This window comes from Triticum dicoccoides, chromosome 4A, assembly GCF_002162155.2.
Source record: "Triticum dicoccoides isolate Atlit2015 ecotype Zavitan chromosome 4A, WEW_v2.0, whole genome shotgun sequence".
Taxonomy (NCBI): domain Eukaryota; kingdom Viridiplantae; phylum Streptophyta; class Magnoliopsida; order Poales; family Poaceae; genus Triticum; species Triticum dicoccoides.
The window spans coordinates 550,150,868-550,222,956 of NC_041386.1; the positions used below are offsets into that span (position 1 = coordinate 550,150,868).

General features: G+C 43.8%; 2 protein-coding genes and 1 long non-coding RNA gene across 3 annotated transcripts; all 3 read right to left on the minus strand.

The window, feature by feature from the left end:
- Window positions 1-20,328: 20,328 nt before the first annotated feature.
- Window positions 20,329-28,648, minus strand: LOC119283640 (putative B3 domain-containing protein Os08g0325100). Its single transcript, XM_037563104.1, has 6 exons — window positions 28,526-28,648; window positions 22,137-22,896; window positions 21,856-22,043; window positions 21,162-21,618; window positions 20,837-21,027; window positions 20,329-20,580 (listed from the first exon to the last, which is right to left on the minus strand). Exons 1-6 carry the CDS (start codon window positions 28,646-28,648, stop codon window positions 20,329-20,331), a joined length of 1,971 nt encoding a protein of 656 aa, XP_037419001.1.
- An 8,453-nt stretch (window positions 28,649-37,101) lies between these two features.
- On the minus strand, window positions 37,102-38,718 carry LOC119289112. Its single transcript, XR_005141427.1, has 3 exons — window positions 38,667-38,718; window positions 38,471-38,572; window positions 37,102-37,190 (listed from the first exon to the last, which is right to left on the minus strand). It is a non-coding gene; the product is annotated as an uncharacterized LOC119289112 (long non-coding RNA).
- Window positions 38,719-46,080: 7,362 nt separating this feature from the next.
- Window positions 46,081-52,021, minus strand: LOC119289113 (deoxyuridine 5'-triphosphate nucleotidohydrolase-like). The gene is made up of 8 exons (XM_037568528.1): window positions 51,917-52,021; window positions 51,597-51,683; window positions 51,419-51,482; window positions 50,946-51,028; window positions 46,917-47,088; window positions 46,749-46,799; window positions 46,344-46,453; window positions 46,081-46,137 (listed from the first exon to the last, which is right to left on the minus strand). Exons 1-8 carry the CDS (start codon window positions 52,019-52,021, stop codon window positions 46,081-46,083), a joined length of 729 nt encoding a protein of 242 aa, XP_037424425.1.
- Window positions 52,022-72,089: the final 20,068 nt, after the last annotated feature.

A 72,089-nucleotide genomic window follows, 5' to 3' on the forward strand; every position in this document is an offset into this window, starting at 1 on the left:
GAGCCCCGAACGGACTCCAGATCAGCCCTCCCGAGAGGTTTTAGGGCTTGGCGGCGGCTTCGTATCGTAAAACGCGATGATTTATTATCTCTTATTTTTTTCTCTCCGAAAGCAAATATATAGAGTTGGAGTTGGCGTCGGAGGGTTTCCAGGGGGCCCACGAGGTAGGGGGGCGCGCCCCCCACCCTCGTGAGAAGGGTGTGGGCCCCCTGGTCTTCATTTTGGCGAGGATGTTTTATTATTTTTTCTAAGATGTTCCGTGGAGTTTCAGGTCATTCCGAGAATATGTGTTTTCTGCACATAAAACAACACCATGGCAATTCTGCTGAAAACAGCGTCAGTCCGGGTTGGTTCCATTCAAATCATACAAGTTAGAGTCCAAAACAAGGGCAAAAGTGTTTGGAAAAGTAGATACAACGGAGATGTATCAACTCCCCCAAGCTTAAACCCTTGCTTGTCCTCAAGCAATTCAGTTGACAAACTGAAAGAAAGAAACAAAAACTTTTACAAACTCTCTTTGCTCTTGTTGTTGTAACTATGTCAAGCCAGCATTCAAGTTTTCAGCATAGATCATAACTAACCACATTTGCAATAATTCTTAGGTCTCACAATTACTCATATCAATAGCATAATCAACTAGCAAGCCATAATAATAAATCTCAGATGACAACACTTTCTCAAAACAATCATAATATGATATAACAAGATGGTATCTCGCTAGCCCTTTCTGAGACCGCAAAACTTAAATGCAGAGCACCTTTAAAGATCAAGGACTGACTAGACATTGTAATTCATGGTAAAAGAGATCCAATCATAGTCGTACCCAATATAAATTAATAGTGATGAATGCAAATGACGGATGTGCTCTCCAGCTAGTGCTTTTTAATAAGAGGGTGATGACTCAACATAAAAGTAAATGGATAGGCCCTTCGCAGAGGGAAGCAGGGATTTGTAGAGGTGCCAGATCTCGGTTTTGCAATAGAGATAAATTGTATTTTGAGCGGTATACTTTCATTGTCAACGTAACAACTAAGAGATGGCGATATCTTCCATGCTAAACACATTATAGGCGGTTCCCAAACAGAATGGTAAAGTTTATACTCCCCCTCCACCAACAAGCATCAATCCATGGCTTGCTCGAAACAACGAGTGCCTCCAACATACATCAGGTCCCAGGGGGGGTTTTGTTTGCAATTAATTTTGATTTAGTTTGCATAAAGCATGGGACTGGGCATCTCGGTGACCATCCATTTTATCGCGAGTGAGGAGCGGAGTCCACTCCTTTTGAGAATAACCCGCCTAACACGGAAGATAAGGACAGCCTTTGTTGATACATGAGCTATTCGAGCATACAAAACAGAATGTTTATTTGAAGGTTTAGAGTTTGGCACATACAAATTTACTTGGTACGGCAGGTAGATACCGCATATAGGAAGGTATAGTGGACTCATCTGGAATAACTTTGGGGTTTAAGGGATTGGATGCACAAGCAGTATTCCCGCTTAGTACAAGTGAAGGCTAGCAAAAGACTGGGAAGCGGCCAACTAGAGAGTGACAACAGCCATGTACATGCATTAAAATTAATAAACATTGGATGCAAGCATGAGTAGGATATAATCCACCATGAACATAAATATCGTGAAGGCTATGTTGATTTTGTTTCAACTACATGCGTGAACATGTGCCAAGTCAAGTCACTTAAATCATTCAAAAGATGATACCACCCTATCATACCACATCATAATCATCTCAATAGCATGTTGGCACACAAGGTAAATATTATAACTCATAGCTAATCAAGCATGGCACAAGCAACTATGATCTCTAATTGTCATTGCAAACATGTTTATTCGTAATAAGCTGAATCAAGAACGAGGGACTCATCATATTTACAAAAGCAAAAGAGGTCGAGTTCATACCAGCTTTCCTCATCTCAGACAGTCCATCATATATCATCATAATTTCCTTTCACTTGCACGACCGAACGGTGTGAATAATAATAAGAGTGCACGTGCATTGGACTAAGCTGGAATCTGCGAGCATTCAATAAACAGGAGAAGACAAGGCAATATGGGCTCTTGGTTAAATCAACAATAATGCATATAAGAGCCACTTCAACAATTTAATTATGGTCTTCTCCTACTAACCCCCAAAGAAAAGAAAAGAAATAAAACTATTTACACGGGAAAGCTCCCAACAAGCAAAAGAAGAACGAGAAATATTTTTGGGTTTTCTTTTTAATTATTACTACTACAGCAGAAAAATAAGCTACTACTAATTTTTTTGGTTTTTCTTAAGGTTTAACAAACACACAAGAAGAAAGCAGGAAAAAGAAAATAAACTAGCATGGATATTACAGTGAAAAAGTATGAGCACCGACATCTAGCATTGAGTGTGTGTGAACATAAATGTAATGTCGGTGAGAAATACGTACTCCCCCAAGCTTAGGCTTTTGGCCTAAGTTGGTCTATGGCCACGGCTGGCCTGGCGGATATCCATAATAATAGTTGTTGGGGTCGTACTGTGATGAGGAGGAATAGTTGGGATCATACTGTGATGAAGAAGAAGACTCTGACTGCCACTGGCTGACAGTCATCTCTGGATCCCAAGAATAAACAGATTGTTGTGGAGGCTCATCTTGTGGTTCCTGTTCCGGGGTGGTGCAGGATTCTTGTAAGCTTGGACGGCAGCCCATGTAACGAGGTAGGGTCCTACAAAATTAAACAAAGAAGGAGCAGGCATGATAATAGTCTCGGGATGATGTTTGTTAAAGAACAATTGATACTTAAGCTCTCCTGCCCAATTCTTAACAATAAAATCATGTGCCACCATACTTTTATGATCTAGATAAACACGGGGCAGCACCTTTTCTTCCTTCTCAGCATGCCTAATAGGTATGTTAAAATGTCCAGCAAGGCGAGAAGCATAAATGCCTCCAAAGATGGGGCCTTTAGTACGGTTCAGACTCAACCGGCTAGCAATAATTCCGCCCATACTAAAAGTGTTGTCACTGTATAAACCGTGGTGCAGAATAATTATATCAGGGATACTAAGGTTTCCACTGTTTCCGCGTCCAATTAAACAACGACTAGAAAATAATGCAAAGTAACGTAAAATAGGAAAATGTATGCTAGTGATTCGTGCATCGGAAACCTTTCTAGTTTCTCCTACAGTGATAGTATCAATAAACCCAGCCACATCATCATGATGTGGTTCTTCTGTCTTGCCCTCAAAAGGGATTAAACAAATTCGACAGAAATCATAAAGTGAAATCTCCTTATGCTCATCATATAAATGAAACTCCACCGTAGGTGATGAGTTCCTAGAATGAAAATGAAAGTTTTGCACAAAAGTATTTGTGAGTAAGAGATACTGATCGCATTGGTCATGGAGGAAAGCGGTGAGGCCTGCATTGTGAGCCAATTCATGAAAATCTTCATAGATACCGGCTGCTCTCAAGAAATCTTCATAAGGCCATTCACACGCCCGAATCTCCGCGGTGCGCGGCAAATTATACTTAGGCTTCGATGCCTTTTCCTTCGAGCTTTGGCTCGACGAGCCCCTCAAAAATCTCCTCATTATTTTTCTGAAACAATCTGAAATTTTTTGTAACTTCAAACAAAAATGAACCAACTTTAATAATATTGATAGCAACTACTCCTACAAGTGCCTAGATCCTAAATCAAGCATTAGAACTACTTGGAACCATATAAATTTGACATGCAAGCTCAAGAACATGGTCACCTATGCAGCACAGATTTGCAAAGAATAAAGCACTAGAACAAAAACTAATTGGACCAATGGAGGAGTCACATACTAAGGAACAATCTCCCCAAGCAGTTTTGTGAGAGGTGCTTTGAGCAAGGAGATCGAAAATCACAGCAAAAGTGGCTGGAACTCGTGCTTGAGTTGGTTTTTCGGGTTTGTGTGAGATAGAGGAAGAAGATGGGTGCTGGGATAAGTGGAGGAGGGCCACTGTGGGCCCACGAGGCAGGGGGCGCGCCCTAGAGGGGGCGCCCACCACCCTTGTGGCCAGGTGGCAGCTCCTCCCACGGTAATTTTTGCATAGTAAATCCTCAAATATTCCCGAAAAAATCATATAAATTGGCATGGCATTCTGAGGACTTTTATTTTTGGGATATTTTTACATTGCATGGATAAGTCAAGAAACAGATAGAAAAATACTATTTTTACTTTATTTCTACTAATTAACAGAAAATATAGAGAGGGTACAGAAGGTTGTGCTTCTAGTTTCATCCATCTCATGCTCATCAAAAAGAATCCACTAACAAGGTTGATCAAGTCTTGTTAACAAACTCGTTCCGATAATCATGAAACCAGAGAAATTTCGAATAACACTAGGTTACCTCAATGGGGATATGCACATCCCCAATAATAAGAATATCATATTTCTTCTTGACAGTAGGAAGAGGAAATTCAAAACCTCCAAATATAATCGATGGAATTTTTCCAATGGAGTTGATACTATGAACTTGAGGTTGTTTCCTCGGAAAGTGTACCGTATGCTCATTACCATTAACATGAAAAGTGACATTGCCTTTGTTGCAATCAATAACAGCCCCTGCAGTATTAAGAAAAGGTCTTCCAAGAATAATAGACATACTATCATCCTCGGGAATATCAAGAATAACAAAGTCCGTTAAAATAGTAACATTTGCAACCACAACAGGCACATCCTCACAAATACCGACAGGTATAGCAGTTGATTTATCAGCCATTTGCAAAGATATTTCAGTAGGTGTCAACTTATTCAAGTCAAGTCTACGATATAAAGAGAGAGGCATAACACTAACACCGGCTCCAAGATCACATAAAGCAGTTTTAATATAATTTGTTTTAATGGAGCAAGGTATAGTAGGTACTCCGGGGTCTCCAAGTTTCTTTGGTATTCCACCCTTAAAAGTATAATTAGCAAGCATGGTGGAAATTCTAGCTTCCGGTATCTTTGTTTTATTAGTAATGATATCCTTCATATATTTAGCATAAGGATTTGTTTTGAGCACATCAGTTAATCGCATACGCAAAAAGATAGGCCTAATCATTTCAGCAAAGCGCTCAAAATCCTATCATCCTTTTTCTTGGATGGTTTCGGAGGAAAAGGCATGGGTTTCTGAACCCAAGGTTCCCTTTCTTTACCATGTTTCCTAGCAACAAAGTCTCTTTTATCATAATGTTGATTCTTTGATTGTGGGTTATCAAGATCAACAGCAGGTTCAATTTCTACATCATTATCATTACTAGGTTGAGCATCATCATGAACATCATCATTAATATTTTTACTTGGTTCATGTTCATTACCAGATTGTGTTTTAGCATCAGACATAGATATATCATTTGGATTATCAGGTGGTTCAGCAATAGGTTCACTAGAAGTTCGCACAGTTCTATCATTTTTCTTTTTCTTCATTTTAGAAGAACTAGGAACATCAATATTATTTCTTTGAGAATCTTGCTCGATTCTCTTAGGGTGGCCTTCAGGATACAAAGGTTCCTGAGTCATCCTACCAGTTCTAGTAGCCACTCTAACAGCATAATCATTTTTCTTACTATTCATTTCATCAAGCACTTCTTTTTGAGCCTTAAGTACTTGTTCTACTTGAGTGGTAACCATAGAAGCATGTTTGCTAACAAGTTTAAGTTCACCTTTAATATTAGCCATATAATCACCCAAGCGTCTAATCATATAAGCATTTTCTTTTAACTGTCTACCAAAATAAGCATTGAAGTCGTCTTGCTTAAACATAAAGTTATCAAACTCATCCAAGCACTGACTAGCAATTTTAGTAGGAGGAACTTCAGCTTTATCATATCTATAGAGAGAATTTACCTTTATTACCTGTGTCGGGATATCGGGATCGGGAGGTTCTTCAGTAAATAAAGAATTAAGATCATATGTTTCTTCAACAGGCGGTGAATTAAGACCATGTATTTCTTCAATAGGAGGTAAATTCTTAACATCTTCAGCTTTAATACCTTTTTCTTTCATAGATTTCTTTGCCTCTTGCATATCTTCGGGACTGAGAAATTGAACACCTCTCTTCTTCGAAGTTGGTTTAGGAATAGACTCAGTAATTGGAGCAAGAGCTTGCTCAGGAGGTGCCCAATTATTTTCACTTGTCAACATATTATTCAATAGAATTTCAGCTTCATCCGGTGTTCTTTCCCTCAAAAGAGAACCAACACAACTATCCAGGTAATCTCTGGAAGCATCGGTTAGTCCATTATAAAAGATATCAAGTATTTCGGGTTTCTTAAGAGGATGATCAGGCAAAGCATTAAGTAACTTGAGAAGCCTCCCCCAAGCTTGTGGGAGACTCTCTTCTTTAATTTGCACGAAGTTGTATATTTCCCTCAAAGCAGCTTGTTTCTTATGAGTAGGGAAATATTTAGCAGAGAAGTAATAAATCATATCCCGGGGACTACGCACACAACCAGGATCAAGAGAATTAAACCATATGTTAGCATCACCCTTTAATGAGAACGGAAATATTTTGAGTATATAAAAGTAACGCGTCTCTCATCATTAGTGAATAGGGCAGCTATATCATTTAACTTAGTAAGATGTGCCACAACAGTTTCAGATTCATAGCCATAAAACGGATCAGATTCAACCAAAGCAATTATATCAGGATCAACAGAGAATTCATAATCCTTATCAGAGACACATATAGGTGAAGTAGCAAAAGCAGGGCCGGGTTTCATCTTATCTCTAAGTGATTCTTTGTTCCATTTAATTAATAACCTCTTAAGCTCATATCTATCTTTGCAAGCTAAAATAGCGGCAGGAGATTCCATATCAAAAAGATAAACCTCAGGAATAACATGCATATTTTCATCATCACTATCATCATCGTATTCAGATTCAATAATTTCTTTTTCTCTAGCCCTAGCAATTTGTTCATCAAGAAATTCACCAAGGGGCACAGTAGTATCAGGCATAGAAGCAGTTTCATCATAAGTATCATGCATAGCAGAAGTGGCATCATCAATAACATGCGACATATCAGAACGAATAGCAGAAGCAGGTGTAGGTGTCGCAAACTTACTCATAACAGAAGGTGAATCAAGTGCAGAGCTAGATAGCAGTTCCTTACCTCCCCTCGTAGTTGAGGGATAGATCTTGGTTTTTGGATCTCTCAAGTTCTTCATAGTGTCCAACAAATATAAATCCTAAGTGACTCAAAGAATAGAGCTATGTTCCCCCGCAACGGCGCCAGAAATTAGTCTTGATAACCCACAAGTATAGGGGATCGCAACAGCTTTCGAGGGTAGAGTATTTAACCCAAATTTATTGATTCGACACAAGGGGAGCCAAAGAATATTCTCAAGTATTAGCAGCTGAGTTGTCAATTCAACCACACCTAGAAACTTAGTATCTGCAGCAAAGTGTTTAGTAGCAAAGTAATATGATAGTGGTGGTAGCAGCAACAAAAGTAAAGACAGCAAAAGTAATGTTTTTTGGTATTTTGTAGTGATTGTAACAGTAGCAGAGGGAAATGAAGGAAATATGCCCTAGAGGCAATAATAAAGTTATTATTTATTTCCTTATATCATGATAAATGTTTATTATTCATGCTAGAATTGTATTAACCGGAAACATAATACATGTGTGAATACATAGACAAATAGTGTCACTATTATGCCTCTACTTAACTAGCTCGTTGATCAAAGATGGTTATGTTTCCTAACCATAGACATGAGTTGTCATTTGATTAACGGGATCACATCATTAGGAGAATGATGTGATTGACTTGACCCATTCCATTTTTTTGACTATATACTGCAAGGCAACAGCCTCATAGCTCTTTATTTAAAACAAAACAAGAGGTTCTCTGTACAAAAGGTGCAAAGGAAAAAAACAAAGGAGAGCTATCATACTTACAAAGAGAGTTAGGGGAGGGAGGCTATCCAAGGTATTAAACGGTCTCTATATTTACATTTGATTCTATGAGCTAGTAATGAAATATCATGTACAAAATTCCTCCTCCAAGCTCTAAAACTTGGATTCTCATTTCTGAAGATCTTGCCATTTCTCTGCGTCCAAATGTTCCAAGTGGCAGTAAAGACCACCGAAGAGAAGAAAGGTTTGTTGAAATCTCTCCTAGAATCCATAGCCATTGTGTAAGTAGATTGAGTGGATGCCGCTGACCTTGACCCATTCCGTTAGCATAGCACTTGATCGTTTAGTTTGTTGCTATTGCTTTCTTCATGACTTATACATGTTCCTATGACTATGAGATTATGCAACTCCCGTTTACGGGAGGAACACTTTGTGTGCCACCAAACGTCACAATGTAACTGGGTGATTATAAAGGTGCTCTACAGGTGTCTCCGAAGGTACTTGTTGGGTTGGCGTATTTCGAGATTAGGATTTGTCACTCCGATTGTCGGAGAGGTATCTCTGGGCCCTCTCGGTAATGCACATCACTTAAGCCTTGCAAGCATTGCAACTAATGAGTTAGTTCCAGGATGATGTATTTCGGAACGAGTAAAGAGACTTGCCGGTAACGAGATTGAACTAGGTATTGACATACCGACGATCGAATCTCGGGCAAGTAACATACCGATGACAAAGGGAACAACGTATGTTGTTATGCGGTCTGACCGATAAAGATCTTCGTAGAATATGTGGGAGCCAATATGAGCATCCAGGTTCCTCTATTGGTTATTGACCGGAGACGTGTCTCGGTCATGTCTACATTGTTCTCGAACCCGTAGGGTCCGCACGCTTAAGGTTTCGATGACAGTTATATTATGAGTTTATGAGTTTTGATGTACCAAAGGAGTTCGGAGTCCCGGATGAGATCGGGGACATGACGAGGAGTCTCGAAATGGTCGAGACGTAAAGATCAATATATTGGACGACTATATTTGGACATCGGAAAGGTTCCGAGTGATTCGGGTATTTTTCGAAGTACCGGAGAGTTACGGGAATACGTATTGGGCCTTATTGGGCCATACCGGGAAGAAGGAAAAGGGCCTCAAGGGTGGCCGCACCCCTCCCCTTGGTCTGGTCTGAATTGGACTAGGGAAAGGGGGCGCCCCCTTCCTTCTTTCTCCTTTTCCCTTCCTCTTTTCCTATTCCATATGGGAGGTGGAATCCTACTAGGACTAGGGAGTCCTAGTAGGACTCCACACTTGGCGCGCCCCCTCCTAGGGCCGGCCTCCTCCTCCCTTGCTCCTTTATATACGGGTGCAGGGGGCACCCCAAAGACACAACAATTGATCATTGATCTCTTAGCCGTGTGCGGTGCCCCCTTCCACCATAATCCTCGATAATATTGTAGCGGTGATTAGGCGAAGCCCTGCGACGGTAGAACATCAAGATTGTCACCGCGCCATCGTGCTGACAGAACTCTTCCCCAACATTCTGCTGGATCAGAGTCCGGGGATCGTCATCAAGATGAACGTGTGCTAGAACTCGGAGGTGCCGTAGTTTCGGTGCTTGATCGGTCGGTCCGTGAAGACGTACGACTACATCAACCGCGTTGTGCTAACGCTTCCACTTTCGGTCTACAAGGGTACGTAGACAAAACTCTCCTCTCTCGTTGCTATGCATCACCTTGATCTTGCGTGTGTGTAGGAAATTTTTTGAAATTACTATGTTCCCCAACAGTGGCATCCGAGCTTAGGTTTTATGCGTTGATGTTGTGCACGAGTAGAACACAAGTGAGTTGTGGGCGATATAAGTCATACTTCTTACCAGCATGTCATACTTTCGTTCGGCGGTATTGTTGGTTGAAGCGGCCCGGACCAACATTACGCGTACGCTTACGCAAGACTGGTTCTACCGACGTGCTTTGCACACAGGTGGCTGGCGGGTGTTAGTTTCTCCAACTTTAGTTGAACCGAGTGTGGCTACGCCCGGTCCTTGTGAAGGTTAAAACAGCACCAACTTGACAAACTATCGTTGTGGTTTTGATGCGTAGGTAAGAACGGTTCTTGCTAAGCCCGTAGCAGCCACGTAAAACTTGCAACAACAAAGTAGAGGACGTCTAACTTGTTTTTGCAGGGCATGTTGTGATGTGATATGGTCAAGACATGATGCTAAATTTTATTGTATGAGATGATCATGTTTTGTAACCGAGTTATTGGCAACTGGCAGGAGCCATATGGTTGTCGCTTTATTGTATGCAATGCAATCGCGCTGTAATGCTTTACTTTATCACTAAGCGGTAGCAATAGTCATCGAAGCATAAGATTGGCGAGACGACAACGATGCTACGATGGAGATCAAGGTGTCGTGCCGGTGACGATGGTGATCATGACGGTACTTCGGAGATGAAGATCACAAGTACAAGATGATGATGGCCATATCATATCACTTATATTGATTGCATGTGATGTTTATCTTTTATGCATCTTATCTTGCTTTGATTGATGGTAGCATCATAAGATGATCTCTCACTAAATTATCAAAGTATAAGTGTTCTCCCTGAGTATGCACCGTTGCGAAAGTTCTTCGTGTTGAGACACCACATGATGATTGGGTGTGATAGGCTCTACGTTCAAATACAACGGGTGCAAAACAGTTGCACACGCGGAATACTCAGGTTAAACTTGACGAGCCTAGCATATAACAGATATGGCCTCGGAACACAGAGACCAAAAGGTCGAGCATGAATCATATAGTAGATATGATCAACATAGTGATGTTCACCATTGAAACTACTCCATCTCACGTGATGATCGGACATGGTTTAGTTGATTTGGATCACGTGATCACTTATAGGATTAGAGGGATGTCTATCTAAGTGGGAGTTCTTAAGTAATATGATTAATTGAACTTTAATTTATCATGAACTTAGTCCTGGTAGTATTAGCATATCTATGTTGTAGATCAATAGCTCGCGTTTAGCTCCCCTGTTTTATTTTTGATATGTTCCTAGAGAAAACTAAGTTGAAAGATGTTAGTAGCAATAATGCGGATTGGATCCGTGATCTGAGGTTTATCCTCATTGTTGCACAGAAGAATTATGTCTTTGATGCACCGCTAGGTGACAAACCTATTGCGGGAGCAGATGCAGATGTTATGAACATTTGGCTAGCTCAATATGATGAATACTTGATAGTTTAGTGCACCATGCTTAAACGGCTTAGAATCGGGACTTCAAAGACGTTTTGAACGTCATGGACCATATGAGATGTTCCAGGAGTTGAAGTTAATATTTCAAGCAAATACCCGAGTTAAGAGATATGAAGTCTCCAACAAGTTCTATAGCTAAAAGATGGAGCAGAATAGCTCAAGCAGTGAGCATGTGCTCAGATTGTCTGGGTACTACAATTGCTTGAATCAAGTGGGAGTTAATCTTCCAGATAAAATAGTGATTGACAGAATTCTCTAGTCACCATCACCAAGTTAGTAGAACTTCGTGATGAACTATGATATGCAAGGGATAACGGAAACGATCCCCAAGCTCTTCGTAATGCTGAAATCGACGAAGGTAGAAATCAAGAAAAATATCAAGTGTTGATGGTAGACAAGACCACTAGTTTCAAGAAAAGGGCAAAAGGGAAGAAGCGGAACTTCAATAAAAACGGCAAGCAAGTTGCTGCTCAAGTGAAGAAGCCCAAGTCTGGTCCTAAGCCTGAGACTAAGTGCTTCTACTGCAAAGGGACTGGTCACTGGAAGCGGAACTGCCCCAAGTATTTAGTGGATAAGAAGGATGGCAAAGTGAACAAAGGTATATTTGATATATAGATTATTGATGTGTATTTTACTAGTGTTCGTAGCAACCCCTCGGTATTTGATACTGGTTCAGTTGCTAAGAGTAGTAACTCAAAACAGGAGTTGCAGAATGAAAATAGACTAGTTAAGGGTGAAGTGACGATGTGTGTTGGAAGTGGTTCCAAGATTGATATGATCATCATCGCACACTCCCTATACTTTTGGGATTAGTGTTGAACCTAAATAAGTGTTATTTGGTGTTTGTGTTGAGCATGAATATGATTTGATCATGTTTATTGCAATACGGTTTCATTTAAGTAAGAGAATAAATTGTTGTTCTGTTTACATGAATAAAACCTTATATGGTTACACACCCAATGAAAATGGTTCGTTGGATCTCGATCGTAGTGATACACATATTCATAATATTGAAACCAAAAGATGCAAAGTTAATAATGATGGTGCAATTTATTTGTGGCACTGCCGTTTAGGTCATATTGGTGTAAAGCGCATGAAGAAAATCCATGCTGATGGGCTTTTGGAATCACTTGATTATGAATCAGTTGATGCTTGCGAACCATGCCTCATGGGCAAGATGACTAAGACTCCGTTCTCCGGAACAATGAAGTGAGTAACAGATTTGTTGGAAATCATACATACTGATGTATGTGGTCTGATGAATATTGAGGCTCGTGGTAGGTATCATTATTTTCTGATCTTCACAGATGATTTGAGCAGATATGAGTATATCTACTTGATGAAACACAAGTCTGAAACATTTGAAAAGTTCAAAGAATTTCAGAGTGAAGTGGAGAATCATCGTAACAAAAATAAAAGTTTCTACGATATGATCGCAGAAGTAAAATATTTGAGTTACGAGTTTGGCCTTCAGTTAAAAACAATGTGAAATAGTTTTACTACTCACGCCACCTGGAACACCACAACATAATAGTGTGTCCGAACGTCATAACCGTACTTTATTAGATATGGTGTGATCTATGATGTCTCTTACCGATCTACCACTATCATTTTGGGGTTATGCATTAGAGACAGCTGCATTCACGTTAAATAGGGCACCATCTAAATCCGTTGAGACGACACCGTATGAACTATGGTTTGGCAAGAAACCTAAGCTGTCGTTTCTTAAAGTTTGAGGTTGCAATGCTTATGTGAAAAAGTTTCAACCTGATAAGCTCTAACCCAAATCGGAGAAGTGCGTCTTCATAGGATACCCAAAAGAAAATGTTGGGTACACCTTCTATCACAGATCCGAAGGCAATATATTCGTTGCTTTGAATGGATCCTTTCTAGAAAAGGAGTTTCTCTCGAAAGAGTGAGTGGGAGGAAAGTAGAACTTGATGAGGTAACTGTACCTGCTCCCTTATTGGAAAGTAGTTCATCACAGAAATCTATTCCTGTGACTACTACACCGATTAGTGAGGAAGCTAATGATGATGATCATGTAACCTCAGATCAAGTTACTACCGAACCTCGTAGGTAAACCAGAGTGAGATCTGCACCAGAGTAGTACGGTAATCCTGTTCTGGAGGTCATGTTACTTGACCATGACGAGCCTACGAACTATGAGGAAGCGATGATGAGCCCAGATTCCGCGAAATGGCTTGAGGCCATGAAATCTGAGATGAGATCCATGTATGAGAACAAAGTATGGACTTTGATTGACTTGCCCAACGATCGGCGAGCCATTGAGATTAAATGGATCTTCAAGAGGAAGACGGACACTGATAGTAGTGTTACTATCTACAAAGCTAGAATTGTCGCAAAAAGGTTTTCGACAAGTTCAAGGTGTTGACTACGATGAGAGTTTCTCACTCGTATCTATGCTTAAGTCTGTCCGAATCATGTTAGCAATTGCCGCATTTTATGAAATCTGGCAAATGGATAAACAAAACTGCATTCCTTAATGGATTTATTAAAGAAGAGTTGTATATGATGCAACCAAAAGGTTTTGTCAATCCTAAAGGTACTAACAAAATATGCAAGCTCCAGCGATCCATCTATGGACTGGTGCAAGCATCTCGGAGTTGGAATATACGCTTTGATAAGTTAATCAAAGCATAAGTTTTATACAGACTTGTGGTGAAGCCTGTATTTACAAGAAAGTGAGTGGGAGCATTACAACATTTCTGATAAGTATATGTGAATGACATATTGTTGATCGGAGATAATGTAGAATTATTCTACAAAGCATAAAGGAATGTTTGAAAGGAGTTTTTCAAAGAAAGACCTCAGTGAAGCTGCTTACATATTGAGCATCAAGATCTATAGAAATAGATCAAGACGCTTGATAAGTTTTTCAATGAGTAAATACCTTGACAAGATTTTGAAGTAGTTCAAAATGGAATAGTCAAAAAGGAGTTCTTGCCTGTGTTACAAGGTGTGAAATTGAGTAAGACTCAAAACCCGACCATGGCAGAAGATAGAGAGAGAATGAAAGTCATTCCCTATGCCTCAGCCATAGGTTCTATAAAGTATGCCATGCTGTGTACCAGACCTATTGTATACCCTGCCCTGAGTTTGGCAAGAGAGTACAATAGTGATCTAGGAGTAGATCACTGGACATTGGTCAAAATTATCCTTAGTGGAATAAGGATATGTTTCTCAATTATGGAGGTGACAAAAGGTTCGTCGTAAAGGGTTACGTCGATGCAAGTTTTGACACTGATCTAGATGACTCTAAGTCTCAATCTGGATACATATTAGAAGTGGGAGCAATTAGCTAGAGTAGCTCCGTGCAAAGCATTTTTGACATAGAAATTTGCAAAATACGTATGGATCTGAATGTGGCAGACCCATTGACTAAACTTCTCTCACAAGCAAAACATGATCACACCTTAGTACTCTTTGGGTGTTAATCACATAGCGATATGAACTAGATTATTGACTCTAGTAAACCCTTTGGGTGTTGGTCACATGTCGATGTGAACTATGGGTGTTAATCACATGGTGATGTGAACTATTGATGTTAAATCACATGGCGATGTGAACTAGATTATTGACTCTAGTGCAAGTGGGAGACTGAAGGAAATATGCCCTAGAGGCAATAATAAAGTTATTATTTATTTCCTTATATCAGGATAAATGTTTATTATTCATGCTAGAATTGTATTAACCGGAAACATAATACATGTGTGAATACATAGACAAACAGAGTGTCACTAGTATGCCTCTACTTGACTAGCTCGTTGATCAAAGATGGTTATGTTTCCTAACCATAGACATGAGTTGTCATTTGATTAATGGGATCACATCATTAGAAGAATGATGTGATTGACTTGACCCATTCCGTTAGCATAGCACTTGATCGTTTAGTTTGTTACTATTGCTTTCTTCATGACTTATACATGTTCCTATGACTATGAGATTATGCAACTCCCGTTTACCGGAGGAACACTTTGTGTGCCACCAAACGTCACAACGTAACTGGGTGATTATAAAGGTGCTCTACAGGTGTCTCCGAAGGTACTTGTTGGGTTGGCGTATTTCGAGATTAGGATTTGTCACTCCGATTGTCGGAGAGGTATCTCTGGGCCCTCTCGGTAATGCACATCACTTAAGCCTTGCAAGCATTGCAACTAATGAGTTAGTTGCAGGATGATGTATTACAGAACGAGTAAAGAGACTTGCCGGTAATGAGATTGAACTAGGTATTGAGATACCGACGATCGAATCTCGGGCAAGTAACATACCGATGACAAAGGGAACAACGTATGTTGTTATGCGGTCTGACCGATAAAGATCTTCGTAGAATATGTGGGAGCCAATATGAGCATCCAGGTTCCTCTATTGGTTATTGACCGGAGACGTGTCTCGGTCATGTCTACATTGTTCTCGAACCCGTAGGGTCCGCACGCTTAAGGTTTCGATGACAGTTATATTATGAGTTTATGAGTTTTGATGTACCAAAGGAGTTCGGAGTCCCGGATGAGATCGGGGACATGACGAGGAGTCTCGAAATGGTCGAGATGTAAAGATCGATATATTGGACGACTATATTCGGACATCGGAAAGGTTCCGAGTGATTCGGGTATTTTTCGGAGTACCGGAGAGTTACGGGAATACGTATTGGGCCTTATTGGGCCATACGGGAAAGAAGGAAAAGGGCCTCAAGGGTGGCCGCACCCCCCCCCTTGGTCTGGTCCGAATTGGACTAGGGAAAGGGGGCGCCCCCTTCCTTCTTTCTCCTTTTCCCTTCCTCTTTTCCTATTCCATATGGGAGGTGGAATCCTACTAGGACTAGGGAGTCCTAGTAGGACTCCACACTTGGCGCGCCCCCTCCTAGGGCCGGCCTCCTCCTCCCTTGCTCCTTTATATATGGGTGCAGGGGGGCACCCCAAAGACACAACAATTGATCATTGATCTCTTAGCCGTGTGCGGTGCCCCCTTCCATCATAATCCTCGATAATATTGTAGCGGTGCTTAGGCGAAGCCCTGCGACGGTAGAACATCAAGATCGTCATCACGCCGTCGTGCTGAAGGAACTCTTCCCTGACATTCTGCTGGATCGGAGTCCGGGGATCGTCATGGAGATGAACGTGTGCTAGAACTCGGAGGTGCCGTAGTTTCGGTGCTTGATCGGTCGGGCCGTGAAGACGTACGACTACATCAACCGCGTTGTGCTAACGCTTCCACTTTCGGTCTACAAGGGTACGTAGACAACACTCTCCTCTCTCGTTGCTATGCATCACCATGATCTTGCCTGTGCATAGGAATTTTTTTTGAAGTTACTACGTTCCCCAATAGGAAAGTAAATAAGCGAGAACCAGTATATGGAAAACTCGTAGGCACCGGATCAGTGATGGATAATTATGCCGGATGCGGTTCATCATGTAACAGTCATAACATAGGGTGACATAGAACTAGCTCCAATTCATCAATGTAATGTAGGCATGTATTCCGTGTATAGTCATACGTGCTTATGGAAAAGAACTTGCATGACATCTTTTGTCCTTCCCTCCCGTGTCAGCGGGGTCCTATTGGAAACTATGGGATATTAAGGCCTCCTTTTAATAGAGAATCGGAACAAATCATTAGCACATAGTGAATACATGAACTCCTCAAACTATGGTCATCAACGGGAGTGGTCCCGATTATTGTCACTTTGGGGTTGCCGGATCATAACGCATAGTAGGTGACTATAGACTTGCAAGATAGGATCAAGAACTCACATATATTCATGAAAACATAATAGGTTCAGATCTGAAATCATGGCACTCGGGCCCTAGTGACAAGCATTAAGCATAGCAAAGTCATAGCAACATCAATCTCAGAACATAATGGATACTAGGGATCAAACCCTAACAAAACTAACTCGATTACATGATAAATCTCATCCAACCCATCACCATCCAACAAGCCTACGATGGAATTACTCACGCACGGCGGTGAGCATCATGAAATTGGTGATGGAGGATGGTTGATGATGACGACGGCGACGAATCCCCCTCTTCGGAGCCCCGAACGGGCTCCAGATCAGCCCTCCCGAGAGGTTTTAGGGCCTGGCGGCGGCTCCGTATCGTAAAACGCGATGATTTATTCTCTCTTATTTTTTCTCTCCGAAAGCAAATATATAGAGTTGGGGGCCCACGAGGTAGGGGGCGCGCCCTAGGGGGGGCGCGCCCCCCACCCTTGTGAGAAGGGTGTGGGCCCCCTGGTCTTCATCTTTGGCGAGAATTTTTTATTATTTTTTCTAAGATGTTCCGTGGAGTTTCAGGTCATTCCGAGAATATTTATTTTCTGCACAAAAAACAACACCATGGCAATTCTGCTGAAAACAGCGTCAGTCCGGGTTAGTTCCATTCAAATCATACAAGTTAGAGTCCAAAACAAGGGCAAAAGTGTTTGGAAAAGTAGATACGACAGAGACGTATCATATGTTGTCTCTCCTTTAGTGGTGTTATTTGAATGTCGACTATATGAAACTTCACCATTATTTGGGCCTAGAGGAAGGCATTGGGAAGTAATAAGTAGATGATGGGTTGCTAGAGTGACAGAAGTTTAAACCCTAGTTTATGCTTTGCTTCGTAAGGGGCTGATTTGGATCCATGTGTTTCATGCTATGGTTAGGTTTACCTTAATGCTTTTGTTGTAGTTGTGGATGCTTGCAATAGAGGTTAATCATAAGTGGGATGCTTGTCCAAGTAAGGATAGTACCCAAGCATCGGTCCACCCACATACCAAATTATCAAAGTACTGAACGCGAATCATATGAATGAGATGAAAACTAACTTGACGATAATTCCCATGTGTCCTCGGGAGCGCTTTTCTTTATATAAGAATTTGTCCAGGCTTGCCCTTTGCTACAAAAGGGATTGGGCCACCTCGCTGCACTTTATTTACTTTTGTTACTTGTTGCTCGTTACCAATTATCTTATCACAAAACTATTTGTTACCTATAATTTCAGTGCTTGCAGAGAATACCTTGCTGAAAACCGCTTATCATTTCCTTCTGCTCCTCGTTGGGTTCGACACTCTTACTTATCGAAAGGACTACGATAGATCCCCTATAATTGTGGGTCATCAGGCTCGAATACACAAGAATAAACGAAAGCAACAATACATGAGTACAGACATAAGTAAACAAGTATCCCTTAAGAAGGCTAGCAAAACAACGACAACATGGATCAAAAAGGTGCATGCCTCCTGCCTAGGAGCCTCCTAACTACTCCTGGTCATCGGCGGTCTTCACGTAGTAGTAGGCTCCGTCGTGGTAGTAGTAATCGTCGACGGGATCAACTGGCTCCTGGACTTCGTCATCTGATCGCAGTAATCGGGTAGAGGGGAAAAGAGGTAGCAAAGCAACCGTGAATACTCATCCAAAATACTCGCAAGACTTAAATCAGATCTATGCTAATTATGCATCGTGTCAAAGAAATGGGGCTATATCTTTCAACTAGACCGCAGAAATGCCAGAATAGAGGGAAGGCCTAGCCTATCGAAGACTAACATCTTCCAGCATCTTGCAGCAATAGAAGAGAGTAGAGCAACATAACATAAGTAATAAGTATGTTGTAGTATCAACGCCTAGAGATCCTTCCTCGACTCCCTGCGAGAAAATGATCTCGGAGCCATCATATCCATTTAGTGTATCCATTATCCAGTTCTAGTTGTAATAGATCGAGATACAACTCCGAGTGTTTGTTAACGTGAAAATGGCTGAATAGATAAACTTCCCTGCAGGGGTGCACCAACTTACCCAACACGCTCGATTAGCTTTACCCTAACACACTTTTCTGGGTCATGCCCGGCCTCGGCTGATAGACACACCATAGTCCTACCTAGTCTCAACAAAGAGGCCAGCACGCCGACCTACATCCTTAGCGCTCAGGGGTCTTGGGCCCATCGCCCTTTGCACTCATGCGTGTTGCGTACGCTGCCTGGAGCAGACCCACCCCCTAATACAAGCGCAAGTGCTTCTCGTGCAACCGAGCGCGCGCCGCTCAATCGCTGACGTCCGAAGAGCTTTCGGAGAATCATACGAAGCCGAGTGCTCATACTTATTCCCGCGTGGTGGTTAGTGCGAAAAGATCAGAGGCCTACTCAGATCACATATCCAAACCCGTTAGTGTCTTGGGAGCTCGCGGTGACGATCAATGGTCCATGATATGTGGTCCCGTCGCCCCGTCTCGCGGATCTATCGATCATCGATTGGAGTTTGTAGCCACGACACTCAAGAGTGTCGATTCTCAGGGTAGGAGAATAGATGAGGAAGAGATACATTGTTGCTTGGTTGATAATGAAATAGGGTCTAGGGGTGGCATCATACAGCTATGTACTCTTTTTAGAGAAAATGTACAAGGCTCTTATTAGAGAAAATGTACAAGGCTCTTATTAGATGAAACCTTTTTTTCTTTGAAAAGGAGGATAACTCCGGGCTCGATGCACACAGCCATATATTATTAGGAAGGCAAAATCTAGCAACCGGGCAACATCAACCCGGAAATAAAGCGAAAAGAAAACCCAAGGCTGCATGCCTCGTGACAATAACTCCATCAGATAGCCACTAACCCTATGTTACAAGTCGACACCAAAAAGAAAAATAAACAACTCCAAAACGAAACCTAACAAAATGGAAATATTATCTAATCTAATCTTTAAAAGGAAACAGCAAACCAAACATGGTTAGACAACTAGGCAGAAGCTGCTGCCTGCTCCTAAATAGTTGTAGTGGCACCTCTTGTGGGCTTGGGCCAAGGGCCTGCAATGGTATGCGATCACCCCAGATAACAAATGCACTACCTAGTTCTAAAAAAAACCTAGTTCTCAAAACAAAACAAAAAACTTACTAGTTCTTGGAAAGAAAATAACATAACAAATGCACCGTAGCACTAGCAGAGTATGCACAGAAGGATAAAACATTTGTTTCGAAGGAAATTATATAATAAAATATAGTACTCACTTGTTCCCCAACATGTGTCCACGATAGCAAAATAACAAGGACAGATAGGCATAAACAGAGTAACCTACTACTCCCTCCGTTCCAGAATACTTGTTGTGATGTTACTTCAAATTTGAACTAAAATCACGACAAGTATTTTGTTACTGAGGTAGCACTACATCCTAACAGCACAAAAGGGACTACACACCACCTCAAGATAAATCAGACAATGGCATTTTGATCAACTGAAGTCCTTTGCGCGGATGATATGAACTTTCATGGCACACAATTTCCGATGCTTCAGCAGCTCGAAGAGGCAGATATCTCCCACCTCCACCTCATTGGCTTTCACGAACTTTGTCCATCCGCCTATAATCCTTTTATCCTGAGGCCTGCGTCCAAACCATACTTGACACCTCTCGCCAAGTCGCTCAAGGCAGATGCTCCGCACCTCGTCTCCCAAATATTTGTTAATATATTTCTTTGAGAGGCTCTAGTTACAGATTCAAAATAGAAAAGGAATGTTAGATGATGTTATTCAAGCAAATTAGGAATTTAAATCACTCTAGACTTCCTAAATCCTTCACTAATCCTAGGAAGCTAATTATATGTAAACTCACATGACCAGGTTATAATTATAAAGCACTCTAAATAGCTTTATGATCCAAGAAAGAACACATGATAGATGAATACATGGTCAATATCACTAGTGGAACAAGCATTATTAGAGAATAAGGTTTGGAACTCACTAGAGTGTATCTTCCAGTAACATTGGTTTGTTGCATCATGGCAACAAAGATGGGAGTTTCAGAATCAGTAAATTGAACCTTCTCCTTCACTGCCTTCTTCTGATCTGTAGTAAGGCGCGTAAAACGTGCAAGGATGCAATCAGGCAAAGCACCTTCTTCATGATCAGTATCTTCCGATGACAAGGAATCTCCTGCACAAACCACAAAAAAATGATAACAATTACATACTTAATATATCTGTAAAACAAAACAAAGTGTATCTCAGTACCATCTGGTAGCATGAATTGCCACCAGATGACTTAGCAGTAGGAACAACTTGTCGTACTCTTGCTGCCCTGACTAGACTTGTCCCTTTGAAGTCGTATCCGTCTTTCCAACGAAGGTGGCTGTATTTGCTTGGGTTCGGGATGAACGATAGCATCTTCCACTGTTTCGTTACGCAGTTGCATTTCCTTAAGCTGGGGGAGAGAATGAGAATGTTCCATAATTTTAACAACCTCTCTGTGCCTTTGCTGACAAATTTTGGAAGGCGTATCAATATCCTTTGTATGGATGATATGGACTTCCATCGTGCACGTCTTACATTTCTTCAACAATTCAAAAATGCAGATATCACCCATCTCAACATCATTGTCCTTTACAAACCTCCGCCAGCCAGATATAATCCTTTTCTCTTCAGGCCTACCACCAAATTGCACTTCCCACCTCTTGCCAAGGCACTGAAGACATATGTTGCGCTCCGTATCTCCCACATGTCGCTTGACATATTGTTTGGGCACACTCTAATTACAGATTTGGGTAAAATGGTTAGATAATGGCATTCAAGCAAACTGCAGAACAGAATAACATTTCAATCCCAGATCATTATCATAGTAAACAATATATGGTCTGTAAATTTAGTCATGGTGGGTTTAACAACTTAAAGCATTCAAAATAGTGTTTTCAACAGAAATCTTAGTTTAAACGGCTTGCTGCAGACTTTAGCAGAATGCGTATTCAACAGCAAATTCGACACTCACTAGGGTGAAAGTTCCTGTAACATTGCACTTGCTCATCATGGCCACAAAGGTTGGATTGTCAGATGGGATATGTTCGACCTTCTGGTCAACTTTCTTCTTCTGCGCTGGATTTAGACGGGTGTTCCACCCAAGCGTGTATCTAGATGTTTCACATAAATTAGTATCATCTTCCAAGCACAAAGAATCCCCTGTACACAAAAGGAGAACAATTACTGAATATATCAATTGAAGGTGACAACACCAGTTGCGATTTACAAGGAGTTATATCTATAATCACAAACTGTATGAAAGAACTAGAGTCTGAGAGGGAGTGCCTGAAGAACTCGCCACGCTCTTGTTGCCCTGATTTGATTTATTCCTCTGAAGATTTGACTGCCTCTCAGCACATGTCAGCTGCATTTGCAGAGACTGGGGCTGGCAATTAGAACGATTCAGAGTCTCAGTAGGTGGTTGCATTTGCATGTGCCGACTGTCATCAACAAAATGGTCCACATTTGCACTAGGCGATTGCATTTGTATGGGCTGAGGATGCCCTTCGGAACGTCTCATATTGTCGGTAGGCAGTTGCATTTGCACATGTTGAGCATGCCCTTGAGAACGGCTCACGTTATCAGTATGCGGCTGCACACGCATGAGCTGAGGATGCCCTTGAGAAATATTCACATTTTCAGTGGGAGATTGCATTCCAGGGGGCAGAGAATGACCATGAGAACGGACCAAAGTTTCAGGAGCGCCTATGTGCCTTTCCTGCACATAAGGAGACAGAGGAGTACTGTCTGCAATAACCGATGATGCTTTCTCACGGCCAAATCGATCGAACACTATGACATTGAACTGAGAGTTTCCATTGTATCTAAATACCACAGAGTCGTCGATCTGTAGACCGTAGGTTTCGACAAAAGTCTCCCATCCTGCTCTAAGGACTAGTTTATCTGGATACTTGGCAACTCCAACAGTGTAAATATGACCATTTCGTGCTTCTAGCTTGATCTCTTTTGGGATCTCACCCCTGAATCGTTTCAGAAAATCTTCTGGGATGGTCTGCAGAAACAAGAACCAATGAAGAAAACATGGTTGAAACCATAGGAGGATACAAAGTATGAAGATTATGCAAAATATACTATTTGACATCTGATGTGAAAACAGACAGGGAGAAAGGCACTAGCTTATTTCTGTACCTCTACCAGTGTGACATTTAGTCTCGGTGTTATCATGTTAACGCCTTTGATTCAGGGACCAAATCAACGTGCCATAAAATATTTTCCACAGAATATATAGCAAGTTACAAATAAAGTGAAATTCAAGTTCAACATTAACTGAGTGATCCTATAAAGAAGACAGTCTCCAGGCCAGCTCTAGCCACCAGACCATGATTAAAGGGCACATTGACACAATTAACACTATAAATCTTTATTCATCCCCAAGTAAAATCCCGGTAAAGGTACTATTCCGTGCTGAAATCATGGGTTTCTTCTTGTAAATTACCACAGGGGTTAGTCCCTGTTGATCTCGTTTTCCTTTGTATTCTGTGCTACTAAAATTGAAAAGTAACTATACATCCTATTTGCAGAGTATCATAGCTTCTTCTCTTTTTTTTTTTACTTCAACGTGCAGTGTTATTAGGAACTTGGATCTACAGTAGTACGGATCAGATCCAACTTGGGGATATGCTTATTCTGGCACGAAAACATTAAATCGATAGTCTGCATGTCTGAATAAAAATGTGAGTACGTGCTGCATCAAGCAATCGACCTAGTTGCTCCAGGAGGGCAGGGTGCAGGTGCTCCAGGGCGTCCCTGTCGCCCCCGGCGTGGCGCCTGCCCCCGTGCTAGAAGGGGTCCCCGTGGGCGTCTTCCTTGAGCCTGACATGGGGCCGTTCCACGAGGAGGTGGGGGCCTTTTGGGAGGAGCTCACGCGCTCTGACCCCCAGTTGTTCGAGCTCGGCGCCCTGTCGGCCTGGCAGCCCGGTCAGCTGGAGCCCGGGGTGCAGGCTGCCGACGACTGCGCGACCTGGGTGCAGCCACGCCCTCCCCAACCCCACGGACTACCTGCATGGGAGGAGCTCGAGGAGTCTGACCTGGGGATGGGGCCGCTGGTGAACCACGCACCGGCGTCCTCGTTGGCCCAGGACCTGCTGGCCAAGCCATGGCCCTAGCTGGGTTATTTGGTTCCCGCCCCGATCGAGCCTGCCCCTCTGGCGGCAGCCCAGGAGCTGACCCGGCCGGTGGGGACGGTGAACCATCAGGTGGAGCGCATCATGTCAGCAGATCAACTCGCAGCACAGCTTCAGGATCTGGAGGTCGACGAGGCAACCACGTTCCTCTCCAAAGTTTTCCGTCTGCTACCACCCTCCGTCATTGGTGCGCCACCTTGCTTGGCCTCCAATGCCTCCACTGATGACGCCCTGCCATGGCCGGCCTCCAATGCCACGGCTCCGGCCCCAGAGCCGCCGACGCTGATGATCAAGACCCTGGCCGTCCCCCGCCGGGCCAGCCCACGGGTCGCGGCCAGGGCGGCCGGCATGACCCAGCAGCAGAAGGCGCAAGCTAGGCTCGCCAAGCAGTTGGCGTTCATTGACCACCCAGGCCAGTTCACGGCCGATGTGCGTCAGCGCTACACTGATCGCTTCAAGGCGCCACTGGGAAGGATGGTGTCCGCGTTGGGGCGGGCGGCGGGAGTGCACTCTTCGGCCACCCTCAACCTTCCGGATGAGGACCTGCTCGAGCTCGCCGGCAACGCCGCCTGATGCAATCCAGATGTCCAAGGGGCCCCGTTCTGTTGTTATGTTAGTCCGTCTCCAGTTCGTGTCGTGTTGTAGCCACCACGCCGTCCTCGGACCGCGTCGTAGGCTAGGCTTTAGTTTGTTGCGACCTCGCCGGGCGCCCGTGTCATCACTCCGGCCGTATCAGCTCATGTGTGTTCGCTTCGCTGCTCCCTGTTCGAGCATGCCAATGCAATGGGTCCCTATTCGTGTTTGCCATGAGTAGCTTTTCTCTGTTGAACTGGAACGCAAGGGGCCTGAATGACCGCGCCCGTAGATGGGGTGCGATCGCTCGTGGAGCAGTCTAGATGCTCGATCCTTTGTGTGCAAGAAACCAAGCGCGAAGCACTTCCGGCTGCCATGCTCGCTGAGATCGCAAGGCCGAGGTTGGGGAGCTCGCTGGTTCTGCCTGCGGCTGGAACGCGGGGAGGAGTTATGTTGGCCTGGGATGCTGCCTCCTTCCAGATCAATCAGATTGATATGTCAGCCTTCGCCGTTACCGCGCTAGTGACGCTGACCATGGTCTATGGGCCCTCAGAGGAAGACGCCAAACCTCTTTTCCTTGCTGACCTGGCTCGGATCCGTGGGCTTATTTCCGGACCCTGGCTTATAATCGGGGATTTTAACCTAATTTATGAAGCCCGGGACAAGAGCAACTCCAACATCAATCTGCGGCTTATGGCGCGATTCCGATCGGCGCTAAATAACAACGACCTCAAGGAGATCAATTTGTGCGGCAGGCGCTTCACATGGTCAAACGAGCAAGCCTCGCCCACGCTGGTCCCCCTGGATCGCGCCTTCTGCACGCCAGAGTGGGATCTTCAGTTCAACGCAGCGCGGCTCCAACCCCTCGCCACGGCCATGTCAGATCACTGCCCTCTCCTCTTGACACGTGAGTCCTCCTCGCGGCGTAGTGCGCGGTTCCGTTTCGAAGCCTTCTGGCCGCACGTCTCTGGGTTCAAGGAGGTTGTGGCAGTAGTCTGGAACGCGCCGGGTGTGTAGGGATGCGCACTTATCAGGTTGGACACAAAGCTCAAGCGGGCGGCTAGAGCGCTCCGTCTTTGGCACAAGCACCACATCGGGAACACTCGCCTGCAGCTGCTGATGGCGCAGGACACGATTCTGTTGCTCGACCAAGCTCAGGAAGATAGGCAGCTCGAGCTGGACGAGCTAACCCTACGCAAAGAGCTCAAGTCCCGCATTCTTGGTCTCGCAGTCATCGAGCGCATCAAGGCCAGGCAGCGCGCCAGAGTCAGGGAAGTTCGAGCGGGTGATGCCAACACCAAGTATTTTCACATAAAAGCTAATGGCCGCCGAAGGAAAAACTTCATTGGCTCATTGGCTTCGGGCAGCGTTTTGACCACTGAGCAGCGCCACAAAGAGCAGATCGCGATCGAGTTCTTCGACCGCTTGCTCGGGGACCCAGGCTCGGTGTCAACAGGGTTCAACTGGGATGCGCTGGGCCTTTCTAGGGCCAATCTCGATGACCTAGAGGTTGCGTTCACCCGGGAGGAAATCGCAGCGGCCATTGCGGACCTGCCGCCGGATCGGGCCCCGGGCCCGGACGGTTTTTCAGGGGCTTTCTACAAGGCGGCGGCGGAAATCATTTTAGATGACCTGGTGCTCGCATTCCAGCAGCTGCACTGCATGAACCGGACAGGCCTGCACCTGCTCAATGGGGCGCACGTCATGCTCTTGGCCAAGAAAGATAGGGCTTCGAGCATGGCGGACTACAGGCCCATCAGCCTACTGCACAGCATGGCGAAGCTCTTCAGCAAGGTGCTTGCATTGAGGCTTGCCAAGCGGATCGACACGCTCATCTCGCCGACACAGAGCGCCTTCATCAAGGGCAGATGCATCCAAGACAATTTCATTTTTGTGCAAGGGATGGCCAGGCACTTCCACAGGACAAAGCGGGCCGCTATTTTGCTAAAGCTTGATATAGCAAAAGCATTCGACACCGTCTCCTGGCCCTATCTGTTGGACATGATGCGTGCGAGAGGTTTCAGGTCACGCTGGTGCAACTGGATCGCCATGCTCCTCGCCACCAGCTCGTCCAGGGTGCTCGTCAACGGGGCGTTAGGCCGGTCGATCAGGCACCACAGGGGGCTCAGGCAGGGCGACTTGATTTCCCCTTTCCTGTTCATCCTCGCCATGGAGCCGCTCCAGAGGCTGCTAGACTTAGCAGTCCGTGATGGGCTGCTTTCCAAGTTAAAGGGGAGGATTCCAAGCCTACGAACCTCTCTCTACGCGGACGACGTTGCTCTCTTCTTAAACCCTATCCGCCAAGAGCTTCTTGCCGTTCGGCAGATTCTGCAAGCCTTTGGGCAGGCCGCGGGGCTACAAGTAAATTTCTCCAAGAGCAAGGCCATTCCGATTCACCCTGAGCTTTTCGATGTGGAGAATGTCATACAGCAGCTCGGGGCCGCGCGCGCCGCCCTGCCGTGCTGTTTCTTGGGCCTCCCCCTGTCCCTTCGCAAGGTTCAAAAAGCTGAGCTGCAGCCGTTGCTGGACAAGATCTTGGCCCGTCTCACCGCATGGAAATTCAAGGTTTTCACTGCTGCCGGCCGTCTTGTGCTCCTGAACTCTGTGCTCTCTGCGTTGGCTGTATATTGGCTTTCAGTTCATCAACTACCAGCCTGGGTGAGGCGTCAGATAGACAAAATCAGGAGAGCGTGGCTCTGGCGTGGACAGGAGAGTTGCCTTGGAGGGCATTGCAAGGTTGCATGGGGCAGGATATGCAGACCTAAAGAGCTCGGAGGTTTGGGCATCATCGACCTTAACCGCTTCGGAATCGCGCTCAGGCTGAGATGGCTTTGGTGGGAAAAGACGGCCCCCTACAAACCTTGGATTGGTCTCCCCGTGCCGTGCAATGAGGACGACCGCCGTCCGTTCGCGGCTGCCACAACCGTGGTGCTAGGCGATGGCCGAACGGCCTCCTTTTGGATGGACAGTTGGCTGCAAGGCCAAGCTCCATGCCACATTGCGCCAGAACTGTTTCGCCTCTCGAAACGCAAGCATTGCACCGTGCGGCAAGCACTAAACGGCAACCGTTGGGTGACCGACCTGGGTGGACGAGTCCCAAGTAACCTGCTCGCTGCTTTTGTTTCTCTCTGGGGCAGGATCAGCGCTGCGACCATCCTTGATACAGGCAGGGACAAGTTCACCTGGAAGCTTGAGGCCTCTGGCAGCTACTCGGCCTCGTCGGCATACCGATTGCAATTCATGGGGTCCACCTCCTCGCCTATCATGCACTTGGTCTGGCATGCCCAGGCGCCGGCCAAGATTAAATTTTTCACATGGCTCCTATCTGCTGGTCGACTACTCACGGCGGACCGGCTCATGGCCAGGGCATGGCCCAACTCCTATTTCTGTCCATTGTGCTGGCGCAACCTGGAGACCGCTCAACACCTGTTCAGGGAGTGCATTTGGTCGAGGAACATCTGGACGGCAGCGGCCAGCCGCTTCCGCGTTCCCACCTTCCTTCCTTGCTCCTAGAGGTCCACAAGTGGGGCCTCAGTGCGGTGCCTCATGACCGCAAGCGGGCGCGATCAATCGCTCTCCTAACCAATTGGTGGATTTGGCTAGAGCGTAACGGCCGCATCTTCAGGGATCTCGAGCGCCCCGTCCGGGTAGTGCTGGAGCTTCTCACTGACGACCTAGCTACGTGGGCACTAGCAGGGTTAACCATCTGATGCTGCGAGAGTGAGGACCTTGCAGCCTGGGTTCTTGTTTTTCTTTCTTTTGTATTTTCGCAGCTGTCGGTTGCTTTTGTACAGACTAGGTCGCTGCTTCTTCTCATAATGCACACGCAGTTCACCTGTGCTTCCTCAAAAAAAATTCAACACAAGAAGGTGACAGAAAAAAAAAACAAGAACCACTGTGGCTGAACATGAGTAGGGGGCTTACCATCTCACGACCACAGCCATCCACCATAAACATCAGGAAATGCTTCTCCCGGTCATCCAGATTGCAGTAGTCGAGCTCATCCCTCCGCTTGCATCTTTCGCAGCCCATCTTCTCACCCGACATGCGTAGCAAAGGAAGCGAGCATCATTAGCAGTGAAGTTCAGTGCCAAAACTGTGAAACGACGATGCCAATGCTGCTGAGTTGCGAGTTCGACCGGGAGAGGCTTTACCTTGGGCCGGCTGAGATCCCGGCGAACGGAAACCTTGGCTAGATCAACCGGCGGAAAAAGAAAGAATCGGGAGCCCCGGGATTCTGCGAGAGCAGAGGATCTTAGCGGAGACGATGAGAAGGGGTGAAATGAAGCCTCTCCCGAAGAACACTTGGCTGTTGTCTTCCTCCTGCCTCTGACCGACGATTGGGAGAGAAGAAAGCTCGGCGAGAAGACGGGATGGGGTACCTAGCTAGCTCTGCTCCTGCCACCACGGCATGGCGTGGTAAAGTTCATCGGTTCTCGCGCGTCCAAGCAAGCAACCGGTCACTTGCTTGCAGCCCCGAACGCGGCACTCTGACTGTTCACCGTAATGTCCAGTCGGCGTAAATGGCCTGTAGACTGCGGTGCAGTGCGTGGGCTGTACAGCATTTCCCCAGGATTCGAGTGTACTTCCGGTAGGTGTGGTTATTACAGGCCTAGCTAATACGAAAATCCCCTTTGATGCCCGGGCGCAGACAAGCTGAATGAACAGTACATCGATTAAAAATAGAAACAAAATCAAATAATTCCGAATCTATACTACTATTAAAAGACCAAACATGACTTCCTCTACATCCACACCAGAAAGTGCACATGGGATAACCCCCACGTCCGATCAGACCCACTTGATACCATCCAACTGTCCACGTTACATCAACCATACTACAATCAAATCAACGGTTCACAACAAATGTTCTGTCGGCAGACTCCCCCATTCAGGATGCTACACAGCCCCACGATGACACCCCCTGGGAATTAAACATCACCTTCACGATCTACGCCGCCACCGCGCCAGGAACCGCCGCGATCAACGCTGGTGTATGCGATGTCCTCGACCCGGTAGACATCCTCGACCCGCCTTGCTCCCCTACCTCTCCTCGCCCCTCCGCCGTCGCCACGCCGCCCTAGCCCCTGGTGGCCGCATTGTCCTCCGCCCCGGTGCATGTCATTCCTCGACCCGCCTTGCTACCCAACCTTTCCTCGCCCCGCCGTCATCGCCACACCATTGTCGTCCCTGGTGGCCGCGACGTCCTCCACCCGATGGTCGTCCTCGACCACGGCGTGCTGCCCTACCTGCGGTGTCATCACCCCGTGTGGCCCGCAGCATCTCGAGGACATATGACTACTTTCTGACGTGCCAACGCATAGGTTAGATCATTTGAATTCGCAAGTATAGATGATTAGGCAGAAGACAAAAGGAAATTGCTCTTTTAATCTGACAATTATAATTTGTACCGTGAAATTTGATACTTACAGTACATCATGATCTGCATGACAAACTGAGTTGACAATATGGCATCCTTTGAGCATAGTGGGGCGCGTACTCCCTTTCAGGACCTGACAAACAACGACAATTCAGGTAAATACATATATCATGTACTCTTACGTACTTCAATCTTGTAAATCCAAAATATATCGTTGCCTCGCAGGTCAAAAAACAGATCCAAAAGAACTAAAGAGACAGAGGGAAAGAGAGAGGTAAAAAGGGATGCAATACTAAAAAATTTGATAAGAAAATAGGCAGTTTTCTGATTAAATTAATCCATGAATAAATCATAAGCATGACATTGACAGTATTGATAACACACTGGTTACGATCTAACAGAGCATGTACTACGCATATAGTAGAAATATCTACGCATATCACTAGTACTGCTACAACAGAAAGAAACATGGGAGGGATAAACGATGTATACCCTCCAATCGGCCATGCAGCGGCGGTGGCGGCGGCAGTAGCCGCGGCATCCTCGGCGGCCTTCTTGTCGGCCTCGGCCTTCTCAGCGGCGGCACGGTCGGCGTCGGTCGACATGGTGATGACAAAGGTGATGTGGACGTAGATGAACAAAAGCGAGCAGTCGTGTAGTCGCTACCCAAAAACCTAATCGCCCCTCTCCCGTACAGGATCCGGAGAAGCGAGGTTTCGGAGGCCTGCTCTCCCATCAACCGTGTACGCGGTGAACGGGACGGAGTCGCCGGCGGCAGCAGCAGCAGAGGAACAACGCGGGCGTGGTGGCGAAGATGCGTTCTGTTTCGTGGCGGCTAGGGTTGGCAGTGCCCCACATATATATGTGCGGCTGCGCGTGCAGAGACGTGGGCTGAACCCACGTCCAAGTCGGTAGCCCATGATCCGACGTCTCAATTCGTGGCCCCACCTGTCAAAGACTCTCCGTTCCTAACTGGCAAAAAGAAGCGCATAGGAGTGAGCTCGGCTCGGCTCAATCCCGCAACCCGCCGCGCGGCGCGGCGCGTCGTGGCGAGGCGTGGCGTGGCGAGGCGAGCGGAGGAGGAGGAGTGCGCGAGGGCCTCATCTCTTCTCAAGCTCCAATGGCATGAGGAAGAGAATCCCTTATAAAGCACTCCAACTCTCCTTCCACTTCCGGGGTGGGACTAAACTTCCCAGCACCTTGTCATGCCACCTACATGGGCCCTTAGAGATCAAATCTGAAATTGTCATATGGGCTCTATGCCCATCTCATATTTCAATAATCCCCCACCAAATCTCAGGGGCCCAGTTTGTCCTTTGTTCCAAACGCTGTTTTGATATACCAGCATCTCAGTGGAGACCGATTAAGGTTGAGCTCCACCTAGACCAAGTAGTTACACTCCTTCACAACTGAACAATGGACTATGCCTTGAATTGTCAGTTTGGCGTCAAGAAGTTTCACCACAAGTCTCACTGATACGAGGCTGCTGAAGGCCGACCCCTCGGGTGGAGCATATTAGTCACACTCCTGGCCTGTTCATGAGCTTGCTAGAGATCACCCCAATCTTATAGACTGTGACCAGCAGTCAGGCTCATATAGGTGTGTTCCTCCAAAGATCGCTCTGTAGGATAGCATCTTGCTTATGCATATAAGCCTTGGAACACATTAAGACAGTAGTCATCCTTCCATACAGTTTCGAGAGTATTGCATCTCCAACGGAGTGGGTTAGTGAAGTTACTCTCCTCAGTTCGCCACTGGCTTGTTTTCCCAGGTCCTACTTCACGGGATCTCCGATCACATAGGTTGGGTTACTACCAAGGCAACTCATGTGGGTCTCATACTCATCTCCCTTGATGCATTATCTATCACAACACGTGATAGCCCTTTAGTAAAGGGATCTGCCAGATTCTTAGCGTTTGAATATAATCCAACGCTATCACTCCGGAGTTTCTCAATTTTCTGACAGCTTTCGATCTCATTCTTATGTGTTTGTTGGACTTCATGTTGTCCTTTGAACTCTTCACCTTGACAATAACTGTTTGATTGTCACAGTTCATAAGGATGACCGGAACCGGCTTCTCAACCACTGACAAGTCCATCAACAGATCTCGAAGCCATTCTGCTTCACCACCCGATGTGTCTAATGTTGTTAGTTCTGCTTCCATTGTCGATCTTGTTAAGATCGTTTGCTTGCAAGACTTCCAGGAAACAGCACCACCTCCAAGAGTAAATATATACCCAGTTGTGTCCTTCATCTCATCAGCATCAGAGATCCAATTTGCATCACTATACCCTTCAAGTACCGACGGGTATCCGGTATAGTGAAGTCCATAGTTCATAGTACCTTTCAGATAGCGCATAACTCTCTCAAGAGCATGCCAATGTACATCACCCGGTTTGGAAACAAATCGGCTCAGTTTGCTAATAGCAAATGCCATGTCAGGCCTCGTTGCGCTTGCTAGATACTGTAGTGAACCAACAATCTGAGAGTATCTCAATTGATCTATAGCTGTGCCTTTAGACTTTCGAATCAGCACACTAGGATCATATGGTGTTTGAGATGGTTTGCAGTCCAAATATCCAAAACGACTCAACACCTTCTCAACATAATGGGATTGCAGAAGTGTAATCCCACCTTCATCATCTCTCAATAGCTTGATGTTCAAGATAACATCAGCCACTCCAAGGTCCTTCATCTCAAAGTTCTGAGATAGGAAATACTTAACTTCCTCGATCAACTTGAGATTAGTCCCAAATATCAGTATGTCATCAACATACAAACACAGTATAACTCCTTCGCCCCCACCATAGCGATAGTATACACATTTGTCGGCCTCATTAACAACAAAGCCAACAGATGTCAATGTTTCATTAAACTTGTCATGCCATTGCTTAGGCGCTTGTCTCAGGCCATACAAAGATTTCACCAACTTACACACCTTTCCTTCCTGACCATCCATCACAAAGCCATCAGGTTGTTGCATATAGATTTCCTCCTTTAGCTCTCCGTTCAGGAAAGCCGTCTTAACATCCATCAGATGAATGAGAAGACCATGCGAGGCCGCCAACGAGAGTAATACTTGAATGGTGGTCAGTCTGGCCACAGGTGAATAAGTGTCGAAGAAATCTTCTTCTTCTTCTTTCTGGGCGTAGCCCTTGGCCACAAGCCTAGCCTTGTACTTTTCTATCGTACCATCGGGCCTAAGCTTCTTCTTGAACACCCACTTGCATCCCAATGGTTTGCAACCATAAGGACGTTCAGTAAGCTCCCAAGTCCCGTTAGTCATGATGGAATCTATCTCGCTACGGACCGCATCCTTCCAGTAGTCAGCTTCTGAAGATGCATACGCTTCTGAAATAGAAGTGAGATTATCCTCCACGAGGTATATGAAGAAATCATCACCAAAGGTCTTTACAGTCCTTTGTCTCTTGCCCCTACCAAGGGATTCCTCATTATCCTCCTCAGGATTTTCATCATGTGTTTGATTATAATATTCCATCAGAATGGCAGGTTCAGGAGTCTCCTCAGATTCCTGTCTAGAAGTGCTTTGTACATCTCTCATGGGAAAAATGTCCTCAAAGAATGTAGCATCTTTAGACTCCATAATTGTACCGACTTTCATGTCAGGTACCTCAGATTTCACTACTAGAAATCTATAGCCAACACTATTCATAGCGTAGCCCAAATTAACACAGTCCACAGTCTTTGGTCCAAGCTTACGCTTTTTGGGGATCGGCACATTAAGTTTCGCCAAGCAGCCCCAGGTACGTAAGTACGAGAGTGTTGTCCTTCTCTTGGTCCACTTCTCGTAAGGAGTGATCTCATTATCCTTTGTTAGAACTTTATTCAGGACATGACAGGATGTCATTATAGCCTCCCCCCACCATGCCTTGGATAAACCCGACGTATCTAACATGGCGTTAACCAAATCAGTTAGAGTACGGTTTTTCCGCTCGGCAGCCACGTTTGACTGGGGTGAGTAGGGAGGCGTCCTCTCGTGAATAATGCCGTGTTCCGTACAAAAGGCATCAAACTCTTTCGAGAAGTACTCTCCACCATGATCTGACCGGACTCGTTTAATTTTCTTTTCAAGTTGATTCTCAACTTCTGCCTTATAGATTTTGAAGTAGTGTAGAGCCTCATCTTTAGTATTTAACAAATACACATAGCAATATCTAGTGGAATCATCTATCAAAGTCATGAAATATTTCTTTCCACCTTTAGTCAACACACCATTCATCTCACAAAGATCAGAATGTATGAGTTCCAGTGGCGCCAAGTGTCTCTCCTCTGCTGCCTTGTGAGGCTTGCGAGGTTGCTTAGATTGCACACACGAATGGCACTTAGAACCTTTGGCTAAAGTAAAACTCGGGATCAAATTCGATTTTGCTAGCCGCGTCATAACACCGAAACTAATGTGACAAAGACGTGAATGCCATACTTCAGATTCATTAACACTCAAATGAATATTGTTCACAACTTTATTACATAGATCTGTAAGAGAAAGGCGGAACATGCCTCCGCATTCATAACCCTTTCTAACAAATAGTCCATATTTCGTAACAACTAATTTATTAGATTCGAATACCAACTTAAACCCTTCTCTACATAGAAGGGAGTCACTAACGAGGTTCTTCTTGATGGCAGGGACATGCTGCATGTTCTTCAGCTGCACGATCCTTCCCAAAGTAAACTTCAGATCGACCGTGCCAACACCAAGAACAGAAGCACTCGCGCCATTCCCCATCAGTACGGACTCGTGACTTGTGGCCTGGTAAGAAGAAAACGATGAAATGTTAGCACACACATGAACACCTGCACCTGTGTCGACCCACCAATCGATGGACGGCCAAACTGAAAATACAGCACATAAATTACCGTATCCAGATGCACCACTCTCATTGTTGCTCACAATCATATTGACAGACTTGGAGTCCTGCCCTTGCTTCTTATACTTGTTTGGGCACTTGTTGGCCCAATGTTCAAGCGAACCACAAGTAAAGCAGCCCTCATCCTTCTTGTTCTTCTTGAAGGTCTTCTTACCCTTCTTCTTAAAGTCGGCACTCTGTTGGACACCGTTCTTTCCCTTGGGCTTGTGGGAATTGGAGTTCTTCTGATGCACCATGTTGGCCACAGAAGTTCCTTCGACCCCTTTTCCGTGCGAGTCCTTTGCCCTTGAACTCTGCTCAACACTCAGATGGCCAATGACATCCTCCACAGAGAATTCATGCCTCTGATGTTTCAGAGTGGTGGCAAAGTTCCTCCAGGAATTGGGAAGCTTAGCGATTATGCAGCCCGCGACAAACTTGCCCGGTAACTCACACTTAAGAAGCTCAAGCTCCTTAACAATGCATATTATCTCATGAGCCTGCTCCAATACAGGACGGTTTTCAACCATCTTGTAATCATGGAACTACTCTATAATATACATCTCGCTCCCTGCATCGGCAGCCCCGAACTTAGATTCGAGCGCCTCCCACAAGTCCTTGGCAGACCGCACATGCAAATATGCATCAACCAGCTTATCTCCAATCACACTCAGAACTGCCCCAAGGAACACGACAGTGGCCTCCTTGAACGCCTTCTCCTGATCAGGAGCCATCGTTCCTATGGGAGTCACAGCGGCGACCCAGAACATGTTCATGGCAGTGAGCCATAAGGTGGTTTTAGTCTGCCAACGCTTAAAGTACGTCCCCGTAAACGGCGACGGTTTCAGTGCAGCAGCAAAACCAGAATTCAAAAAACTCCTACACACATTAGGTTTTTGGATTGATAAGAAAATAGGCAGTTTTCTAATTAAATTAATCCATGAATAAATCATAAGCATGACATTGACAGTATTGATAACACACTGGTTATGATCTAACAGAGCATGTACTACGCATATAGTAGAAACATCTACGCATACCGCTAGTACTGCTACAACAGAAAGAAACATGAGAGGGATAAACGATGTATACCCTCCAATCGGCCATGCGGCGGCGGTGGCGGCGGCAGTAGCCGCGGCATCCTCGGCGGCCTTCTTGTCGGCCTCGGCCTTCTCAGCGGTGGCATGGTCAGCGTCGGTCGACATGGTGATGACGAAGGTGATGTGGACGTAGATGAGCAGAAGCGAGCAGTTGCGTAGTCGCTACCCAAAAACCTAATCGCCCCTCTCCCGTACAGGATCCGGAGAAGAGGGGTTTCGGAGGCCTGCTCTCCCGTCAACCGTGTACGCGGTGAATGGGACGGAGTCGCCAGCGGCAGCAGTAGTATAGGAACGACGCGGGCGTGGAGGCGGAGATGCGTTCTGTTTTGTGGCGGCTAGGGTTGGCAGCGCCCCACATATATATGTGCGGCTGCGCGTGGAGAGACGTGGGCTGAACCCACGTCCAAGTCGGTAGCCCACGATCCGACGTCTCAGATCGTGGCCCCACCTGTCAAAGACTCTCCGTTCCTGACCGGCAAAAAGAAGCGCATAGGAGTGAGCTCGGCTCGGCTCAATCCCGCAACCCGCGGCGTGGCGCGGCGTGACAAGGCGGGCGGAGGAGGAGGAGTGCGCGAGGGCCTCATCTCTTCTCAAGCTCCAATGGCATGAGAAAGAGAATCCCTTATAAATCACTCCAACTCTCCTTCCACTTCCGGGGTGGGACTAAACTTCCCACCACCTTATCATGCCACCTACATGGGCCCTTAGAGATCAAATCTGAAATTGTCATATGGGCTCTAGGCCCATCTCATATTTCAACAAAATTATGAGAGGAGGCAAGGGATTTAAGAAAGCTACGTTTGCTATTATAAATGTAACCAACACTCTATCAAAGCCACCCGTGGCCATGTCGCCTGGTTACTCCATTTTCTCATACATTTCATGAATCACAAGTAAAGTCGTGTTAATCAAGTCTTCTTTTGGACATGTTTTGAGATTGTGGACAGGCCCAGTGCACAGTCTGCTGTCACCCCGCAACGACACACCCCAGCTGCGGAAGGTCATGTGTTCTCTTGTCAAACATAATACCTTAGTTTGTGTCTCAACAACTAACATTGTACATACAATTATGATGCAGGCATACCTGTTGATATGATAATGAGTGATCATACTCCACTTCATGCTCCAAAATCATTAAGAGCACACCAGATAGTGTCGGTTCTAACAAGGAAAATGTCCATAATATCGACTCTGACATTGAGTCCTCCCAACCGACTGTGTTACGACCGCCACTTCAAGCCTACAAATGCAGCACTCCATATGATACTCAATTGTGGCTCATATTATCTATCATACTTAATTGACACTTACACCGTACATCTGATTGACAAAACACTTTTGCTCATGTTGTCTTGTACCTAATTAACACTTATTATACAGAAGCAAAACAAGCACTCAAGAGGCGGAGGGAAAGTGGCCAGTATGAGCAACATAGACAAGGTATATTACAAAGCCTACGTGACAAACGGCGTCGAGCCAAATCTACAGTAGTCATTACAACGGTAGAACAAAAACAATCCCACACAGGTGATGCCAGCTACATGAAACACTGCATATCCAATCTTTGATTTCCTAACTTACAGTCACTCAATCTCTATAGCTGATGAAGATTGTGATTGCCTACGGAGCATCTACAAGTAAGGTTAGGTGGAAGTGTGTTCTTATTGAGTGCATGCATTTCTAAGATGATAAAGATCGGTTGCTATCCGTCCTCAGATGACACAGATGCCACACTAGCATGGGTATTAAACAGAGCCAAAGAGTATTTGGAAAATGATATGGTTAGTCTTACTTTTCTACATATTTCTATGAATTACAGTGAGAATGACCGGTTCGTCCACATAGGAGTACAACTAAAATAATCATTTTCTTCAGATATTCATTCCAATAAACATGGACGATGTTCACTGGTACCTATGTGTTATAAATGCCAGGAAACTATGTGTTCAAGTGTCGACTCGCTAGGCCCATCAATGAACCGCAAGGACCTCACTAATACGGTCAGTAGTTAGTCCTACTGGCCCATCTTTTCATAAGAAGCTATTTTTCCTCTTATTTCTCACTTTTCATGCTCATACTTTTTTCATTTGTTGGTACAACAGCTAGAAGGACTGGACGATTTATTCAAATATGCATCCGAGCACATGGAATTAAAATCCAATAAGTGGATTGATCTAAATGTTACAACATGGAAAAGAGAATAATATATTAAGAGCAGTCTTCAGACGAATGGGTACGCCTCCTAATATAACTCAAACCATTTATGCTTAACAGGGTACATTTGGTATGCTGTTATGTTTTTTTTTCACTGCTTAGCACTCCTGAAGCACATTTCATTAACAGATTTGGTATGCCAATGCAATTGACATACCACCTCACATGAGATCTGGCCTAAATAATGGAGCTCAAGGCCATACATTTCATTAGGCTGCATATAGTATAGAAAATGCGTTACCATTTCTAGATTTGAACAACAAATATGTTACTCCTCGCATGGAAAGAAGCAGATAGATAGCATACCTGTATGTGTTTCACTAACATTCTTCCACTACTCTATATCATCCATGCCAACATAGAGAAATAGAAACATCTCACAAATGAATGACAATGTGGCGAAGGCGCCTGTTGTGCATACAATGGCATAAGCATCAGCAAAGTTCAGATGTCAAATGATGGAGCCAGATGTATTTTTGATACAAATAGTGCAGATACCAACCTGCTTGTGACCCTGGAACTCTTTGTTACTTAGTGCCAGTAATAATGCGACATTTCAACCTGAGAATACCACAGGAATCAAGCAACCACCACAAAAAATGACTCAACATCAATTATAGCTAGCTGATTGTGACAAATTAAGCCACCCGGGATTCAAATTAAGCCACTCAATATCTCAGGATGCTGTCTTGACTAGGCAAGTTATGAAGGAGAGGAGATGGCCTGGGGATCCCAAATGCTCCTTTTGTGACAGTACTGAATCATCCCGGCATTTGTTTTTCACTTGTCCTGTGGCTAAAGTGGTGTGGCGTTGTGTTGGGATGGCTTTAGGGACGGACCTCTGTCCAAACAGTTACTGGCAATATTTCTCCTGGTGCCACACTTTCCTTCCCTATGGGAAGAAATACTATACTGTTGGCCTGGCAGCTGTTTGCTGGGCTATCTGGTTGGCTAGAAATCGAGCCACCTTTGAGAAGAAACAGATTAAGACACCGTTTGAGATTGTGTTTTCTGTGTGCTCCTTTTTTCTATATTGGGCAGGTCTTCAGCAAGGTGATGGAGTCAAGGAGCTGCGCAGTGGGGCGGCGATGGTCAGGTCAAGCACTATGAGCATGATGAAGATGTGCGAGGCGGCGAGGAGACCGATCGAGGGAGAATGATCTCGCAATCTCGCCTGCTTTCAGAGTTGCCGCTGTCGTTTCCAGCTGCTGTCCGTTTTCTATTTGGCTCTTGTGATGAGCTTTTGGTTGTAATAGACTGCAGTATTTCAGGTTGTCGTTGAACTATGGTGTTGTCAGATTTTCGCCCCATGGTGTTCGTTTCGATGTCGGGCGAACGCAGTGGGTTTCCTGGCAGTGCCCGAACTCGCTGCACCTCTTTCCCTTTTCTCCTGTTTGTTTCTCGGAACAATGTATTTCCGTTTATTTGCAATGGAAAGGGGTCATTCCCGGTTCGAAAAAAAATCCACAACTCAATTAGCTTTGTCACAGCATGGTTGCCTCAAAAATGTCACCTGACTAAATCCCCACTGGTAATCATAGGTGCACTAACAACATCTAATCGAACATCATACCTTCAGCAACCGAGCACGCACACGAGCTGCGAACTTCTTCTCGGAGCGACTGTGTGAGCCAAGCACGGGGAGCGATGATTACGGCGGGCACAATGGACTGAATCTCGGTCCAATTCGAGATGCCTCCTCCTACATCGTATACAGCAGCTCGCATCTCGATCTGCTCTGGGGCAGTACGATGGCGGGGGCAGAGCTGATCTAGGGAAGATCAGTGGGGTTGGCGGCGAGGCAAGGCCGTGGTGGTGACAGGAGCTAGCGGGGAGAGGCCGTTGTGTGGATAAGGGCCGGCGGGGAGAGGTTGTCGTGGGGGTAAGGGCCGGCGGGGCGGGGCTATGGTGGGGATAGGACGAGACGGGGCGAGGCCGTGGTGGTTGTGTTGGTGGTGTGGGTTGGGGGGAGGGGGGCCACCGGGCATCGTCGTGGCCGGAGAACGGCGTGCTGCAGAGGAGGCGCCGTGCTACAGAGGAGGATGCTGGCGGAGGAATCAAGTCATGAGTGGAGAAAGCAAAGTGATAGTGTTTCACGGTCTCACCGCACACCACTAGAGAAACCGAGAAAGCAAAGTGCGACGGGTTATCCTGTTGCTCCTTCTTTTATTTTACTTTTTACCGGCGGCTCTTTATTAGTGTTCCTTTGTTTTTTTTACAAAAATCCGACCTCTGGTCGCTTTTCTGTGGCCTAATTACGCCACCCAGACTAAACCGACCATCGACCAAATGGATCATCGGGCGTGTCTCTTTTGTTTTGTTTTTAATATATATGATCGACAACACATTCGGTGAAGAATATTTATATGGGTTCCTCTCTAAATAATTATGCATTAAAAAATTCATTTTTTTATTTATAGCCCTTTTGTTCATTTGATTTATATAAAAATGTGTTCAGAAATTCAATTCCTTTATTGATAGCCCTTTTGGTCATTTGATTTATATTAGCAGCAAGTGTTCAATTCTTTTTCCATTGAGCGTGTCTGGTATGGCTGTGTGGTTCAGTTATCATCATTTTATTATACTAATAATTTTTATTAATATTTTTGTTATTAAGCATAACAAAAAAATATCTAGGTCATCTTGTGGTCTCTGGATGTTAAATTACATCGAGTACTTCACGGGAGATAGTTTGTCCGACACTCCCGAACATGTATATTTTGCATCATATCCTGATACTAATTATTTTGTGTTGTATCATTATTTGAAAACTAAGTTTTATTACTGCTTCACTTTAGGTTCACATGGCAGATTTTAGAACAAAATTATCTGTCATTTTAGTCGACTCAGAATTCAATAATGACGATATAAGAAACCGAGATTTGGATGATGATGAAACCAACACAGATCCCACTCATTGTATGATCATCGAAAGACCTCCTAACAAACCCAAAGCATCCAACTCATCGTCACAAGTTGAGCTCATCTCACGATCATTTATCATTTCGCCGTTTGTCACTCCAACAAATGATGACTTAATAGATGAACTTTGCTTGTTCATCAACATGGTTGATGATGTCCCGTTGCTAGAGTAAGACACATTCTTCCAGTTTATTTTTGTTTCTAATAAATTATTACTCTTGTATAATTATAATTGACAAAATTCCCATTTCACAAGAGCGAATGGGTGAAAAGCTCTCAACCTTACCCTATCAGTTTAAACTTGAGACATGTAAAGAACATATTTAAAAAATGAGTACATGGATCCTGGTTGTTTTAACATGGCTGTGAGGATACTGGCGTGCCATGACGTCTAGCTTGCTAGAGTGTGATACGATAAGATTTGAATTCAAATTAATTGTTTATTTGGTCTTAATAAATGATATTGATTGATGTATTTCTAAATGCATGTATTCTTGTAGATTTTATTGCATTGTGATATTCTTGGGTTATTTTTATTGTTTGTCTTGGACCAACATAAAAAGGTTGTTTCTAATTTGGACCCGCTTTCGATACCCACTTTCGGAAAGCATATTCTTGAAACTATAGTCAACGATCTAAACCTTGCACTCTAAGCTGCAACCCTGCCTTGAAGGATGACATTTTTATATGGGGACGCAAAGTTCTTGTTGTTCCCACAAACTCATACAGGTAATAATCTTGTCAATACATCACAATTTAATTGATTCATTCAACTCGCATGTAACATTTCATACATGCAGTCCCTGTCTGGTTATTTGGTTTTCAACTTAATGCACTCATGGCATGATGGGACGCTACATTTTCCAGTACCGAAGGTAAATGCTGACACCATGCTCATTTCTACACACGTTACACGTGTTTTTTTAAATTACAATGTTATATAATGCATATCTAGGATGATTTTGAACTAAGGAAGTGATTTTTGGTTCATATTTTGAAGTATGAAGAGAATGAAGTTCTAAACAATATCCCAGTCTTAGAATGAAGCATTATAGACCGCATCAAAAGATGGACCTTTCAGAGAGGATCATCATCAAATAATGATTACTAGATAATGTTGCTTAGTTGTTATTTTTAAGTATTTTTATAATAAGTAACAATTACAAATACATTTATGTGATCGTTGATTTTATGTGAAGACATGTGTATTGGTCGTTTGTACATGAGCGAGTTTTTTCATTATTTTGTTGGAATTTTGGGATCACAACATTTCAATAATGGAAGTCTTTCACGGGTCAAACAAGACCCATGACTTAATCTAAAATAAATTGCTACATTAAAATCATTGGGCGTGACACACATTTAAATGTTCAGGTAAAAACACAAGACAAACTTCATGTTTTTATTGTAGTTTATTAGGATACGTGCGTTGCACGTGCACTCTTACTAGTTACTTTTTATAAGCAAGATGTTCATGCGTGTGGTGTTCGTGCAAAATTTGATAAAGTTTGGTCATTCGAGGACCGCGCGGCAAAGAAGACAAAGTCAGACATTTGTAAATGTTTCTCCCATACCAAAACTTCACTGAATTTGGCACGAGTATTACGCATCTGAACATCTTGCATAAAAAATGATTTTTTTTATGATTTATTGTTCACGCCCGGCACCACAATGCCGCTCTCAAGCTAATACTACTTTGACTGGCACGAGTTATTTCAGCCAACTCCAACCTTCCTTTGGTGCAAGTGAATAGAAACAATGGCCCGACGCGTCCGATGCATCTTCAAATGATGTCTGTTTGGCATCTGTTTGAATACATTTTCGGCGCATATTTAGCCCAGGTTTACGTCCACATCAACATGAAACGTACGCGCCATGTGTGTCCTTTCGGTGTTCACCTGTGGCCCGCGTGCCGGCCGCCCAACCACCCGCTCCGGTCCTGTTAAATGACATGAACGCTCTCGGCCCCGCGCGTCGGCTGCACAGCCACTTCTGTTGTAGTCTTTTTAATGAGACAGTGGCGTGTTTGGAGGGGTCAGTCCACTTTCACACACATCTTCGTCTACTCCCCACAAGCCCGACAAATCCTAGCCAGCGTCGCCGCTCGCCGGCCACAATGGTGTGGAAGTGGATCTTGGGGAAGCACAAACGGGAGGCCGGGTCGTCACCTGGTTCGTCAGGGTCGAGGAGGGACGCGGCCAGCTTCTCAATCTCGTCGAACACTACGCCGCGGTGACGGCCCTACATCAACGTGGTCACCGTCCCCGCCGCATCAGGCACTGCTGGAGCCACAGCAGGTGCCACCCGCCCACCTGTGGTAGTCCGCCCTTTGTCGACCTCACTGCGGACGAAATCGACGACTAGGATGGCGGCAACAGCCGAGACTAGAAGATCCAGGGATTTCTTGAGTTTAAGTTTTTTTAAATGTTTAAGTTTAATGTACGGCGGCAAGGACAGCCGGGACTTTTGAAATTAATGTAATATATTTTAATTAAGTTCAAGTTTAATTTTTTATGTGTTTGTAAGTTTAAGTTTTTCTAGATGCACTGTTTAAAATGCGCCCCGCCCGTTGGACGTACCTACTAGTGCAGGGACGCAAAGGGACATGTGCGTCCGCCTGACCAACCCAAACATACAAAAACAGACAAAATCCGCATCTGTTTTGCATCAGCCGGTTGGAGTTGCTGTTAACATTAGCAAGAAAAATAAATTAGGGTCTCTTTGATTTGGAGGGTTCTCAAAACTTAAGAATAGGAAAAATATAGGTTATAGGGTTAGCAGTGTTTGATGGCATAGAGTGAATTGTAAAAAGAGGTCGGACATGCTAGATTTTCTATGAAATGTAGTACAAATGATTTCTTAGAAAAAATTACAACAAGATCCAATCCTACGAATCAAACGACAAATGTAGAAAAAATTCCTTAGAATTCTAGTCTTCCAAAAACCCTATAAATTTATTTGAATCAAAGGAGCCCATAAAATGGGTAAATAGCCATTAGAAGAGTTCAAATGAAACATTTCTAGTTATGGACTTTCGCCCTCCGCTTCTACTACCTTGCCTCCCTCAACTCGTCACCATCGGAGGCAATCTCCATGGAAACCCAAGATACAATTTATGCGCGAAGAACATCTAAAAGTACTGCTCACAGAGCATCTTCGAGAGCTGTTGGTTTTTCCAAGTGATAATTGGGAACACCATGGATGGCGGCGGTTGACTGAGGGTGTCTAGCACTTGAGATGATTGCGGAGTAGGAAACATAGAAGGAGTAATGGTCATACCCGTGATAGGGGTTGCCGCTAGCGACTCAAGGATCGTTGACCCCCCCTCCTCCCAGGTGAGAAGCACCACACCGTGGCTTGACTGCCCATTGAGGTTGCCTTCCGTCGCGATTGGTGGTGGGGTGTGAGGTGCTCCACCCGTATTCGATATGGCCATAGGGGATGCCACTTGCAATGCAGAGACCGAGAGATCCATCTTGGCGAAGAGTGCTTTGAGCTCTGGTTTCCATGCGGTGAGGGAGTCGATCTGGGCCATTTGCATGTCAAGCGCCTTGAGAATGGAAGCGGGGATGTTGTCCTACTTGTTGGCATGGTTGATCGCGTTGGAGTTCATCTTGTCGAGGTAGGCACGAAGCTCGCGGTCCATGGACGCGACCAAAGCTTCACGGGCATGTTCCCGACAGCGGGTATCCAATGTTGGTAGTGGTGGAGGCGATGGAAGGGTAGTGGTTGATCTCTGATACCATGATGTTAAGATCTAGTTCCCTCTATTTTGCATTCACTTGATCGAATACAGTGGATGGTCTCTCTCATATACAACTATGCACTAAAGGTAAAAGAAGAAATGCAAAATCCATCTAGCTGTTGCCGTGATCCACTTGACGCCCTCCATCCTCTTGGCTTCTTCTTAAGTAGCATTGATCCAGTTGGGCCCACATAGTTGTGATCCAAATGCACGATCCAAGCTAGACATTGAATGATGCGACCTTCCCCCCAATTGGTCCCTATGGTCGATGAGGTTGGTATGGTAGCGTTTTTGGCTGCCATGGTAGCATTTCCTTTAACCGGATGCTTTGCCTTCATGGTAGTGTTTTTGTCTGGAGTTGTCGAGCTTTCAGTTGGGACAATGACACTGCCTTGTTCGCCTGGCAGCTGGAAATACGGTTGCCTTTGTCCACAGTCGTGACCACCTCAACACACTTATTTTGACGCATGATCGGGATGTCGTCGATGGCCACCACAGATAGCTCGGAGGCATCCATAGGCGCCTCCTACTCTATCATCATATGCTCCTCACCGGTCACTGATCGTCTCCCCTATCGTGATATATAGATTGATCTCCCTTCCTCCTCAAGCGCCTCATCCTCCTCCGCCAAACTCTACTCCTCACTAGGTACCAATCATTTTTCCTGCAGTGATATCTAGATTGATCTCCCCCCTCCTCAAGCGCCTCTTCCTCTTTCATCCTCTACTCCTCATCAGGCATCAACCGTCTCCAAGGTTGTGATATCTAGATTGATACCTCTCTCTCTCTCTGTGTGTGTGTGTGTGTGTGTGTAGGGAATCAGGCAGACGGTCTGGGTGAAAACTATGTTCGCTTGCTTTGAGGACATAGTCTTGGTGAAATCGTTTTTGTTTGCTTGGAGGGTTGTACGGTGATACGTACATTTTTCATCATGCTTTTACGCTACTAGGGAAAAGGCTACTAGCAGCGCGGGTAAAATGGCTACTAGCAGTGCGGGTACCCGCGCTACTAGTATCGCGCTACAGCTAATAGGTAGTAGTAGCATGGGTTAAACCCGCGCTACTACTAACTTTGTTAGTAGTAGCATGTGCCACCCACGCTACTACTATTTCACACCCGCGCTACTACTATCCTAAATACTAGTAGCGAGTTGTTGTTTCCCACGCTACTACTAACTAATTGTGAATTTAAAAAAATAAAAGTTAGATGCAGTTGCTTCCATCAGAGACACGTCCAATGAAAAATAAGCTCAGGTCATAGAACCATCTTTAACACTTGAAGCATTCATGGATACAATAGTGAACATCTGAACAGGAAGAAATCACGACATCCCATATCATACGCACACAACTATCATTGAAAGGTGGGTACTTTCCCTAGCTTTCCATCAACCTAAACAGACCACTTCTCTAGATGTATCTACCAAGACTCGGAGTTTAGACGCAGGTGGACCTCCCCCCGAACTGTGGCGTCGGGGTCCTCCTCCTCGGCGACCTCTGGCGTCGAGATTACTTGGATGATCATCTGTGCGACGTGGTCGCCGGTCTTCACAGCCAAGTCCACCTCCGAGTCGTTGAAGAGCACACTGCCCACCGGGCCGCGGTAGTCCGCGTCAATCAACCCTGCGCCCATGTCAGGAAAGTGAAAACTTGTTAGTTAGCGTCCACATCCAAATCTAGTAGGGTGTTTTATTTCTTTCTAGCACATGCACATGAATCAATAGTGGCAGCCAGAGTAACAATACATCATTAAAAACTAGCATACAGTTCAGAGTTGAAACTACAGAGACTAAAATTTGCATGGATTGTTCTAGGCATCTAGCCCAAGAAAACAGAGCACTAGCTAGTTCTTCCATGAAACGATCAGATGGTACAAGAGATATGATTCGTATCCTCTATGAGTTCACACTCTACTCACAGCCAGCCTTAGCGACACGTTGGATCCTGCAAAACCTTGAATTCATTGTTCCAACGGCAAGGCATAAGCCTGTTCAAATTACCAAGGTGTGCAGATATGAATTGTACTACACATGAAGTATTTGCGGAATTCTGAAGCACTCTGTTCTCAGGATCACCAGGTGCTACCTGTTTGTGGCTCTCAGCCTCATCGGCATGTTGGCGTCTGGTCCACCGAGACTGCCAATCGTCGCCTCGTATGTCCTGGTGGCCAACAGGGTGGACGACGCCCAGTGCTCAACTTGGACGGAGGAGTTGCTGCGCCTGGGAGGTTCCTCGCCTGTATGGTTCATCTTGTTGAGCTGCCAAAATACACACACAAAATCATGTCGGAGCAAATCGCCATAAACTTTTTTACAAAACTACTTGCCAAATCCCCGTGTAGTGAATTTGCTATATAATTTAATGCTGAACTTTTCTAATACACATTGAACTTGCATACAACATATTCATAACATCACTTCTCCTAACTTCACTATGATCTATCCATTCAAGAGAGTTTGAACTTGGTAGCATCATCTCCTAACTGCGTCCATCTCATTATCTTTTACAAAACAATTCTCAATATGGAGCAAATAACAACAGGAAGGAGGCCACCACCATGCACATACAACATCAGCATGCAAGCTAGGGGCACAAACATACAGTAGCAAGCATGAATTTTGTAGACTATGGGAATCTATAATACCTAAATAGTTTATCCCCATTATTGTATTTCTCTCAACATGCAGCCTATCCACCTCATCACACTTGCCACCTCAGCATTCTTTTAGTGACTTACAAGTGGGACCCAGCACTACATCAACCCTGCCACTTCAGCGTGCAGATAATGGCCAAGGGACCCACCACAACCTGGCCTCTCTCTGCCTCATTCATCGCTCTCGCAGGTCAAACCATCAAGCGCTCCTCTCCCCTCTCTACAATAGCGCAGGGCGACCCGGATTAATCTCCGCCGCGTGTGGCGCTCCTCTGGCACAACCGCCAGCGCGGGCCGCGTCCGCGGCTCACATGGAGTCCCCCTTGCGGCCTTGCCCAGACTAGGGTGGCTGGTCGGGCCGAGATAGGGGGCTCCTGGCAGCGTTCGCGCCTGCCTCTGCCGACGCCGTCGGCTACCTTCGCTCCTCCTACGCCCCTACCGTAGCAGTCGCGCCCGCCGCTGACGACGCCGCCGGCTACCTCCCCTCCTCCTTTGTCCCCAGCCGGTACCCTTGGTGGCCTCGGTTGAGCGCTGATTCGTCCATTGCTCCCTGCAGATGGAAGATATGTACATGTCTAGAGGAGGCTGCAGCATGTGGTGGTGGCCTATGTTGGTCGGCGGAATCACACCGGCCACTGGGGTTTCACCTGGAAGGATGCTCTAGCCGCCGACTCTGCCATGGAGTGGACGCCGCGCCGGTCAGGTTCCCAGCCGGTTGACACGGCTTTCTTTTCGGCCTCGGATGGCTAGGCTAATGGTGATGCCGAGTAGGGCCTCGATTGACATCCATGGCTTCCAGGAGCATTGGGTCGATCTCATCTCGTCGGCCCCGACTGATTCAGAGAGCACATTGTAGTTCAGCAACGTGAAGGAAGTTCTGTTCCTTTCCATTGGTGATGGATTTGTGGGGAACGAGACATCAAACTTTCAACTATGGCGAGGATATCTCTGGGGTTCAAGGTTCTTTTCTCTATGTTCGTATTCTGTCAGTATTTTTTTCATATACACTAACCACACAACCCACTACTTCAGGCCCAATGCAGCCCAGTGACCGTCCAATACTCTTTATCTTCCCCCGTTGCCATATAGGCCATGTAATAGCGCATGCTTCTATAAACACAACAATTGACGTTTGGCGCTCCCTCTCCTAATAATAAGTTAATAACTGAGATGGCGCTCCTCTTCCTCTCCCCACAGTCTTCACAAGTAACTGACGGATTGTTGTTTAAAGTATGTGCTCTGCCTCACCTTATTTCTCAATGTGCTCCAGCACGGCTGGGTGTCTGCCATAGCACTCCTACTGCAGCCATCCGTCAGCAACTACCTCCGATTTCCTCCAAATCCCCTATGACATGTTGCTACTTGCATCACAAATTGCATTTTCTTAGGTGGTGCCTGCTGGACGACGTCCAAGTGTTCATCTTCGCTGGTCTTCCAATCTCTGCATATATAGGTAACTTAGGCACCTATTGGTACGTTTAAACCTAAATTTAATTTTGCTTGATTGAATCTGTAACCTTTTTTCATAAACCTCCGTGCTTATTGAATCCCTCTGATCAAACTTATGCTTTCTGTGTGTAATGCTTCACAAAACTCCATGCTTATTGCATTCCTCTAATTAAACTACCAGGATGATGCCGACAGACCTACCAGGTATAACAACACTAACATGCCTATAATGCACATGATTTCATTATAACTAGATGAACTACATACATGCTCTCTTTTTATTGATCAGTTGGCTTAGCCCATAAGAGAATTATCTTATCTAGGTGTAGCTACAGGAACAAGACTGTAGTCTCCCCAAAAGACACAAGCAAGAGTATGTATTACTTCTCAGAGCCTACATAAAAAAATTCTCACAAGTATGAATTCTCTCCTTCAAATATTTACAATTCCAGATATTCTCCATATGCAGCAATGCAGACAATAATAATCCTGCAACCAACTCTGAACATCCGGAGTAAACCAAACATGCAGAAAAATTAGGTAATCTGTATTGACAGTATGTACTTCAATTTTTAATTCCAACCTTATTTGTGGTACTTGCAGATTAACAAAGTTACGTTTCACAACACATGCAGGACAACATCCGTTCTGCTACCGCTAAAAATAATCTTCGCCTTCCATTGTAATCCAGAAATGTTATCAAATGAAATACTTATGTTTCGTGCAACAACACATCTACGTATGATATTGAGTGCGACCACATGCATCTGCATGGATATATTATAAACAAATGCCACGACTTCAATTTCCCCTGCAACATGTCCTAATTTGTCCCGCTCAACTATGTATGTAGTGCTATCACTGTGCCAATGTTTAAAAAAGGTCAAATATTACATGCATGTGCCATACTAATAGTACCTACGTTGACTGCTTAATTGTCTGGTATTTTAAATCACAATATAAATACAATTTTGTGACTTTCTATACATTCAATGCTAAATTAGTTGTGTCTTAAAAAAATGTCTTTCCATTACCTCAAGACATCTATATAACACACCACCCATACCATTGTATCGCTACAAGTTCATCTTTGCTACCTTTAAATATTGACTGTTGGTAAGTACATGGACAACCAGCAGGAAGGCAGCATGTATGACTATTATACATTTAAAGTTGTTTTCCGCTTCTCATTTTTGGCTTCTACCACAATTAAAAGCATGCATACCTATTTTCCTACAGGATGTAATCTGATGCACCATTAAATTTTCTGCCCCCTTCACCAACACATGCAATGAGGGAAACCAGATAAATAGAGGCGAAAGTGCTTTTGTGAGCTCGAGCTCACATGCACCCTTTGCTACAGTAAAATCAAAAAATATTTAAAAAGTACAAAAAAATCTGAATTTTTTGACAACAAACATTGATGTGTTTTTCACGAAGAATACTATGAAACTGCCAACAGCCAACTCGGTCTTGAAGATGACACCACAAAGTGTCATTCATTCAGTGGTGACAAATTCATCTTTGAGTAGATGAAGAAAGTAATCCCACATGTTCAAATTGTTCTCAAAGGAAGGAGGCACTAGCTATGAGGAAATCTAAGCTCATATTATGATATTTGTCCTTTCAAACTCTTATACAGCTATCAAATAATCAAGTAAAATAAATAATGTACTTTCATTGTCATTTCTTCATGTTTCACATAATGAAATTCCATCCAAACTATTGCAACTAATATTCCCGCGGCAACGCGCGGGGGAATTGTCTAGTTAAAGAAACATCAGTAAGTTGATAGTACACATGACACACAGAAATAGTGAGTAGGAGTACATGGTTTTGAAGTAGTATCTATAGTAATTTGCTACCTTATTTTCAGGTCACACACTCACAATACAGTAACTGTAAACTACTTCCAAGTTGCCAAATTGAAAGGTTGCAACGACGATACCGTATGCTAGATGAATTGTATGGTTGAAACAGAGAAAACTCAAAGAATAGGAATACACGACCAACCTTGCCATTGATGATAGACTTGCTTCTCGCGCATTCCTCCCCCGATTTGTCGGATTTTGAGCAGCAAATGATCGGACTTCCCACTGAAACATACATAAGAAAACATTTTCAACACCTAATTCACTAGAGATGACTCACCAAGGTAACCATGTTCCCCTAAGCAACCGATGGAAAATCAATAATTTTGCATATCTGAAGAACAAAATTTGGATGGTGGTAACACCAAAGCGGCATATGGTTGCTATAAGTTTTTTTTAGTCTGAAGAATGGTAACATAAATGTAATGGATGATTCTTCGATTTGTTTGGTTAGGTTGCCGAAGGCAGTCTATTAGGCCATCACAAATATTTTAAGGTGGTGTTGATAATCAGCTTGGCAGTGAAAATATTTTGTGTGTGAAATAGGGTCTAGTAGATTGGAAAGAGACAGCCCAACAGCAATCAGACGTGAAGCATAAATGTTGATGATGTTACTACTCTTGATGGCATGACAAAGAGACCCCGACAGTTGAACATTCTGTGTCTGAAGAACTACGTGCTGCAGGATGTAACACATATCTACTTCCACCACCCTTGCCGTTATTTGTAGAAGCAAATATAAATGCTTAGTGTTGACCTCAGCAAAAAATGCTGAAAATACTAGCACACTGACCTTGTGCAAGTAGAATCTGACTTCACCGATATGCACAATAACATATGTTGCAAAGTTAGAGACCACCAATCTGCACGTATCAACAAACTTGTGAGCATATCATATTGAGAAACAGAAGACACAAACACTCTTTGGCAGCCATGGTAACATAACAAAAAACATTACAGAGATTTAGTTTTATTCAAGAAGTAACACTCCTACGCCTTTGTGTGGCTGTGGTTGTGCTGCTAATTAACTGATGAAACCAGAGGATTCATGGAAGAACAGAGAAGAGGGGCAGAGGAAGAAAGTGATACGGCCATGGGGATGGGGGTGCTTACCCAAGCTAGGATCTGTTGATGCGGAGGTCCTTGGTCCAGCACCGCACCGGAGTAGGCGACGGCTAACTCGACCACGTGCCTGTCGTGGTGGTCATCCTCGTCCATGGAGGAGGGCGGTTGCTGCATCGAACCGAAGAAATAGGTGAGGGGGTTAGGAGAGAAGAAAGAAGGGGAGAGGAGAGGGCATGAATCGAGGGGAGAGGAGATCGCACCGCACCGGAGTTGGAGGCAGCCGAAACCCTAGCCACGGGGAGGGGTCACGAGCGAGCGCTTGCCGCCACGAGGAGCAGATCTGGTCGGAGGGAAGGAAGAACCGTCGTGAGAGCTCGTGGGTGTGCAGTTCCAGCGACGGCCGCCGGAAGTAGTCGGAATCGCCCGGTGTTGGTGGCGGCGGCAAGTGTTCACGGGAGGAAGAGGAGAAAATGAGAGAGCGATGGTGGTTGTTCGCTAGGCTAGCTTGGTTGTCTCACTGGGCTGGGTGGGCTGGGTTAGTTGTAGCGCTTTTCGTGACCAGCGCTACGACTACGTTTCTATTACTAGCGCGGCCCAGCAAACCCACGCTACTACTATGGCCTATTCCGGGGGCATCGTTGGAGATCATTTAGTAGCAGCGCGGGTTTATACCCCTCGCTACTACTATCAATTTAGTAATAGCATGGTTTTTATACCCCTCGCTACTACTAATTAGCAGTAGCGCCCATTTTTAAACCGCGCTACTGATAAACTTATGTGTATAAGCTTTCCCTAGTAGTGTTATATCGATATGTATTGCATTATGGGCTGTTATTACACATTATATCACAATACATATGCCTATTTTCTCTTATTTTACAAGGTTTACATGAAGAGGGAGAATGCCGGCAGCTGGAATTCTGGGCTGGAAAAGGAGCAAATATTAGAGACCTATTCTGCACATCTCCAAAAGCCTTGAAACTTCACGGGAGCACATTTCAGAATATATAAAAAATATTGGGCGAAAGAAGTACCAAAGGGGGGGCACCCACCGCCCATGAGGGTGGGGGCGCGCCCTACCCCCTGGGCGCGTCCCCCTGCCTCGTGGGCCCCTGGCAGCCCTCTGATGCCCATCTTTGGCTATATGGAGTCTTTCGTTGAGGAAAAAATCATAACTGGTTCATCTCATCGGGAGGGGGTCAATCTCCATTAACATCTTCACCAGCACCATCTCATCTCAAACCCTAGTTCATCTCTTGTATCCAATCTTTGTATCCAAACCTCAGATTGATACCTATGGGTTGCTAGTAGTGTTGATTACTCCTATTAAAGTTGTTTAAATATAATCCTCCCATTGAAGTAAAAGTAGTTGCACCTATTAAAGTTGAAGAAAAGACTCACTTATGATGATCCTGTTGTTCCTACTGCTTATATTGAGAAACCACATTTCCCTGTTAGAATAAAGGATCATGCTAAAGCTTCAACTGTGGTTAACAAAAGTAGTATCAAGACACCTAAACCCCTTGAGCAAATTAAAGTTGAATCTAAGATTGCTATGGTTAAAGATCTCTTGGCTGATAATATTGATGGGCATGTTATTTACTTCTGTGATAAAGCTACTAGAATTGCTAGACCTGGTGCTAAAATAAACATAGACCTATTGTAGGCATGCCTATTATTTCCGTTAAAATAGGAGATCATTTTTATCATGGCTTATGTGATATGGGTGCTAGTGCAAGTGCAATACATCATTCCTTATACCAAGAAATTATGCATGATATTGCATCTGCTGAGATAGAAGAGATTGATGTTACAATTAAGCTTGCTAATAGAGATACTATTTCACCAGTTGGGATTGTTAGAGATGTTGAAGTCTTGTGTGGGAAAGTTAAATACCCTGCTGATTTTCTTGTTTTCGGTTCCCCACAAGATGAATTTTGTCCCATTATATTTGGTAGACCCTTCTTGAATATTGTTAATGCTAAAATAGACTGCAATAAGGATATTGTTTCTGTTAGTTTAGGGGATATGTCTCATGAGTTTAATTTTGCTAAATTTCGTAGACAACCCCATGATAAATAATTGCCTAGTAAAGATGAAATTATTGGTCTTGCTTCTATTGTCGTGCCTCCTACTGATCCTTTAGAACAATATTTGCTAGACCATGAAAATGATATGTTCATGAATGAAAGAAGGGAAATAGATGAAGTATTCTTTAAACAGGGACCTATTCTGAAACACAACTTGCCTGTTGAAATCCTAGGGATCCTCCTCCACCCAAGGGTGATCTCGTGTTTGAGCTTAAACCATTGCCTGATACTCTTAAATATGCTTATCTTGATGAAAAGAAGATATATCCTGTTATTATTAGTGCTAACCTTTTAGAGCATGAAGAAGAGAGATTATTGAAAACTCTGAAGAAGCACCATGCTGCTATTGGATGTACTCTTGATGATCTTAAGGGCATTAGTCCCACTCTATATCAACACAAAATAAATTTGGAGAAAGACGCCAAACCAATTATTGATCACCAACGATGGCTAAATCCTAATATGAAAAGGAGGTATGAAAGGAAATATTAAAGCTCCTTGAAGCGGGTATAATTTATCCCGTTGCTGATAGTCAGTGGGTAAGCCATGTCCATTGTGTCCCTAAAAAGGGAGGTATTATTATCGTTCCTAATGATAAAGATGAATTGATTCCGCAAAGAATTATTACAGGTTTGTTGTAGGGTGGAACCCTATGGAGAGATCTTTCACGAATTGAAGGGGGAATCCCCAAGAACAAGATGAACACAAGGAGGGAAAACAAGAGGAACACTCAAGAACAAGTCCAATCACACATCCACTAGACCAACAAACACACAAGATCCACAAGGTACATGAACAATCAAACGGAAACAAGATACATGGTAGAGTTCATCCCAAATCCTATGAAGGAGATGAGGGCTTGATGATTCACTTGGGGAATCCTTCTCCCTTTGGAGGTCTTGATGATCCTAGGGATCCTTCTCCCTTAGGAGGTCTTGCACTCCAAGGGAGTCTTCTCCCTCAAGAGGAAACCCACAAGGGGAGATACATGAGCTAAGCTCTAATGTGTAGGTCTATTCTTAGCTTTTTCTAAATGGAGGAGATGAAGAAGTATATATAGGTCCAAGGGATCAAGGGGTAAGTAGGGACGAGATGGGGATACAAGGGCCAAGCCCAATCAGCCACGCACAGGGGGCCCCGTGTGCACGGGGTAAGTGGAGTCCGTGCGCACGGGGTATCCAGAGACCTGACGCATGAGCCCATGCGCCCGAGGTCCGTGAGGCCCGTGGACACGGGGGTCCCGTGGGCACGTGATGTCTCCAAGTGCAGAGGTTTGTAGGACAGTGGCAATTTTCCCTCAAGTGGATGACCTAAGGTTTATCAATCCGTAGGAGGCGTAGGATGAAGATGGTCTCTCTCAAGCAACCTTGCAACCAAATAACAAAGAGTCTCTTGTGTCCCCAACACACCCAATACAATGGTAAATTGTATAGGTGCACTAGTTCGGCGAAGATATGGTGAAACAAGTGGTATATGGATAGTAGATAATAGTTTTTGTAATCTGAAAATATAAAAACAGCAAGGTAACGAATGGTAAAAGTAAGCGTAAACGGTATTGCAATGTGTGGAAATAAGGCCTAGGGTTCATACTTTCGCTAGTGTAAGTTCCCTCAACAATACTAATATAATTGGATCACATAACTATCCCTCAACATGAAACAAAGAGTCACTCCAAAGTCACTAATAGCGGAGAACGAACGAAGAGATTATGGTAGGGTACGAAACCACCTCAAAGTTATTCTTTCCAATCAATCCATTGGGCTATTCCTATAAGTGTCACAAACAGCCCTAGAGTTCGTACTATAATAACACCTTAAGACACAAATCAACCAAAACCCTAATGTCACCTAGATACTCCAATGTCACCTCAAGTATCCGTGGGTATGATTATACGATATGCATCACACAATCTCAGATTCATCTATTCAACCAACACATAGAACCTCAAGAGTGCCCCAAAGTTTCTACCGAAGAATCACGATGAAAATGTGTGCCAACCCCTATGCATAGGTTCATGGGCGGAACCCGCAAGTTGATCACCAAAACATACATCAAGTGGCACGTGGTATCCCATTGTCACCACAGATATCCACGGCAAGACATACATCAAGTGTTCTCAAGTCTTTAAAGACTCAATCCGATAAGATTACTTCAAAGGGGAAACTCAATTCATTACAAGAGAGAAGAGGTGGAGGAGAAACATAAGATCCAAATATAATAGCAAAGCTCGCGATACATCAATATCGCATCATCTCAAGAACACGAGAGAGAGAGAGATCAAACACATAGCTACTGGTACATACCCTCAGCCCCGAGGGAGAACTACTCCCTCCTCATCATGGAGAGCACCGGGATGATGAAGATGGACACCGGAGAGGGATTGCCCCCTCCGGCAGGGTGCCGGAACGGGTCTAGATTGGTTTTCGGTGGCTACGGAGGCTTCTGGCGGCGGAACTCCCGATCTATTGTGCGTTCTGGAAGGTTTAGGTCACGTAGGTATATATGGGTGCAAGAGGTATGTCAGGGGAGCCACGAGGGTCCCACGAGACATGGGGCGCGCCCTAGGGGGCGCCCCCACCCACGTGAGCACCTCGTTTCTTCCTTGATGTGGGGTCCAAGTCCATCAGGTGTGTTTCCTTCCAAAAATAACTTCTCTAGTTGATTTCGTTCCGTTTCGACTCTGTCTGATATTCCTTTTCTTCAAAACACTGAAATAGGCATAAAACAACAAATATGGGCTGGGCCTCCAGTTAATAGGTTAGTCCCAAAAATAATATAAAAGTGGATAATAAAGCCCAATATTGCCCAAAACAGTAGATAATATAGCATGGAGCAATAAAAAATTATAGATACGTTGGAGACGTATCAAGCATCCCCAAGCTTAATTCCTGCTCGTCCTCAAGTAGGTAAATGATAAAAAGATAATTTTTGATGTGGAATGCTAGTTGGCATAATTTCAATGTAATTCTTCTTACTTGTGGCAAGAATATTCAGATCCATAAGATTCAAGACAAAAGTTCATATTGACATAGAAATAATATCACTTCAAGCATACTAACTAAGCAATCATGTCTTCTCAAAATAACATGGCCAAAGAGAGCTATCCCTACAAAATCGTCTGGCTATGCTCCATCTTCACCACACAAAATATTTAAATCATGCACAACCCTGATGACAAGCCAAGCAATTGTTTCATACTTTTGATGTTCTCAAACTTTTTCAATCTTCACGCAATACATGAGCGTGAGCCATGGATATAGCACTATAGGTGGAATAGAATGGTGGTTGTGGAGAAGACAAAAAGGGAGAAGATAGTCTCACATCGACTAGGCGTATCAACAGGCTATGGAGATGCCCATCAATAGATATCAATGTGAGTGAGTAGGGATTGCCATGCAACGGATGCACTAGAGCTATAAGTGTATGAAAGCTCAACAAAAGAAACTAGTGGGTGTGCATCCAACTTGCTTGCTCACGAAGACCTAGGGCATTTTGAGGAAGCCCATCATTGGAATATACAAGCCAAGTTCTATAATGAAAGATTCCCACTAGTATATGAAAGTGACAACATATAAGACTCTCTGTATGAAGAACATGGTGCTACTTTGAAGCACAATATATGAGACTCGCTATATCATGGTGCTACTTTGAAGCACAAGTGTGGAAAAAAGGATAGTAGCTTTGCCCCTTTTATATTTTTTTATTTGGCCTTTCTCTTTTTTTATTTGGCCTTTCTCTTTTTTTTCCTTTTTTTTGGGACGATGCTCTATTGAATGATGATCATCACACTTTTCTTTATTTACAACTCAAGAATTACAACTCGATACTTAGAACAAGATATGACTCTATATGGATGCCTCCGGCGGTGTACCGGGATGTGCAATGATGCATGAGTGACAAGTATGAAAGAATTATGAACGGTGGCTTTGCCACGGGTACTATGTCGACTACATGATCATGCTAAGCAATATGACAATGATGAATGTGTCATGATGAACGGAATGGTGGAAAGTTGCAGGTAATATATCTCGGAATGGCTATGGAAATGCCATAATAGGTAGGTATGGTGGCTGTTTTGAGGAAGGTATATTGTGGGTTTATGGTACCGGCGAAAGTTGCACGGTACTAGAGAGGCTAGCAATGGTGGAAGGGTGAGAGTGCATATAATCCATGGACTCAACATTAGTCATAAAGAACTCACATACTTATTGCAAAAATCTACAAGTTATGAAAGCAAAGCACTACGCGCATGCTCCTAGGGGGATAGATTGGTAGGAAAAGACCATCGCTCGTCCCCGACCGCCACTCATAAGGAAGACAATCAATAAATAAATCATGCTCCGACTTCGTCACATAACGGTTCACCATACGTGCATGCTACGGGAATCACAAACTTCAACACAAGTATGTCTCAAATTCACAACTACTCAAGTAGCATGACTCTAATATCACCATCTCCATATCTCAAAACAATTATCAAGTATCAAACTTCTCATAGTATTCAACACACTCATAAGAGAATTTTATTATTCTTGAATACCTAGCATATTAGGATTTTAAGCAAATTACCATGCTATTTAAGACTCTCAAAATAATATAAGTGAAGCATGAGAGTTCATCTATTTCTTCAAAATAAAACTACCACCATGCTCTAAAAGGATATAAGTGAAGCACTAGAGCAAATGACAAACTACTCCAAAAGATATAAGTGAAGATCGATGAGTAGTTGAATAATTATGCAACTATGTGAAGACTCTCTAACATTTAATAATTTCATATCTTGGTAATTTATTCAAACAGCAAGGCAAGCAAAATAAAATGACATCTAAGAATAGCAAACATCTTGTGAAGAAGAAAAAACTTAGGATCAACCGATACTAACCGATAGTTGTTGAAGAAGAAAGGTGCGATGCCAACCGGGGCATCCCCAAGCTTAGATGCTTGAGACTTCTTGAAATATTATCTTGGGGTGCCTTAGGCATCCCCAAGCTTGAGCTTTTGTGTCTCCTTAATTCCTCTCATATCATGGTCTCCCTAAATCTCAAAAGCTTCATCCACACAAAACTCAACAAGGACTCGTGAGATAAGTTAGTATAAACCATTGCCAAAACCTTATCATACTCTACTGTAGCAAATCACTAAAATTATTATTCAACATTGCATACTAAATGCCTCTGCATATTTAATAGTCCTATCCTCGAATAGAATCATTAAAGAAGCAAACATATGCAAACATAACAGCAATCTGCCTAAACAGGATAGTCTGCAAAGAATGCTGCAATATCCATACTTCCCTAACTCCAAAAAATATGAAAAAATTCCCACTGTATTAAATTTATCATAGCTTAATATGAAAAAGGTTTCAACATTTTATCACATTCTGAAATTTCTAGGGAATTATTGCAATAGCGGTAAACTTTATGTTTTCAAACAGCAACATGTATACTTGTAACATAGGCATAGTAAAGGCTATCAATGCCACTTTTATTGAAATAAAAGATGCAAAACATTATTCTAAATAACATCAAGCAAATACTAACAAAATAAAATGACGCTCCAAGCAAAACACATATCATGTGGCGAATAAAAATATAGCTCCAAGTAAAGTTACTGATGAACAAAGACGAAAGAGGGGATGCCTTCCGGGGCATCCCCAAGCTTAGGCTCTTGGCTATCCTTGAATATTACCTTGGTATTCCTTGGGCATCCCCAAGTTTAGGCTCTTTCCAATCCTTATTCCATAGTCCATCGAATCCTTACCCAAAACTTGAAAACTTCACAACACAAAACTTAAAGTAGAAAACTCGTGAGCTCCGTTAGTATAAGAAAATAAATCACCACTTCAAGGTACTGTAATGAACTCATTCTTTATTTATATTGGTGTTAAACCTAATGTATTCCAAATTCTCTATGGTTTATAAACTATTTTACTAGCCATAGATTCATCAAAATAAGTAAACAACACATGAAAAACAGAATCTGTCAAAAACAGAACAGTCTGTAGTAATCTGGATCAAACGCATACTTTTGGAACTCATAAAATTATCAAATAAATTTATGTACCTGAGGAATTTATCTATTAATCATATGCAAAAATAATTAACTAAATATCACTCTCCAAATAAAAATGGCATCAATTCTCGTGAGCACTAAAGTTTCTGTTTTTGACAGCATGATCAACAAGACTTTCCCCAAGTCTTCCCAAAGGTTCTACTTGGCACAAACACTAATTAAAAGCATAAAACCACATCTAAACAGAGGCTAGATGAATTATTTACTACTAAACAGGAGCAAAAATAAAGGAACTAAAATAAAATTGGGTTGCCTCCCAACAAGCACTATCGTTTAACGCCCCTAGCTAGGCATGATGATTTCAATGATGCTCACATAAAAGATAAGAATTGAAACATAAAGAGAGCACCATGAAGAATATGACTAGCACATTTAAGTCTAACCCACTTCCTATGCATAGGGATTTTGTGAGCAAACAACTTATGGGAACAATAATCAACTTGCATAGGAAGGTAAAACAAGCATAACTTCAAAATTTTAAGCACATAGAGAGGAAACTTGATATTATTGCAATTCCTACAAGCATATATTCCTACCTCATAATAATTTTCAGTAGAATCATGAATGAATTCAACAATATAACCAGCACCTAAAGCATTCTTTTCATGATCTACAAGCATGCAAAATTTACTACTCTCCACATAAGCAAAATTCTTCTCGTGAATAATAGTGGGAGCAAACTCAACAAAATAACTATCATGTGATTGAAAATTAAGATCAAGATGACAAGGTTCATTGTTATTATTATTCTTTAAAGCATACATGTCATCACAATAATCATCATAGATAGGAGGCATGCTTTCCTCATAGTAAATTTGCTCATCAAAGCTTGGGGGACAAAAAATATCATCTTCATCAAACATAGCTTCCTCAAGCTTGTGGCTTTGCATATCATTAGCATCATGGATATTCAAGGAATTCATACTAACAACATTGCAATCATGCTCATCATTCAAATATTCAGTGCCAAACATTTTATAGATTTCTTCTTCTAGCACTTGAGCACAATTATCCTTTCCATCATACTCACGAAAGATATTAAAAAGGTGAAGCGTATGAGACAAACTCAATTCCATTTTTTGTAATTTTCTTTTATAGACTAAACTAGTGATATAACAAGAAACTAAAAGACTCGATTGCAAGATCTAAATATATACCTTCAAGCGCTAACCTCGCCGGCAACGGCGCCAGAAAAGAGCTTAGTTGACGGGGTGTGTTAGTGCCGCTTTCCTTACCTCCCCGGCAACGGCGCCAGAAAAGAGCTTGATGTCTACTACACAACCTTCTTCTTGTAGACGTTGTTAGGCCTCCAAGTGCAGAGGTTTGTAGGACAGTAGCAATTTTCCCTCAAGTGGATGACCTTAGGTTTATCAATCCATAGGAGGTGTAGGATGAAGATGGTCTCTCTCAAGCAACCCTGCAACCAAATAACAAAGAGTCTCTTGTGTCCCCAACACACCCAATACAATGGTAAATTGTATAGGTGCACTAGTTCAGCGAAGAGATGGTGAAACAAGTGGTATATGGATAGTAGATAATAGTTTTTGTAATCTGAAAATATAAAAACAGCAAGGTAACGAATGGTAAAAGTGAGCATAAACGGCATTGCAATGCGTGGAAATAAGGCCTAGGGTTCATACTTTCGCTAGTGTAAGTTCCCTCAACAATACTAACATAATTGGATCACATAACTATCCATCAATATGCAACAAGAGTCACTCCAAAGTCACTAATAGCAGAGAACGAACGAAGAGATTATGGTAGGGTACGAAACCACCTCAAAGTTATTCTTTCCAATCAATCCATTGCGCTATTCCTATAAGTGTCACAAACAGCCCTAGAGTTTGTACTAGAATAACACCTTAACACACAAATCAACCAAAACCCTAATGTCACCTAGATACCCCAATGTCGCCTCAAGTATCCGTGGGTATGATTATACGATATGCGTCACACAATCTCAGATTCATCTATTCAACCAACACATAGAACCTCAAAGAGTGCCCCAAAGTTTCTACCAGAGAATCATGACGAAAACGTGTGCCAACCCCTATGCATAGGTTCATGGGCGGAACCTGCAAGTTGATCACCAAAATATACATCAAGTGGCACGTGGTATCCCATTGTCACCACAGATATCCACGACAAGACATACATCAAGTGTTCTCAAGTCTTTAAAGACTCAATCCGATAAGATTACTTCAAAGGGGAAACTCAATTCATTACAAGAGAGAAGAGGGGGAGGAGAAACATAAGATCCAAATATAATAGCAAAGCTCGCGATACATCAAGATCGCATCATCTCAAGAACACGAGAGAGAGAGAGAGATCAACCACATAGCTACTGGTACATACCCTCAGCCCCGAGGGAGAACTACTCCCTCCTCGTCATGGAGAGCACCGGGATGATGAAGATGGCCACCGGAGAGGGATTGCCCCCTCCGGTAGGGTGCCGGAATGGATCTAGATTGGTTTTCGGTGGCTACGGAGGCTTCTGGCGGCGGAACTCCCGATCTATTGTGCGTTCTGAAAGTTTTAGGTCACGTAGGTATATATGGGTGCAGGAGGTACGTCAGGGGAGCCACGAGGGTCCCACGAGACAGGGCGCGCGCCCTAGGGGGGGGGGCCACCCTCGTGAGCACCTCGTTTCTTCCTTGACGTGGGTTCCAAGTCCATCAGGTGTGTTTCCTTCCAAAAATAACTTCTCCAGTTGATTTCGTTCCGTTTTGACTCCGTCTGATATTCCTTTTCTTCAAAACACTGAAATAGGCATAAAACAGCAAATCTGGGCTGGGCCTCCAATTAATAGGTTAGTCCCAAAAATAATATAAAAGTGGATACTAAAGCCCAATATTGCCCAAAACAGTAGATAATATAGCATGGAGCAATCAAAAATTATAGATACGTTGGAGACGTATCAGCACGGTACATGCACGTGCGCACGGGGTCGCCTGGGAGTTGCTCCTTCTTCTTGGCGCTTCCTTCTCCGCTTCCAGGCTTCCTTCTTGGATGGTGTAGATGTTCTCTTCTTCTTGGACTCCTTCTCGGTGAATGTGTAGCTCCGCTCACACCTATGTAGGCACACGAGAGAGGGGTCAAGTAGTATACCATCGTCGAGATGTACAAGTGGACACGTGTAAAGGAGATGATTCACCTCTGTATGTATGAAGTAAATATGGCACGTGTCACTTGCCAAATGGACTCTTGACATGGTGATGTCCGTAGGATGCTCTGCATCATCCCCTCCCCCTTGGGAAAGATCCGACCTCGGATCGAAATCCAAATCACCATGGGAAAGAGATGATGTTGCCGTGTAGGATGATCACCAAGCATGCATCATCTTGTATCTTCAAATGGGCACTCTACAATGTCGCACCGTCTTGTAATTCCTTCAAAAGGAGAAAAGATAACAAGCACTTGGAAAAACAAATGTGGTTGGCGTAAGGGAAAAACCAAGCATTCAAGAGGTGATTCACCCAACAAGTGTTGTCATCAAGCATAGCATATGGTTTGACAAAGAAGTGTGGCATGGCATTTAAGCATATAAATTGAGCACAATCAAGGACATCATGGAAACAAGCATCCAAATGGGAGGTGAATATGCTAATATGTGTGACAAGTGAACACGCATCTACCTCAAGATCATAGCAATAATGTGCAATGTGCTCAACAAAAGGTCTATGGTAGGCATAGGAATCATTCACAACACCGAGTATAATGAGGTGTCTAAACACACGGGGCAAGTGCAAGACAATCCAAGCATAATGTGCATAGGGTGGAGTGAAGATATCATGGCACTCAACACAATGGAAAGAACAATTGTTCAACATGTGTGATGCAAACAAGTCAATCATGGTAATCATGTCATGCAAACTAGTGGAGCGAAGATGCAACACACTAGAGGAAATGATGGCAATCATGTCATGTGAGCAAATAGTGGATATAGGCAATGCACATGACATATCACAAGCACGAACACAAAGCAAGATCATAGTATCAGCATAGGCATGGGGCACAAAGCAAACATGGCAATAACAAGTGATATCTCCACCAAGCTTGCAAATACACATACAACTACTAGAATCAATCGTCATGTGTAATGCAAAGCATGGCTCACAAATGAATGGCAAAGGCATTGAAATGAGCATATCATGCAAAGTGAACATGGCAATATGGGCATAAAGCGAGAATTGGTAAATAACCCATAGCCATGTGAGGGCCATGTAGAAGAGATGCGCAAAGTCTTTGCGCGAAGGGAGCGGTGGGAATGAAAATCCACGTAATCCCAAGTCGTCATTGCTCTCGAGAGCTCGTTTTGTCAACTCATGGGATTGTGAGGTTGACGAGTGTTCATGGGTACCTACACAAAAAAGACACAAACGAAAGAACGTGTGTGCATGGTAAATGTACACATCATCCATCATGATGTGTATGTGCACGTGTGAGTTAGCACAAGATAAGCATCGCTCAAAGAAATTTGATGCATGGTATAAGAACATGTCATCCATCATGAAAGAATAGTTGTTATGTATGACATGATGAGGGCACAAATGAAGTATGCAATTATATGGCACATCATTCATGGAAAGCATATTGTGCACACAAGTATGAGGATCATGCAATGGATGGGATGGATCAAAATCTCCTAATGGGTATGAGGAAACTATGGGGGTCTCCTCATGAGGGGAAACATAATATGGAGAAAATGGACAACATACAAAATAATGCAGATCCGAAGCTAGGTAGTCATGGCATGGCATATGAGATAAATGATGCAAAGGGAGCATATCAATATCATCACAATAAAAACAAATGCCAATAACCTTGGTCCTATCATCTATGCCATAAGTGCAAATTGGATTAATTTTAATAGAATATGCATTGTCACTATGAAGAGATTGCAAATATGACATATGATTGATCTCATGCATAGCATATGACAAGTCAAGCGGATTGGCAAACATGATGTGACCAAGAGAATTATCACAAGAAATCCTATGTAACATGGCATCACAACTAATAGACTCCTCATGGCAATCATCAAACTCGCCATAAATGGGTAAATCATCACATGGAGAAATCATACTAGCATGAAGCATGGGAATAGGTGGATCAACATCATGCAAGCAATCGATGTTAAGAATGTCCACTAGTGGGACAAGAGCATCACCTTCACCCTTGTTACCTTGTTCATTCCACTCAAGTGGTGTAGGTGAGGTGGTAAATACCAAATGGTGGTCATCTTCATCTTGATGGAACCATGTGGGGGTGCATCATATTCCACCATGGCCATCGTCATGTCCAAAGGAAGGACGAAGTCATCAAAGATCGGCATGTCATCATAGATGGGACCTAGAACCAAAGGAGAAGGCACAATAGAGGTAGAGGTTAAGTTGTTAGAAAGCAAAATGGCCTAATATGCCTCATCAACTACCTCACTCTCTCTATGTGGTGGTGGCTCACTCACTCCCTCAAGGTAGGTGCACTCAATGTCGCATATGGTGGAGTCACTCAAATCACTCAAGTGGTGGTGGCTCTCCTCACATGGGAGTTGTGGCAACTCGTCATATATGGGGCTAGTGGTGAAGTCACTCTCACTCTCAATATGGTGGCACAAGTCACTCAAGTCATCATATGTCGCCGTGGTCGAAGGGAAAATCCCATGCTCAACCGTCTCGTAATCGTCACCGTGGATGAAGGCCGAAGATGGCACATCACCACTCTCATCATGGATGAAGGCCGAAGATGGCACATCATCGCTCTCGTCGTCTTGTAGCGTGGTCGGTGCAAAGTGAGCTCGGGGTCGAGTAGAGTTTGCCTTCATGAGTTCTTGCTCCGCCTTGAGAGCACCAATGTAGTTGTCGTCGATGGACTTGTAGTTCTCGAGGAAGATAGTCTTGGAGATGTCGTTGTTCAATCCCATCATGAAGTAGAACTTCATCCAAATGGGGTCGTCCACGCCGACACGTCACAAGGCTTCCTTCATGTTCTAGAAGTACTCGTCGAGGGACTTGGATCCTTGTATGGTGTTGTCCAATTGGCGTTGAAGATGTTCCGTGTATGTGGAAGGCACAAATTCTCGCCGCATTATTTTATTCATCGTAGGCCACGTCATGGTGAAGCTTGTTGAAGGTCTATGAAGCCACCATGTCGATGCATAGTCATGGAAGGTACTTGTGGCGCACTTCACTTTATCTTCGGGAGGGACTTGATGTAGCTTGAGGTAGTCGTCCATCAAACGCTCCCACTCGAGATACTCCTCGGGTTCTAGAGTCCCATAGAAAGGAATCTCGTTGTTGGTGTCGAGGTCGTAGTAGCTCGAGGAGTAATGGACTTGAGCTCGTGGAGTAGGCGAAGATGCCGTACGTCCGAAGGCGAAGATGCCTTGAAGTCACTTGGTGAAGATGCCAAAGGTGTTGAAGGAGTCGCAACCTTGTAGTCGAAGTTGCTGTACTGTATGGCCCGTGCACACGGGGGTGCTGGAGGCCGTGTGCACAGGGGTCGAGGGCCCATGTGCATGGGGGTGGCAGAGAAGCCAACTCTCTTCTAGTATGTCGCTCTTCATGGTCTTGTCGATGTCGATGCTTGTGTGTACTTGCCATAGATGGTAGCTCGGGAGTCTTTGCACTTGAGCGTCTTCTCGAAGATGAGGAAGACCGCTTGCGGTTCTTGATGAGGGCCTTGAGCTCCTCCATTTGCTTGTCCATCTTGGCATCGATGAAGTTCTTCATAGCATCAAACTCGTTGTCGTGGTTGTAGACCAGAGATGATGTGCTTTGCCTATCCATCACAAGACTCAAGCAAAGGTGAGTAGGAAATGAGATAAACAATACCAAGCTACATTTTCCCAAAGTTGAGGATGTATCTCGCATCACTCAATGTGAGATGAAAGAATAGTGGAATTGGTACCGGACTTGTTCACTCACACCTACAAGTAAAAGCTTATCGAGTGGCTTGGTTAGGAAAAGTGGCACAAATTTCATGCAAATTGAAGTCCAAGATATTGTAAATGTTGAAATAAATCCAAAGGGCAATTAAGAAACACACATGATGGGATAATGGAGCTTGTGCAACTATAGGTATGAGCAAGACAAAATTGCCTAACGAAGACTAAGCTCGTGTTGCACAAACACTAGGAGAGCACTAGCTTGATTGCACACTTGGGCACGATTCACCACTTGGCACCAACCTATATGTATGGAAGCAAAATGTTTCCTATTCAATGTATCCTCATGCACAAGTATCTCTTTTCATGCTCAACTCTCTTTTGCTTATAAGCTTATGATCTTTCTTTTCTTGCTTAAAAGCTTTTTTGACTTTTTTTTTCTTCCTCTCCACTTTTCTTATTGAGCCTCAACCACACATATGAGATAGGTATCACAAGATATGCACGGGAGCAAGCAATTGCACTATATGATATGTCCAATGATGCAATAATATTGATATCGTATCACTATGGTGCACAAGTTTTCGCGAAGCCCGACAATACTCGGATAGCTAGTCTCAATAGGTATGAAGGTATTCGCAAAGATGGCGGGGCTATTAAGATGTAATGGCAAGGAAGGAAATGTTTATGATGGAATGGATACCTTCGTCACACTTAACCTTTTACGAAGTCGGTGGGTAACCGGCCTTGCTTCCGGTTGAAGATGGTCTCAAAGGATGGATGGTCGTCGTCGATGTGGAAGCTTGTGGTGGATGTAGTCGATGGACCGATACAAGTCACCAGTGGTGGATGAAGATGTAACCGTCCCTAAGTAGCCGAAACACCTTAGGAGACTCAAATCACAACTCCAACAACCACAAATACCAAATGAACCAAAATGGGTTAGTTTGCGGAATTTGTATGTGGTGGTGTGGAAGTTATGGCGGAGCCTATGCAAAAGATGCAAAAATGGAGAAAAAATTTATGGAGTCAAATGGTGGTAAAACCAAGATGAGCAGCTCGGGCACATCGCTAGCTTTTCAACGAGTCAAAGAACACCCAAATCGGAGTTCGAGAGTGGAAGTTATGACCGAAAACGTAAAGTGGACGCGGCTGATTTTGGGAGGGCCGTGCGCACGGGGTCCAAGGCCCGTGGACACGGGGTCCCATGCGTACGGTACACGTACCGAGGGCATGGGGTCACCTGAGACTTCGCGGGGGCCCGTGGGCACGGGGTAGGCGGAAAATTCACGATTTTCTTGTCAAATTCGATGGGGGAAAGAAAAATTGGGATATGGGGACGCAATAGGAGTTAGATCTACTTGCTAGACACCAGATCCACGGATCAAAATCAACAAAAACTCACAAGAAACTTCAAATCACAAAAAAAAATTGTTATGGCTCTTTTTGTGGGAAATTTTTGAAATTGGGCAAGAACAAGCAAAATTAGGCTAGAAAAACAAAGAGGGGGCTCCAATTTCGTGATAAACGTGGCTCTAGATACCAAGATGTTGTAGGGTGGAACCCTATGAAGAGATCTTTGACGAATTGAAAGGGGAATCCCCAAGAACAAGATGAACACAAGGAGGGAAAACAAGAGGAACACTCAAGAACAAGTCCAATCACACATCCACTAGACCAACAAACACACAAGATCCACAAGGTACATGAACAATCAAAGGGAAACAAGATACATGGTAGAGTTCATCCCAAATCCTATGAAGGAGATGAGGGCTTGATGATTCACTTGGGGAATCCTTCTCCCTTTGGAGGTCTTGATGATCCTAGGGATCCTTCTCCCTTAGGAGGTCTTGCACTCCAAGGGAGTCTTCTCCCTCAAGAGGAAACCCACAAGGGGAGATACATGAGCTAAGCTCTAATGTCTAGATCTATTCTTAGCTTTTTCTAAATGGAGGAGATGAAGGAGTATATATAGGTCCAAGGGATGAAGGGGTAAGTAGGGACGAGATGGGGATACAAGGGCCAAGCCCAATCAACCACGCACAGGGGGCCCGTGTGCACGGGGTAAGTGGAGCCCGTGCGCACGGGGTATCCAGAGACCTGACACATGAGCCTGTGCACACGGGGTCTGTGAGGCCCGTGGACACGGGGGTCCCGCGGGCACGGTACATGCCCGTGCGCACGGGGTCGCCTGGGAGCTGCTGCCTTCTTCTTGGTGCTTCCTTCTCTGCTTCCAGGCTTCCTTCTTGGATGGTGTAGATGTTCTCTTCTTCTTGGACTCCTTCTAGATGAATGTGTAGCTCCGCTCACACCTATGTAGGCACATGAGAGAGGGGTCAAGTAGTATACAATCCTCGAGATGTACAAGTGGACACATGTGAAGGAGATGATTCACCTTTGTATGTATGAAGTAGATGTGGCACGTGTCACTTGCCAAATGGACTCTTGACATGGTGATGTCCGTAGGATGCTCCGCATCAAGGTTATAGGATGGTAATTGATTTCCGCAAATTAAATAAAGCTACTAAAAAAGATCATTACCCTTTGCCTTTCATTGATCAAATGCTAGAAAGATTATCCAAACATACACATTTTTGCTTTCTAGATGGTTACTCTGGTTTCTCTCAAATACCTGTGTGAGCTGACGATCAAGAAAAGATTACTTTTACTTGCCCTTTCGGTACCTTTGCTTATAGACGTATGCCTTTTGGTTTATGTAATGCAACTGCTACCTCTCAAAGATGCATGATGGCTATATTCTCTGACTTCTGTAAAAAGATTTGTGAAGTTTTCATGGATGATTTCTCTGTTTATGGATCCTCTTTTGATGATTGCTTGAGCAACCTTGATCGAGTTTTGCAGAGATGTGAAGAAACTAACCTTGTCTTGAATTGGGACAAGTGCCACTCTATGGTTAATGAAGGTATTGTCTTGGGGCATAAAATTTCTGAAAGAGGCATTGAAGTTGACAAAGCTAAAGTTGATGCTATTGAAAAAAAGCCGTGTCCCAAGGACATCAAAGGTATAACAAGTTTTCTTGGTCATGCCAGTTTTTATAGGAGGTTCATTAAGGACTTCTCAAAAATTTTCCGTCCTCTGACTAACCTATTACAAAAAGATACTCCTTTTGTCTTTGATGATGGTTGTGTAGAAGCATTTGAAATACTTAAGAAAGCCTTGATTTCTGCACCTATTGTTTAGCCACCTGATTGGAACTTACCATTTGAAATTATGTGTGATGTTAGTGATTATGCTGTAGGGGCTATTTTAAGACAAAGAGTTGATAAGAAATTAAATGTTATTCAATATGCTAGTAAAACTCTAGACAATGACCAGAGAAATTATGTTACTACTGAAAAGGAATTCTTAGCAGTTGTATTTGCTTGTGATAAGTTCAGACCTTATATGTTGATTCTAAAGTAACTATTCACACTGATCATGCTGCTATAAATATCTTATGGAAAAGAAAGATGCTAAACCTAGACTTATTAGATGGGTTCTCCTACTACAAGAATTTGATTTGCATATTATTGATAGAAAGGGAGCTGAGAATCCCATTGTAGACAACTTGTCTAGGTTAGAGAATATTCTTGATGACCCGCTACTATTGATGATAGCTTTTCTGATGAACAATTAGCTGTCATAAATGCTTCTCGTACTGCTCCATGGTATGCTGATTATGTTAATTATATTGTTGCTAAATTTATACCACCTAGTTTCACATACCAGCAAAAGAAAAAGTTTTTCTATGATTTAAGACATTACTTCTGGGATGACCCACACCTTTATAAAGAAGGAGTAGATGGTGTTATTAGACATTGTATACCTGAGCATGAACAGGAACAGATCCTACGTAAGTGTCACTCCGAAGCTTATGGAGGACACCATGCTGGAGATAGAACTGCACATAAGGTATTGCAATCCGGTTTTTATTGGCCTACTCTCTTCAAGGATGCCCGTAAGTTTGTCTTATCTTGTGATGAATGTCAAAGAATTGGTAATATTAGTAGATGTCAAGAAATTCCTATGATTATTCACTTGTTATTGAACCATTTGATATTTGGGGCTTTGATTATATGAGACCTTTTCCTTCCTCTAATGGGTATACACATATTTTAGTTGTTGTTGATTACGTTACTAAGTGGGTAGAAGCTATTTCAACTAGCAGTGTTGATCATAACACCTCTATTAAGATGCTTAAGGAAGTTATTTTTCCGAGGTTTGGAGTCCCTAGATACTTAATGACTGATGGTGGTTCACATTTTATTCATGATGCCTTTCGTAAAATGCTTGCTAACTATGATGTTAATCATAGAATTCCATCTCCTTATCAACCACAATCTAGTGGCCAAGTAGAACTTAGCAATAGAGAGCTTAAATTAATTTTGTAAAAGACTGTTAATAGATCTAGAAAGAATTGGTCCAAGAAACTTGATGATGCATTATGGGCTTATAGAACTGCATATAAAAATCCTATGAGTATGTCTCCGTACAAAATGATTTATGGAAAAGCATGTCACTTACCTTTCGAATTAGAACATAAGGCATATTGGGCCATTAAAGAGCTCAATTATGATTTCAAACTTGCCAGTGAGAAGAGGTTATTTGACATTAGCTCACTTGATGAATAGAGAATCCAGGCCTATGAAAATGCCAAGCTGTTTAAAGAAAAAGTTAAAAGATGGCATGACAAAAGGATACAAAAGTGTGAGTTTAATGTAGGTAATTATGTATTGCTATACAACTCTCGTTTAAGATTTTTTGCAGGCAAATTTCTCTCTAAATGGAAAGGTCCTTATGTTATCGAGGAGGTCTATCGTTCTCGTGCCATAAAAATCAACAACTTCGAAGGCACAAATCCGAGGGTGATGAACGGTCAAAGAATCAAACATTATATCTCAGGTAATCCTATAAATGTTGAAACTAATATTATTGAAACCGTAACCCCGGAGGAATACATAAGAGACACTTTACAGAATGTTTCAGACTCCGAAAAGGAATAGATACGTGGTATGGTAAGTAAACCGACTCCAAAACAGTTCTAATGTCATTTTTCTCTGTTTTGGAATATTTAAGAAAATAGAAAAATAAAAAGTAGACCGGAAAGGACACGAGGCTTCCACGAGGGTGGAGGGCGCTCCCTACCCCCTAGGCGCGCCCCCCTGCCTCGTGG

Coding starts and splice junctions, on each gene's coding strand:
- LOC119289113 (XM_037568528.1), bottom strand. CDS start 52,021: ATGGACGAGGATGACCACCACGACAGGCACGTGGTCGAGTTAGCCGTC. Junction 47,089..50,945: donor AGTCTATCATCAATGGCAAG/GTTGGTCGTGTA, acceptor GTATTTTGGCAG/CTCAACAAGATGAACCATAC. Junction 46,138..46,343: donor TCGCACAGATGATCATCCAA/GTAATCTCGACG, acceptor CTTCCTGTTCAG/ATGTTCACTATTGTATCCAT.
- LOC119283640 (XM_037563104.1), bottom strand. CDS start 28,648: ATGTCGGGTGAGAAGATGGGCTGCGAAAGATGCAAGCGGAGGGATGAG. Junction 22,897..28,525: donor ATGGCTGTGGTCGTGAGATG/GTAAGCCCCCTA, acceptor TTGTTTCTGCAG/ACCATCCCAGAAGATTTTCT. Junction 20,581..20,836: donor TTACTGGAAGATACACTCTA/GTGAGTTCCAAA, acceptor ATCTGTAACTAG/AGCCTCTCAAAGAAATATAT.